Genomic DNA, 72,089 nt, shown 5'->3' on the forward strand with positions numbered 1-72,089 from the left:
AAAGCATTTATATTTGTAATTACATGTGAGCAAGTAAATAAATAACAGAACCTGCATTTTTGAGTGAATAACTGTTGGTAAGATCTGAAACATCAACTGATTCAAAGTACTAATTGAATATGAGCCCAATGAGTCGATTTCATATACTGTATAACCATAATGCATCTGTATACTCTAAATCATTGTATATACAGTGACATTTTCCCACCCATTCCAGATTCTTCTCTGTTGGGAAATAAACATATCTGACAGTTTAGTAGCAGAAAGGCATGAAAAATTATCCCTCCACCCATGATGTCTTTTGTAGGGCCTGTTATTGTGAAAAGATACACCACTGCATGAGTGGACACGAGCGTTGATGTGCTAGCGCTTATCTGCTTCCCACAGATCATCATCATCATAACCATGACAATATGTTTAATTAGTGATGTTCCCTGCCATTGATGAAAGGGCCTTCCCAGTCTCAGTACATGAACGCATGAGACGAGCTCCTCTGCCGTCGCTAATTCAAAACCCTTTTATTGGGCTGTCACACAGGCAGAAGGAGATCAGCTAGTCAGATAGCTATTCCTGTCTGCACATTTACCTTACAATAGCTCTATTTATTATGAGTTTATTCACATCGCTTTGAAGGCTCGCCTGGTGGTCTCTGTCTCGCGGTGAACAGAAGAACGAGTACTGTATGTCACCTGATGTTACACCTGAAGTAATTAGACTAATGATTCATTACCTTAAAATGGATTTATTTATACCAGGAAATTGTAAAACTAAGGAATACATTTTAGGAATTCATGCAGAGTGAGATGTTCATCCAGGCACCATACATATTGTGATACCTACTGTATAGGTACCAGTTTTGTGACCTGTCAAAGTGTATTTGTTAAAAATAATAAAGAGTTCCTGAAAGTGTTTGTATGGGAGATGAGAGCTGTCAACCTTCATCTTATCAACAGTTCACATTAACAAGCAAACTGCTAAACAAACCTCCAACTGGTTAACCTCCAACATTAATTTCCCCCTCCAACTGGTTTTATTTTATTTTATATTATTTCTGCTAATAAGAAAGCAATTGTCAAATATAAACCCATGTCACTTGGGCTATACGCTTTCGAAAAGTACAGTACCTTAAGAGTTTATATTAATAACTCAAAGATGCATATTTTAAAGGTATCTCAAAGGGACATTTTGGTACTAAATGTATACATACCTGTACCTAATGGTAGGTGTAGGACCATTTTAAAGGGTACTGCCCCAGTGGCAGCTGGGGTAAATATATTGACCAACAATATATGAATTCCCTAAAATGCAAGCATTTGTCAAGTTATAGCACATTTAATTTCAAGTTATGTGTTAGGGATAAGCATCATCTAGCGTCCAGCAGCTTACAGTATTACAACCTGTGGTCACGTTTTAAGGTTCTTTGCCTTATGCGTCAGATTAGATGCATTTAATTTTCTGCCTTTGTAAAATTATAATGGTTTCAGAAACATTAATGATTTTAAAAATGCACTTAAAAACACCTCTACCCTAAACACAACCACTGCTCAACCATAAAAAACACAACACCATAACCAGTAAAAGTACAGTCAAAGGTAATTACTGCATAAACTGACCAATAAACAACAGTATAAAAGTATTACAAACAACTTGTGTAGTAAATCTTGTGAGCTGAAGCCATAATACCTCTTTATATAAAGAAGAAGTGAAGTGAATGCAACACACTAATGCAGTCATTTCTCATTCAAACATCAATCAAAACATTAAAGCATCGCTTTTCACTTTGCAAGCTGATGTAATGATGCAATCAGTCACGAGACACACGAGAGCCAATGCTGTTTCAAAATCAAAGGTGGCGTATCACTTTATCAGGCGGCAGATGTTGAACGAGTGTACAACAAATCTGAGAAATTCAGCAGATAGTAATGGCTTTTCGGTCTTTTCCTCATATAAATCGATCAATTGACCTCAATACACTTGAAATATTTGTAGTTTCTGAAAAACACTGTGTTTTATATAATATAATAAATAAATGGGTATGCTATTTGCTCAAAATGCCCAAATAGTGTAATGCGTAATATAAATACAATTAATCCTGCTGGTTTTAAAAGATATCCCAATTTATGTCATCATTGCAAAATTATACCCCAATATATACAATAATGTTATACCCTGTACACTGTAAAAAAATTCCGTAGAAATTGCAGCTGGGTTGCCGGTAACTTACCGTAGATTTAATTTTATGTTTTTTACTTGCAACATTTTGTTCAAAGTTAAATGAACATTAAACATTTACAAGTATTCATCTTTACAGAGTAAAACTAAAAAAACAGCATCCAGCAAAACATTCTGGGAAACAAAATCTGGAGCAAAAACAGAAAAAGGTTGATGATGATTTCTGGTTCCCAGAATGCTTTGCATGAGGCTGTTACTGTATAGTTTTATTCTGTAAAGATAAAGACTTGTTAATATTTCAAATGTATTTAACTTTGAACAAACTCTTGCCAGTAAATAACATAAATTAAAATCTACGGTAAATTACCGGCAACCCAGCTGCAATAACATTGTAAATTCTACGGAATTTTTTTACAGTGTAGAGTTTCACCTGCTGCCTAATTTAATAAACGCATCTGTGAGTCATATTTGGGGAAAATTACTTAAACAATCGTATGGGTTGGAGGATAGGTTACTGCCCCTGAGACAGTTACAGTGTCGATTTCATTTTAAATTTTAATTTTAGTCTAAATTATTTTTATTATTTTGTAAAAAGTCCTTATATGTAAAATACTTTACACACTGAAAAAAAGATTCATTCAATTTACTAAATTTTTTAAAGGGATCATAGCGTGAAAATTAGACCTTTTCCATGTTTAAGTGCTATAATTGGGTCCCCAGTACTTCTATAAAACTAGCAAATGTGATAAAGATCAACCCAGTAACTTAGTTTGGGCCATTTTCTGCAAGCATGTGAAAAATTGGGTCGTTCAGATTTCGCCTGTTTTGTGAGGTAGGTAGCAAGACGAATTACAAAAATACCGCCCCCTTTATCTGCACTATCCAACCACAGCACTGCCATTTAGTGCAGAGAGAGAGAGTGAAAAAAAAATATAGACAGCACAACTGAGTTTCAATTACAACAAATCACCATCATTGTGATCAGTGTTTGCATTTCATTAGCTCATTTGCATTTTAATAAATTATTTGTGGAGTATTTTGAGCTAAAACTTCACATACAGTACGGACTCTGGGGACACGAAAGATTTCTTTTCATCTTAAAAAATCTCATAATATGACCCCTTTAAGGTAAGTGGTTGCAATCAATTTATTTAAGCTACATTTAAACAAAAACATTTTTTTTATGCAGCTTAAATTAATTGATTGCAACCACTTACCTTACAAAAATTTAGTAAATTGAATGAATCATTTTTTTCAGTGCAGTATGAATCCATCAGGTTTCTTCCAGTCAAAAGCTTATTTACATGCAACCTTCTTCTCCCAACACAGGTGAACATTTGAAAGCATATCTCTCAGTAAAGCTGACATATTTCTCAAACACTATTTCATATGGTCAACACACACACAAATGAGGTAATGGTCTCTATTATCACCCCTCCCCTTCCCAACCAAACATAGTCCACAGCTGTAAACCCTGTCTTCTTTTTGCTATCTCCCTCAACATGATGATGGTTAGTCTGCACTAATCTGGTAAAGCCAACCTTTAGAGAGGAAGGCATATAAGGGGGTGATGGGGTGCAGTGTTTGGGATTGCGGTCTCGCCGGTCGCTGGCCCTGTCCACATCCAATGTAAGGTTATAGCAATATCATAATCCCTTCTCAGAGCCCCTTTGCGCGAAAGATGATGACTAAATTTCCAGTGTCTTATCACACGCTCCCAGGCTGGAACTAGTACAAGGCGTTCTGAGGGAAACACAGCATGAAAAGTGGGGATGAGATGATCAGATTAGCCCTCTATTGGATTTTGTTTGTGGCGCTGCGCAATCGGAGTTGAGCAGGCGTTGGGTAAAATGTCCGTGGAGATTCAAAGCCTCCACTGATTCCTTTCACCCTTTTTTGACTCTTTTGGAGTTCACTGAGGCTCCGGGGGAGGGAAGGTTAGAGAGAAGGGGAATTTGTTGACAAATTCAGCACTCGAGGGATTTGGGTGGGTGGGAGCTGGACGAGTGCTTCTGACTGGGGGGTGTATTCAACAGGATGGCATGAGCAGTCGCTGTCAGATGGGAGGCGTCTGAGAAGATGACCTGAGGCAAAGGTATTGTCATTTCACGAGGCTGTTCCACCTCACACATGGGAAGAAATGAATTGGGAGAGGCCGAAGGAGAGGTAGGAAGCGCTTAAGATGCTTTCATGGAATTAGGTAAACCAACCACTGCCAACATCAGAAGATCCCATACCAAACTCAAAGTTAGGTGAGAAACCACCCAGACTATTAGCATGCAACAGAGGATGCGTCTAGATGTAGGATTCATTGGGGTCAACACTGGCTTTCCTCTTCTGGAAACATCTATAAGAAAAAAACAATGATGAATAAGGTGTCACATTGGTTTCTGTTTGATACAAGTGAAATAAAATGGACAGTAAGTTGTTTAGCTTGAAGGGATAATTCACTCCAAAAGGAAATTTGATAAAATCATTCACCGTGTGTCTTTCCAAACCCGCAAGTCATTCGATCATCTTCTGAATACATTTTTAGATATTTTTGATGAAGACCGGGAGGCTTGTGACTGTCTCTTATGTCCAATTTATAGTCGTGCGCAAAGTCGTGTTTGCACTTTGACGCGGACAACGACGCAAAAGTACAAATGAAAACCGATGTGTAACCTACGCCATTGCGGCAACACCGTAGGACCAACGCAGAACTATAAGCCTTAAGACTGCTCATATGTGTTGGGGTGTTCACGAGCAGACTATGAGTTGTTAAATAAAGTCATTTTTTTGTTATCTTTGTGCAAAAAAGTGTTCTCGTCCCTTCGTAATATTCTGATTGAACTTTTTTGGTGATGTCTTTCATTCTTTTTCGGGGTTGAGTAGTGTTGACTAAATAGCAGTTTACAGGACAGACACAAGCCTCCCAATTTCCATAAAAAAATATCTAAAAATGTGTTCTGAAGACAATCAAAGAACTTGCGGGATTGGAACGACATGGGGGTAAGTGATTTAGGATAAATGTTTCATTTTGTAGTCAACTATCCCTTAAAGTCCTCCGCTTCTAAAAGTATAGTAGAATCTCAGTCTCTCAAACTGTCCTCGGATTTTCCAAAATTCTGAAGTCTTAAATTAGAAAGATCGTCCAATATCTATTAAAATACCTCTCATTATATTCTTTCAAAACCAAATTATCTGGAAATGTGCTGCCTTTTTGGCCATTTGATGTTGTGTTTACCTCTACGAAGTAAAAAAAAATAGTCATAATACCCAAATTCCCGAGATGGGTGGGCCTCAAACTTTAAAAATGGCAGATGGGAGAATAATTTTTGCTGATGCAGAAACCTGGCATCCTCCAATTCTTCTGACAACAGAGCACCTGAACAAAAGAAGTGGGAATCATTACATTTCCGGTTGTTTTTGAAGGCAGCATAAACATCTGAATACTATAGCAATATTCCTATTGTTAATCCAGAATTGTCATTCCTTATTATTTTTTATAAATTTACATTTACATTTAGTCACAGTGGTTCCCAACTCCAGTCCTCAAGCCCTTCATTCTAGAACATTTTAGATGTATCCATATATAAAACACCTGATTTAGTTCATCAGCTTGTTACTGTGTTAATAAAAATGAAAACACCACCGTTTTTCGATATTTTACTATGTTCAACTTAGATGAATTAATACATATCTATCTTTTTTCAATGCGTGCACTTTTAATCTTTGTACAGCGCTTCTTGAATGTGTTAGCATTTAGCCTACCCTGCTAAAAAAAACAATAGACACCATCACAGAAATTCTATTGGTTTTATTGGTAATTGTATTGGTTCTAATGGAATATAGCCCAAAACACACTACAGTGGTTTTAATGGTAAAATACCAAGCTATTGGTATTTTATTGGAAACCATTAGAATTTTCTGTAATGTTTTTATTGTTTTTTTTCTCAGCAGGGTAGCCCCATTCATTCCTATGGTTTCAAACAGGGATGAATTTAAAAGCCACCAAACACTTCCATGCTTTCCCTATTTAAAGACTGTTACATGAGTAAGTATGGTGGCACAAAATAAAACTTTGTTTGGAGCCATAGGAATGAATGGTGCTAGGCTACATGCTAACACATTCAAGAAGCGCTGTACAAAGATTAAAAGTGAACAAATTGAAAAAAGATAGGTATGTATTAATTCATCTAAGTTGAGGTTAAGAAAATAGTAAAATATTGAAAACTGTGTTTTCCATTAAGGAAATGTTTCAAACATCCTGGAAGGAGCCTGACGAGTGGAATAAGGTGTTTCATATAAGGAGACATCTAAAACATTCTGGGAGCGGACTGGACTGGAGTTGGGAATCATTGATTTAGCAGATACTTTTATCCAAAGCAACTTACAAATGAGGTAGACAATGAAAGCAATTAGTCTCATCAAGCCCAACATAGTATAATTTTAAGGACAGATGAGAAAAAGATAGAAAAATTTGGGGAAAAAAACCTGTGGGGGACATCTTGAAAAGTTAATATTGAAATTATGCATAACTGAGAGCCCCATTGAGTCTTTTGAGCTACAAAAGAGCAGCATCTGAGTAAAACTAATTTCCTCAGGGGATTCTTGTGGCACACAGATTTTTCTCAGTAGCCATGAAGTGTTTTTAGAGATAAATAAATGTTAACTCCAACAGAACTGATGAATGAGCAGCAGTTGTGTAGGAATCATTGTTGTGTTCAAATGTAAGGCTCCCCACAGACTGTTGTATTGATGGGAACGAGCACATCTGGGAACGAGATATTGATTGTTATCACAAAGGCAAAGAGTGAGAAAAAATTGGACTGTGGTTCTAACTTACCAATATTGGTTCCATAGGCGTTGGAAACAAGAAAAGGTGGAAAAAAATCCACACTGGACTGGATGCCATTTTTTTTTTTGTATTCAGGTGCCGTTTAATTTAACAATTGCTTTTATAGCCTAAAACCTTTCTTGAGCTTGTTGTGTTGGAGCTGGCAGGATTGCAGCAGGTGAAAGTAATGAAAACACGAAAAGAGTTTAAATTACATGGACTCTAAATGAGCCAAGTGGAATGGATTTGAGGAAGCAGCAGCGTGGAAGACAAGGCTGTAGCTAAAACGCGGAACGGAGTTTAATTTACAAGGGCATTCCTCAAGTGAAATGGATTTCACTGACGTTGCTTTGACAAGTGAACAGACACATGCGCTAAATTAGAGGAAAAGTCTGTGGGTCCAATGTCACTAGTCTTAAAATTGAGTGGGTCTTGTCTCACCCACATATAATGGTTCCGACACCCACAATTGCTTCCAAGAGATGCCTTCACATAAAAAGGCCACAACAGCTCTGTAAGTATGTATAACTGATTCTTACCAAACCTGCCATTTACCATAATCACCAATTTAGTCAATGTTATATTGATTGAAGTTGCCATGTTTCTTTGGTCACAGACATCGAAGGTGATGTCATTTGCATTTATATCAGCAAAACATTTTCAATGTTATAATTTATATGTGCTCTGTTTTGTAAGGTGTTATATCTTAAGTGCAGACCCTTCAGCCATGTAAAAGTCCAGACTCAGCATTAACCCTGTCGATGAGGTAATGGCACAAATCAATGGCAAGGATTTGGGTCAGATCTTAATTAATAGAAACAACTGCTGATACAAATGATGTTTTCAATGTATTGATATTACAAGAGCACAAGGCTTGAGCATCGAGGAGCATTGATCAATGTACTTAACATTTGCATCCTCTTTCATCTTCTGTGAGACTTCACTTAAGAGTCTTTCCTCAGCTTTTTCATCCCGTGCAAGGTGAACTGAAGGTCTACAAGGTTGTTCTTTCATTTGAAGCCATTCTTTTGCCCCGTACAACAAGATAGTGGGAATCAAACATCCTATTAAAGTCAACAACGAGAGAGCTGCATCCACCTTATGAAAATCGATGCACTTTCAGGAGAGACATACATTTTAGACTTTCAATTACTCGAATGCTAATCCAAAATGGAAGAGCAAGGAAATTTGTACTATTCTGCTTCTAGGTTAATAGTGTAACCTTACTCCTGTTTTGGCTGGGATGCTTTAGTGGCTTTTACTCTTCAGTAATTTTATCTTTGGATTTTGAGGTTAAACTTTCAAAGCAAGGGCCTGTCAGATCTTAGACAAAAGAACAAGCCATCTTCAAAGAGCAAAGAAAGGTCTTAAAGCAGGGGCTTAGACAACCGTGCTGTCTTGACACAACCGAAGGGGCTTCGTGGCTGCCCAGTCTCAGTAAAACAATAATTATTAAAAGGGAAACTGAATTGATGGATCCCATTAAATGCAAGCAAAAGTCTCTGGAGGCTTGGCTACACAAACACCCAGAGTCAATAGCACGATTCCCAAGGTAGCTCTGACCAGAGACCTAGTTTAAAGAGACATCAATCTGGCATGGCAGTTTCCAGGTAATGAAGCTACAATGGATCAATATTCAAGACTTCTTTCTTTAAATAAGGTAATAATGTTGGTGTTTTTTCTCATGCAGGACTCTTTCAAGACCTGCTTTAGTTACCGGCCTGACGTCTAGACATAACTAGCCGTAATAAAGCAAGAGTTATCGCTTTTATGCTTTGTGTGTTTGGCTTTGCATGCAGTTTCCTGATTGATCGGTTACGTGTCTGTTTTCTTAGTATTATTTTCGTGTAGTTTGCAAATTGGCTTAACTCGGTCACAAAATCCTGTTCTTCAACGAATTCAATATGCACTGTTTGAAAATCATTACAACATTATGTTGATTGATCACAACTAGTCACTAAGGATCACCCTGGCCTCTGATTTTGACAAGAGATTGTTTGGCAGTGTCCAATCCCATAATGCGTTTAGGAACACGGTCCTGTCAAATGGGAGACTGATGATTTTCCTATGTTTACATATTATGTCATTTGTAGGTTGTTCATCATCTCGTTTCCAAAAGTTTAGCATTATAATTCAACCCAAGAAAAATTTCAAATGTGAGTTTCATATAATTCTTTATATTGTCATTACTCAAGCATTGGTCTCCATATTTGCACAGATTTTTTTATTTAGCCTGAATAATCATTAATTTCAAAGTGCCCAAGCCCACATGCATACACAGCAAGTTTGGCCCCAAATGGATCAGGTCTCTAGTCAAAATTTGATAAACTCATTAATAATGCATTCGTGGCAGATAGAATATTTTCATTATCCATGCGTGTTCCTTGGAAGCACAGAGGATACCTTTTGCTCCAAAGACTGATTTTAGTCATTTCTTCCACAATTTGCATCAAATGTTAATGCCTCTGAAAGTTTTATAATCCGTCTCCATTATCCTAATGCATTTGATTTGCAGAAACTCTCTAAATCATGTATTAGGCTATTGTGCTATGTAAAACAGCCTTGACTTATACTGCTGTAAGGGGGAACATAAGGAAGCCTCTTTGCTAGCAAATATGGATAGGACAGGAATTAAAACTGGTGAGTGACTTTTAGTTTCTGAATTTAGTCATTGCACACTTCAGGAAAAACAAGAATGCAAACGGAAAGCAAAAATGTTGTTTCAAAAACCATGAAGTTGGTATATTAAAGCTAGTTGTCCGCATGTTATTGTATTGAACCCAACCATGGGTTAAATCAACCCAGTATTTTTAAAGTGTAAGGTAAATCTTCCTAAACTTTTTCAGCAAGCAATAGCCTTCTAACATGTAACACATTTTCCCTCCGGTTTATTCTACATTGGTTCAACCTTGAAATGGAGAATCAAGATATGTTAAAATCAAATAAATCTGTCCGCTGGCAGAATAATATCAACTCCAATAACATATGCACATTGTATGAAGACAGGTATTTAAGCAGGGGAAGTGTGTGTTAATAAAGCAGGCTTGGTAAGATTGACTGGCGTTGGATAAACTCAATAATTTCCTCTTTTCAAAGCTCAGCCACAAGCTAGAGGACACAAACCGATCACATCAAAGAAAAGCAATGAAATGACTTTATGTATTTAAACAGACGGAGGTTGTGATTGTTCCAGCTACAATATTTCCACCGTGTATAATGTGATGTACTGATACAACTTAATTTCCCTCCAATTGCTGTCTGTCAGCTAAAAGTAAATTTGTCTGGTTTTCATCTGCGCCATTGTGTCAAGTTGGAAGACCACGTCAAACATTTAATCTGATCAACAGGAAATGAACACACACACCCAAAACCCAATGAGTGAGGGATAAATGATTGCTCTGGGGATGAGCTGAATGTAAATGAGTGCATAAAGTGTGTATGCTTTTCTAAAAGATATGTCTGCTTTCACATATCATCATGGCAGTATTTAATATTTCAGCCTTTTGCATGCACAGAGAAAATTGGGTTACATTAAAGAAAACTATTTTAATATAGTCATGAAACATATCCAGATCTGCAGCCGAGAAGCGTAAAGCTTGACTTGCTTAATCAAAATGACCATCTGAACCTTGATCTGACAGCCAGGATAAATCATTACACATGTGTGGTTTTATGCTAGAAAAGCTCAACGCTAGCACAAAATTAGTTGAGGAGTACAGAGACCCAATCTGCATCAGGTAAGTCTTTGTGATTCAGAGTAACTCTGGGTCTGTTTAACTTGTTAGTCAGTCAATACTTCCTGTGTCTGGTCACCAATAAGAGGACATGATGGATAATGGGGTATCACAAGCAGGGTTGAATTCCCAAAAACAGGTCATATCAAAAAAGTAACACAAGCTTATGTGATTGTCCAGCTTGGTCTCACTTTTAACACGTACTATTATGTTACTTTTTAAAAACACAAAATGTATTTTTGTATGTTTACATAGATGCTGAAGCGTGCAATCTAGACATATTAGCAACATTTAATCATAGCATTATTAAGTTTTTACAGCTACAAAACATAAAACATTTACAAATATTTTACACCATAATGATCGCTGTATAATTTCCCTTTAACCAATTTATCGATAATGTTACCACCCTAACCATACCCCAAATGAAGAAGGAGGAGTTACTACCGCGGGAGGAGCGAGTACAAGTCATGCAACACTATACAACACTTATAACTTATGATTCACTACATGTTCGTGTCATTTATATAATATGCACGCGCCTATTTCCAACATTAGACAGAAGTCTTTCTTAACACATTGCAACTCATGACACGGTTGGGAAAATCCAGTGCATCAAACACACACGCAAAACTCCGCTGCTACCCCAGGATAATAAACTATATCCGTTGTTTTCATAAGGCTGGCTTTCTTCTCCTTACATCCAAAAACACACTTTTTCTTTCGTGCCATTGTTGAGTTTTGAAATTAAACAAAGCTGTGTCGCGTGATAAGATGTTTGTAAGTTCTAGCGTCTCCCGCAGATTGACGGGTGGGTGGGGTTTTCCGGGGAAGTGCCCATATAAAGAAGTGATACGTATAGAAAACCCCTGAAACGTCAGTGGACCTGTAATCAAGAAAAGTTTCCGAAACTTGTACGAACCCTGGCGAAGTGCATTCTGCACAGAAATACTCTGTAACACTACCAACTGCTTTTTTGACACTTTGCCTACGTTTAGCATGAGGAAACAACTCTATAACTGTGTTAATAAGTCCGAATGCTTGAAATACCATTGAACCACCCCTTTAAGGTTTACGGTCACTGATGAGAACTGGGGTCAAGATCGCTGGATAAAGGGCTGAATTTTCCTCATAATTGTATGATTTTAAAGATGTGGATTACAGCAAATTAATCAAATTAACATATTTTGTCAATTTATGTTGTGTTTTGGTGTAATTATTATTGCGTACATTCTAAAAATGGCTGGGTTATTTTTGACCCATAAACTCATCCAGCCCTTTTCTAACAATAGTTCAATTATAAATGGATACAAATGTCTAAATATGTGAGAAAAAGAAGCACAAATATGACAAAACTCTTTTATATGTGACCCAGTCTGTAATAACCATACTTAGAGTGACCATACGTGCCATTCTTTCCGGACGCGTCCTGGCCAGGATTTCAGTGCGTTTTCTGGAAGTCATATTTGTTGACTGCATACGGCATTCAGTTAAAAACATAAGACATACAAGTTTCATTCTTACCTTAAAATGTAACGTAAAAATGACGTATACGGTCGACAAATACGACTTCCTGAAGACGAACCCGAAATCCTGGCCAGGACATGTCCGGAAAGAATGGCACGTATGGTCACCGAAACTATACTACAGTTTGAAAATCAATTTCTGAGATAATGAGCATCAAAGTCTGATTTTAGCCATTCATTTCATTATGATGTCAATCTTTGACGTGATTTTATTCAATCAATATTAAAGATATGAACAAAAATACATTTGACACACGATTTTTGATAAGACCATCACATTTATTTTGTTGGCAGCCAGCAATCATTCGTGTGTAGCCTATTTAAAACAACGGCAAGAATTACGCTAACGTTAGCGGTTTTCATATCGTAAGTGGTGAGGGGTTAGTTGTAACACAGGGTTACAATGAACCCCGCTGGGTCAAAATATTTTCAAGCCAACCAAAAAAGTTTCTGCAGACATATTTCAAAACGATGCTATGTTTTAGTCAACAAGACACTGATTAATATGACACAGCATTGGATTTGGTATCTTACACACCCAACTTAGAAACCGAATAAAACATATGATGAAAAAATGTAACACTCGTTCATCAATAACTCTCTGGAAAAACATTATACATTTTTTTTTCATTTATTTAAAATATCTTAATGTTTTTGTGCAGAACAAAATACGACTCTGATTGAATGTAGTATAGTTTACAGCTTGACTCTAGTTGAATTAATGTGAATTATTAATAGCTTGTAGCTTGGCAAGATACAGTTTCAAAGTAGCTTCTGCAACACTGTAAGCACAGCACATACGCTCAGCTTCGTACAACTGTTCTTGCATATTTCCACATGTCGAATCAGTCTACTGCATGAGCTACCTGGCTACAAATATTTTGACGATGAGAATCTATAATTAAATAAATACATAATGATCACAAGCACATATTAGTTACGCTACCGGCGAGTGGAATATCTCCGCCGTGCATTCAGCCGGATGCCTTTAACCACAGGACTCCTTTCTGTTGACATCACCTGTTTTCCAGCACATTGAGAATCATGAAACCCTCCAAGAGATTAAAAAACATAATGGAGTTTGAAGGTCTTTTGTGCAGCTGATATTGTCTCGTGGTCTGCTGTTTGCCTTGAGGAAGAGGACCTTCTTGTGGGTAATAATATACACCAAATAAAGAATTGAATTTGAAAGGAATCGGGACAACAGCAATAACAGGACAATGGAGCACAATAGAGCACAATAGCAGCTATTTAACTGCCCCGCAGATGAAGGATGGGTTTACAGCCAGGGCTTGAATAACGCTCTCCGACCGGGAACGCAGAAAAAAAGCTTCCCCGAGCTTTTGAGGCCAGTGTCAATTTATTATATTTCCTCGAGCCTTAACCATAGATTCATGGCCATAGTTTTTACCATCTAATTAGTCAATGTCCTTCTCCGGGTTTCTCGGTCTCGGGTTGATGCATGAGGTTGCCGTGACATACCTGCCCCAGGTGGAGACTTGACAGAGTTCAAAGAACTCTTGTTAAAGCCACAATGTGGTGCCACAAGGCCAAAAGTATCAGGACACCCATTATGTCAGGAGCATCGCATCTCAGGTTCTTCAGTCTACCTGAATGACGCCAACGATAGTCTGACCCTTCAGAGGTCCTCGATACAATGAGATTTCGAACAATCGGGTATCTGCGAAATGCTGATAAACCTAGTTAATCCCTTTTATTGAAAGAGCATAGCTCATGTTAAACAGTCAATGCTACATGTGTTGCATTCTGTTCTCCCATTCAGGATGACTAATCAGTGGGATATCAAACTACTTCAAACTACGACTCGCTAATTCAGCATGCAAAAATGACGACTGCATGCGCGCAAAGCTGTTCGGTTGATTTTGAAGTGCAAAGATTCATTTTAATTTATGCAAATTAACACATTTCGTCTCAATTTAACCAGTCAATTCGTTTTTACTTTAAAATGCGTTAAAGTTCATTACATAAGGACTTTAGCTCCAGATTGCTGCACTCCTTCCTGAGTTTTCCACCCTACCTCTATTCTACAATTAAAGAATAGAAACTACACACATTATAAAACCAAATGTGCACATTTCTGAAATGTATGCATTAGGATTTTGCTTGGTTCAATATAAAAGTAAATAAATAATTGTAAATATTTAAATTTTCGAGTGAACAGAAGAAAATCTCTCAAGTTAACACAACCCTTAAACAAAGAACTCCCTCAGACTTGAATTACCCAGAATTCTGTTCATGTGGTTTAAGGGGAAGCTGCTATGTGTCAGTTCAGTATTGTGTATGGAAAGAAGGATCTTCTGCCTTTATATTTTCATGACACGCAGACTGAAAAATGACCTGGAGCCTCCACCACATATTCAAAGCCTAACAACCATTTACCTTACAGCGCTGACAAACCCCAGTCACTGTGTCTCAGACCACCAGCAGCTTCACACTTCAATACAAACATTTGACCTGTGGATTGTTACTATGGAACCGCAAGTTTCTTCACTTTAAAATGATCTCGTTGTTTTTATCTTTCTAAGTATTCACTAGGGATATGAGAATCTGTCAATATATTAGTTTATTTTATTAAAAAAACAAAATTTAAAATGATTTTCGAAATGAATGATTTACATCATAAGAAAAAAAGTAGCCAGTAGCATGAAAGCTATTTTTTCAATGAATATTGATTTATATGTAACTCTCAATAGTGCATTTTATAGACCAAAACAACATGAAACAATAAATGTACAAGATCATATACTGTAATCTTGAATCTTTGAGAAATTATTTGTTGCAATGTCTGATAAAATCCCTATGTTGAAATTCTTGAGGTTTGTTTCAGTCTAAAAAATGCTGGGTTATTTTCAACCAGTGTTGGACCAAAACAGGAAGAACGTAATCTGTTGGGTTGTAATTTAACTTGTGCTAGGTAATTTTAAAATAAAAATAAAAAAAAATCTGGGTTAATTTAACCACATGGTTGGGCTTATGCCTTTTTGACCAAATACTGCACTGTAAAAAATACTTTGCTGCCTTAAAATTTTTTGTTAAATCAACTCAGATTTACAAGTCATGTCAACAAATATGAGTTGTCAAAACTTATAAAATATAGTTGAGAAAAGTCAACTTAATTTTATAAGTTATAACAACTCACCTGTAGTTATAACAACTCACCTCTAGTCAAGATAAATAATAGTAAGTTGAAATTACTTGTAAATCCGAGTTGATTCAACAAAAAATGTTAAGGTAGCAAAGTTTTTTTTACAGTGTGGATTAAAAATAACCAAGCATATTTTAAGAGTGCAATTTCCTCTTCCTGTTACTCCAATTCAAAATTAAATTCCATATCCTGTACACTGTAAAAAAAAAAAAACTCTGCATTTGTGTCAAATCAACATTTATTTTATGCTACTTTAACTTTTCAACTTGTTTTTATGAGTTATGTCAACTATTCACAGGTCTAAACTTAAAATAGTAGGTTGAATTGACTTGAAAAACCAAGTTGTTTTAACTTCATGCAGCATTTATTTACAGTATAGGTTGTCAATTTTTATGAAAATCCAAGCTAATAATTTGATAGAAAGCCAATTCAGATATAGTTTACCAAGAAATGTATATTGTTTCAAAAATGTTGTTTCAAACCCGTCTGACGATTTTCTACAAAAAATATTTAATGGAAATCGGCCTGCTGGATAAATTCAATATAATGGCAGTATAATATGATTCACCTTAAAAATTACTAGGGTCAGTAACAAAAAATGTGCAACAAGATAATTGTTATTTTTTTATTATTGACGTTCTACCGATGTCACTGTCAAACTGTGCCACCACCATGATATCACCATTTGCTTTGTTTTTTCTTACACTGAAACGGAAGTAGCGATATTATTATTTTCCCCACCATGACGTATATCCAAGTGAAACGGCTTTTGAAATGGAAAAAAAGGTAGACAAGACTTGAAAGCAGCAATCCAAAACTAAAAAATATTGCTTGGACTCAATAAAAGACAACTACTTCCGGCCAACAAACTATAATAAGTTGGATGTACTTAAAAAAATTGCGTTGAATACTCATAAAAATTACGTTGTTTTAACTTTTTTTGCATTTAAATTTGATTCAATCGTGGACACTGATTTACACAAAACTACTTAAATGATTCAAACTTTTTTTATTTAACAAAACTTGTCAGGTTGCAGAAGACAACCAGTTTTAGCATTTTTATCAAAATGCCATCTGATTAAAACAGCAAGATAATGCTCGGTGAGTCTGTTCTCAACTTGAGCAAATGCTCTATTCTTCAGCACAATGGTAACCTCTTAAAAGTCAACAACATAACAGAAAATCTTTAAAATACCAAAAGTACAGAACAATAATCATTAAAAGTCTTCTCATGTTTTCATCTTGATTAGAAATGCATAAATTAACACCATATTTTTACTCTCACTATCAAGTCCCATGCAAAGCATCCTGGGAACCTGAAGTTAGCTAAATGCATTGAGTTACTACAACTTAAATAATGTTTTAAACAAACTAACACATAATTAATTTGAAGTTACACATAATATTAAGTTGATGTAACTATCAAAATTATCATGTCTGGACAACTCAATAAAAAACGTTTGCAACTTTAACCCTTTCAATAAATTTGCACCAATGCATTCAATTAAATATTGGCAACAGATCCCCTGAATAATTTTTTAGAGTGACTGCTAATCACTGATATTTTTCCCAGGCCCTGCCCACGAGTCATTTAAGTAAAGAGAGATCGTTTTGAGGAGGGGGAGATTAGCATTTTTGATGATTCTGAGGGCACCGTGCATGTTAAAAAATAATGAAGCTGACATATAAGTCATTTGTAATAAATACCAAAAAAGAATTAAGTTTTCAATTTCAGTTTCATTGTCTGTTTTTACCAAACAGAACTTGGTTTTTTTTGGTAATTTATTAGCAACCTGCACATAATGATGATTAAATGATGACAGGAATTACATTTTGTGGTGAACTGTTCCTTTATATCCAGACTATTATCAAATTTCTCTGCTTTAAAATGTGTCCAAAAATTCTGTGTGCTCTCTAATCTCAAAACCAATCTGTTACCACTGTACGTTAGTGGACATTTGATTTACATATTCTAAAGAGTAAAGGTTCTCCTAGATCCCATCCCTCCGGTCCCTGTGGGCACCATCTAGAGAGTATGAGGGCTCTTTATCTCTATCTAAATGGCTCTCCACACATCACTGAATAATGCCAACCTGCTCCGAGCTGATAGGTCAAAGAATAAAAGGAAAAACACACCCCGCAGCAAATAAGAAAGAAAATGCAAAAACGATAAATAAGACAGATAGTTTGTTTCATTGTTATGGTCGGCGGTGGGGGCGATTGCGGGGTTGTGTTTATGCACAGTAAGCAGAACAATACTGCAATGACAGTTCTCCTGCAGACTGAAGGTCTCATCGGGGCGGGCTTTGGTTCGCCACCGCGCAGGGTTTGATAAAAGTACCGCTGGCTGATAACTGATTCGCCTAATTCGTCTGGGTGAATCTTCCCCCGCGGGGTGGTTTGGTGAGGGGTGGGGGGTTTCCGTCTCTGACAGCCCGTATGAGCTTTAATAAAATCATTAGAATGTAAATGCATTATTGCAAAATAAGAGCCTCGCATCGGGTTGACATTATCTGTCGGAGCCGAATGAATGTGCCGATTACCATTCTCCGATTAGATGATAGAGGCGACTTATCTTTATTAAAATGTTCTCAAATAGAGTCTTCATTTCGCGTGATTGAGTTTTAAGCAAATGTAATATCCAGTCGCGCTGAAGAGAGGAGGCGGACGCCGGGCTCAAAATAATTAGCGTAGATTTCACATCGCATACAAGTGTTTCATAACAAATCGGATTTTGTGTATTTGCATTAAAAAAAGAAATTGACGTCCTAATAGGAAGATTATTGAACGAATTACCTTGTGTAACAAGTTTAATAAACATGTAAAGGGAAAAACAGACATTTGATTTGCCCAGAAGTTTTCGTGCCTGTCGATTATTGTGGTGGGGTTTGTCGGGTTTTATTTTCCACATTCACTTCATGTTAGATCAGACGCAGAACCTTTCCTGAAGTCGGTCGGTGATCTGAATGCAAATGTCTGACAGCTGGGAAGGGGAAATAATAAGCTGTAGATCAAATATCCCTGAAAATTGGGCTCGGTGTGACATGAAAAGCAGTTAACTGTAATATCGATCTGTAATGGACTCTGGCTAATGCTGAATTCATATGTGAGGCCTTTAAAAGAACCTCAACAAATGATTTTGTGGATTGGTTCATGAAAAAGAAAGATGATGGGCAAAGTTTCATTAAAAATAGAAGAAATTGTCATTAGACATGCTGATTTATTACTTATGTTTTGTATTATATTATGCTACAGCACACGGTAATGTGGCAGTGTTATATCAAAGCATCATATGTTAGGAGCAATAACAATTATTTTGATATTTAACTAAATTACTCAATTTTTGTGTTATAAAACATTTTTTTATAATATTTGTCCACACAAATATACAAACATGCATATGTGTAACATCTTCTTTTTATAATGCATGAAAAATTATGATAGTATCAATGCATGGTTTCATTATGGTTTGTTTGCTTCATGCATGCTTTAAGCATACAATGCATTATAAATGAATTCATTAAAACCTTTATAAAGCATTGCATATCTACAACTTCCGAGACACTGTAACCCGGATATCAAATCCTGCTAATGTCCCAGTAGTCTTCAGAGCAATGTTTAGTTCATATCTTTAATCTAGTTAATTTCAGTCTGGCACATTACACAGCGATCCATTGTAAACCATACAGCACGCTCGAAGACTGCACACTAAAACCAAGAGCATTTTAATATTATCAGAGGGCATAAAGTCAACCATAAATACTGAGCAATGACGTAACCCTAATCTGATAATGACAGATCTTAATGCTAATGCGATCAGTGAATTAATGTCTCCCTTCGCCTGCAAGTTAGCAAGATTTGCAAGAAGCCATGCATCTAAAGCAATAAACTCAAGTACCATTGTCATCGAGAGCCACAAAAAGGCACCAAACCGCAGAATAATGGAGCAGTTTACATTAAAGGGGACTCCAGGGATGAGCCCGGCGGCCCTGTGGATACATCACTGCCAGCATGCAGATTCAGTCTGCTGGGGCAAAAAGATAAATACCTTTTAAGGAAAGCGATGCGTCCGAATGAAGCCGCCGAGCGACCCGTGTGGTAATTCTAGGTCAGTAATTGAACTTTGCTATAATTATCCACGGAAGATAATATTAACTTATAGTCAACGTGTGAAAAGAGTCCATAATTCATCATAGGGGAAAGGGACGCCGGCTGCATTGTGTAGTTGAAATATGATGGCACCATTTTTATACTGTCATAATGACAACTGATGTGCTTATTTTCCCTCTCTTGCCTCCAGGGGATGATGAAATACTAGGCAAACATACTTTCTCTGGGAGAGAGGACACTCCATCATAGAGACTTGGTCTTGCACAGAAGGGCGGGCCGAGGGAGACTTGGCTCTGCCTCTACCTCTTGTTTTAATAACCAACACCGGCTTCTTCAATGTTTGAGACGTTATATACCACAGACCGACCTATGGAACCTGAAATGATGACTTGGCGAAATGCACATTTATTTAAACATTTAGTTAAAAAGTGTTGCCTTGGGAAAAATAAGATTAGTGTTATGAGAAGAATAAATGTAGGCTATCGCTACCATTATCAAGCTCTTATAGCAAGACAATATTTAGAGAAAATTTTGAAGATAAATTTTCCTGAAAGTGTAAACAGTGCGACACTTTCAGATCATTGCTCTGTTTGTTTGAGTTTTCAACCAAGACTGACACAGCAACACTGGTTTGGGTTTTGGGCGGTACTTTCTGTCTGTCCAGCAAATGACAGACAAAGTGAGGGTCCAAGATATTATATGAAAACAAATGCTGCATCCTAATTTGTCAACCCAGTCTCAAGGCAAGTCTTGTTATATAACGGAAATTTTGATTAATTTCATAAATTTTTCGTGTCTCTGGGGACGAATGTCTTTTTTGTACTTTCCAGCACGAATTTCTATCAATGGCTGTTAGTGTCTGTGGCACGACTTTCTTTATCGTTGTTTTCTACTTTTTGACCATTGTCGATTGGGGTTTGGGTTAGAATAACTTTCTGCGACTTCCTAACACAAAACCCAACTCTAACACCAACTCCAGGCAAAAATAGTTTTAAAAGCGGACGAAAAACATGTAGAAACCAATGCAAAAAATTACATCCTAAAGCAAACCCCAAATCTAACCCTAACCCCAAGTGCAATGATTTAAAAAATAGGAAAAAACAATGAGAAAACAAAAATGAAATGACACGATAAAAAAAGTCGTGCCACAGACACGAACAGCCAGTGTTAGAAATTTGTGCTGGGAAGGACAAAAAAAACATTCCTCTCCAGAGACACGAAAAACATTCGTGTCATCAAACACGAATAAATTAATCAAAATTTTCGTTACTATAACACGACTTGCATTGAGACTGGGTTGAATTTGTTCACAGTATACAGTGAACTGAAATTTTGATGGTTACATATCGTCGCTGCCCGATGAAACTCACGTATGTCCAAAACGGTTACTTTTCAGGAAGTGAAAAAAACAACATATTTCAAAAGCAGTTGAATGTAGCGTTGTCATACTTGGAACGGCATCTTTACATGTAACCATATTCTTGCCAGTGTAATGATATAACCCACATTTGACCAAAATTGAGTTTAAATGGACATACGTGCATATTTTACAGTAACGGTGGTCGATACGCCTTCTTCCGATCATTAATTAGAATGGCCAAGTCGCGTGTCATATTGACAGATGAATACGCTCAGTTTATTAAATAGCCTACGTCTTAGTTTATTAAATATGCTTAGTTTATTTAATATTAATTAGAAATTTATTAAATGTCTCTTCCAAACTATGAAGGGACAATGAATCAATACACTGACATGGTAATGCTAAACAGATACTTTGTTTGCACAGTCCTACCGTAATTTTGTCACACCTAGACGTACGTCTGGCGTCAGGGGGGAAACGTTCACCTCGATGAAGGAAAGTCATTGTCTCACCAGGGGCTATGTTTATCCGGCTATCCAGTGCTGAGCTTCGATGAAACTTCACGAGACCGGCGTGATGCTTCCACAGGGCGGGAGATACGCGGCGTGATTGACAGCTTTGACACCAAATGGATATACGTGAAAATCAGATGACATGATTTCACAACTTTTCATTGGCCATTTAGATATGTAAAGAATACTGTATACAGAAATGAACCTGGACATTCAATCCGTCAAAAAACTCAAAATCGGAAAATGGACATACGTGGTTTTCATCTGACAGCGACAAAATGCTGCATCCTAATTTGTCAACCCAGTCTCAAGGCAAATCGTGTTATAGTAACGAAAATTTTGATTAATTTATTCGTAATTGATGACACAAATTTTCGCTGTTTTTCGTGTCTCTGGAGACGAATGTAATTTTCGTCCTTCCCAGCACGAATTTCTATCAATGGCTGTTCGTGTCTGTGGCACAACTTTCTTTATCGTGTCATTTTATATTTTGTTTTCTCATCGTTGTTTTCTATTTTTTGACCATTGTCGATTGGGGTTTGGGTTAGAATAACTTTCTGCGACTTCCTAACCCAATCCCCCAACTCCAGGCGAGAATAATTTTAAAAGCGGACGAAAAACATGTAAAAACCAATGCATAAAATAACATTCTTAAGCAAACCCCAAATCTAACGCTAACCCCAAGCAACAATGATTTAAAAATAGGAAAGAACAATGAGAAAAAAAAAATGACACGATAAAGAAAGTCGTGCCACAGACACGAACAGACATTGATAGAAATTTGTGCTAAGAAGGACGAAAAAGACATTCGTCTCCAGAGACACGAAAAACAGTGGAAATTCGTGTCATCAAACGCGAATAAATTAATCAAAATTTTTGTTACTATAACACGACTTGCCTTGAGACTGAGTTGAATTTGTTCACAGTATACATTGAACTGAAATTTTGATGGTTACATATATTTGATTAATGCCTGTTGATGGTTGGTGCATAGACCAGTGGTTCTCAAACTGGGGGCCACGAAATGGTGCTGGACTCCACACTCTAAAAATGGCTGGGTTGTTTTTAATCCAGGACTTGGTCAATATTGGACCAGAACACACTGCTAGGTTAAAAATGACCCTATGCTGGGTTGTTTTAACACGATTGCTGGGTTGTTGAATCACTCTCTCTCTCTCTCTCTCTCTCTCTCTCTCTCTCTCTCTCTCTCTCTCTCTCTCTCTCTCTCTCTCTCTCTCTCTCTCTCTCTCTCTCTCTCTCTCTCTCTCTCTCTCTCTCGACACACGATTTCTTACCGCTCTGCCATTTTATGGCATGCCTTTTCACTTGCCCTTGCAAATGAGTTCAGTGTCAGTTTGTATGTTCTGTAACGTGTTCTAGTGGTCAAGTCCTTGATTTATTGGCAGCCATCTTGTCATCTGACACCTGTGGTCTATTAGCTCCCTCATCAGAAGCGCACAGCTGAGGTGGCAACATTTACAATAGGTCAGAGAAACACCAGTGCTCCACTCCACGCCTGACACCGACCCATTCATCTCATCTGAATAATGAACCTTATTGATGGAAATTACCAGCAATGAGCCCCAAGGCACCCAGAGGCGGACGCCTGTCAGACCAGATTCCCCCGGCCACTGCTGGCTTCTGCGTGTAACTACATTATAATAAAGTCTCTACCCACCAGTTCAGATTTACTTAACTCTGTTTACAATATAGATTGTCATTTAAAATATTATAACAGTTTGTGCAACATCCATATCCACCGTTGTGGTCTTATTATTATCTATGGTGCGTTCACAAGATTTCAATGTGTAAAAACGCTCATGTCCTTGGACAGTTCAACATTACATCTTGCAGTCTACGAGTTTACTTGGAGCTACAACTTGTGCCACGAGACCACTGCAACCTTACATGGAACGACTTCCAGTATGTTACTATTGTTATCTGACGCACTTTCTGTGTCATGCAATATGTAGCTGAAGCATTAAAATGTAATTTAATGTTGTAGTGATGTACTTTACAGGTGTATTTTGCAATATTTTGTTACTGTTGCTATAGAAATGTATAATCCCAACTTCTCAATTAGAATAGAGGAATATGGTTGGTAATGAGTTCATGATTTTGAATGAGTTAAACTTAATGGACAGCTTAATAAATGATATACTTCACTGACTGCTTTTATTTTTGTTTGTTTTGGGGGGAGTATAGCTCTGTGGGGGTGTTTTTAAGTTTTTTGTTTCCTTTTCTTTATATACAGTCAGTGGATATATTTATAAAAATACACTTTGATGTTTGTTCTGTATTAATGTATTAAGGTTTATATCTTTACATTTTATGTATACTTGTACCTTTTGTCTGTGTAAACAACCCTCTGAGATTTAAATCAATAAATAAACCAGGGAAAAAAAGAAATGCATAACTCATCTTTTCAAAGGGCTTGATTTTTATAAGGACATTCAGATTTCCTATATGACTGACTACATAATTCTCAAAATGTGCAGCGTACATCAACAGCATATTAAATGGAGTACCATATCCCGCAATGCATTAAACTTGACCTTTGTCTGATTCGGACATGATTTTCAAACTGAAAACTTGATATAATTGAGTAATTTATGTTGTCTCACTATTAACCTATTGGTTTATATACAGACTGATCTCACAGAAAGTCGTGTTATAGTCACGCAAAATTGCATTAATTTATTTGTGTCCATGGCACAAAATTCAGGTTTTTTTTCATGTCTTGAGCACAAATGTCTTTTTTGTGTCACTCAATTTCTTAATTTTTTTTGTCATGTGGCACGACTTTCTTTTTCATGGCATTTTATGTATTGTTTTTTCATATTTTCTTACCATTGTCGCTTGGGGTTGGAATCACTTTCTGTTACATTTTTAGACATCCTAACTCTAACCCCAACTCCAGGCAAGAACAATTTTAAAAGTTGAAGAAAAAAATGTAGAAACCAATGCAAAAAATTACATCCTTACCCAAACCCCAAATCTAACCCCAAGCGACAATGATTTAAAAATAGGGGAAAAAATTGAAAACAATTAATAAAATAACATGAAAAAACTATTTATAGAAATTCGAGTGTCACGAAAAAGACATTTGTGCTCAAGGCATGAAAAAAGCTGAATTTCGTGCCATGGACACAAATAAATTAATAACGTGACTATAACACAACTTTCTGTGAGATTATGTTATTTATATATGTGCATGTGTTTGCACATATTGGATACTGTGGATTCTATCTCAATACAACTATCCTGTGATTTTTTATTGCCCATGATGAATACACACAGACTCATCATCTGTATTCAACACATAATATGCTTATCGTATTATACAACAGTGAACAGACTCTTAAATAGATGCACTGAATCGTGCAGTCATTGTTAGCTAACAAGACTGGGGAATGTTTTATGATTCCCCCTTGAACAGGAAGGTGAATCTCAGGTAATAAAATGTATAGTTTTGGCCTGAACACATTTAAAGGCCAATATTCAGTCAAAGCACCACACTGTATGCAGCATGCAGTTAAAACAACTTGGTTTTGCAAATCAGTTCAACCTACTTTTTTAAGTTTTGACTTAAATTCCAAAAACAAGTTGAAATTGTTTAACTTAATTTGTTAAGTTAAAGTAGCATCCAAATATATGTTGATATGATATAATTTTTTACAGTGCACCTGCTGCCAACAGGAAGTGTGCACAAGAAAATGACTTAAACAGCAGGGTAAATATTGAACACATCCCCATTTTCTAAGTTAACATATTTTTAAATGTGCTATTGACTTGAAATTTTCACCAGATGTGGGTTTCAACCCATGCAATTCACAAATTTAAAGAAATCAAACCAAAGGTGTCCATAAATTAAGTTATTTGTATGCAAGAAATCTTAATTATTGTCTACAAAATGTTTAATGTAAATTGATGAATTTGGATTACTCTACACGAGGGTGCATAGCTGCGGTTCATTATACACTCATTGTGCAGTTCATTAATACACATCCAAACAAAGTCCATATAAGTGCTTACCTGAACAGCCAATCACCTTTCTCTTTCAAAAGTATCCTTACACCTGACAACAATCATTGAAAAACGAAAAACACAATAAACACTTACTTTAGCCCAGACTGCACACATACATGCTGTGTATAACTTAACCATGTTAAGCTATAATGCAAATCATTTTAAAATAAGACTTTATTCAAGCATTATTATTTATTATTATTATTTTATTTCTAAAAATTTAAGAACAAACGTATTAATAAAATATGATGTCTGCGTGAAAACGTGTAACTGCTGAATGAAACCAGGCTGGAGGGTAGTGGCATAGTTATCGTATTTTGATTGACAGTGTCGCATTTGTAAGAGGGTTATGAACCTCAAAACAAGGGTTAAAAGGAAATTGACCCGGTGTTTGACAGCTGACTGATAAATTGAGCTGATGGTATTCAATCTAGTGTCTGAAGTTACATGAAGCTTATATAATAAATTACAATGCCTGCAGGCTAATACATCACCCGAAAGATTCTCATCTACCTTCTTCTCTCAATCTGTCCATCTATGCATTCATCCACTTTTGTGTGAACGAGCTTTTTTCAAGACATGGACTTGAGGAGACCACAAATAATATGTATTTTTAAAAAGCCCAAATTATGTTTTTACATGTGTTTGTTTGTTTCTTTAAGACTTTTCTGTTGTTGTGATGGGATGATAATATATAACTGATTCGGATGTAATTGCTAAGTCATTTTAACCTACAAACACAGAAGAAATTGGGAAGAAACTGACTCTTATCAACACATTTTCTTATTATCAGTTGTCTGCTCAGCACTCCAGACTGTACCGATTCATCCTCCACTGAGTCAATACACATCCTTTATTTCAGAGTCTGTTCCTCTGTCCTGTCTCAGCTCTCCTATCCTGTCTTAATTCTCTGATCTCTTGAGTTCTCTATGAACTTTAAATCTCCCTCTTCCAGATCTGTTCAGTTGGCTCTGTGTCTGCTGATGTCCTCTCAATACTCTTCAGATCCTGACCTCTTCATTCAAGTATCAAAAAGTCAATTCAGTATACTAAACTTTATTTCAAGTTACTTCTTTAGGTATGAACGATATGTTGACTTATTCAAGCAAACTGTAGAGTTCTTGCTAATTCGTTTGATTGTTTGCTTGCTATAACTTAACGGGTAGAGCATGGTGGCGGCAGTGCCAAGGTTATGGACTTAAATCCCAAGGAAATCTCACTTTTATGCATATCATCAGCACACGCTGAGTGAAGCTAAAGTGACCTTGATAAAGCTAAAGTAAGAAGACTGAAACATTAAGGAAAACACCACAGTTTTTTTTATTATGTCCTTACCTCAACTTAGACGAATTTATACATACCCGTTCACAGTTACACTTGGTTTCAAAGCTGAAAATTTCGATTACACTTACTGGTCCTATGAAATACAGATACACTCTCATCTCTTCTGTAATGGCACGCCCAGAGTCTTAACTAATTCCTGCACCTGGAAAAAGCATTGAACACCCAGATAAGATACAGACTGGGGAAAGCTCACAGCCAGGTGCAGGTAATGGCTGCAATGACTTTCTTGGTATGCAGACAAAGGGACATCTGATTATGATGGTGAGCAATCATTCAAAGTCTGAATCAGTGCAAAGATTACTATAAAGTCAATAAAAGAACCTTAAAATCTTTCAACATTCAACAGTAAATGAACGTATTAACATCTACTTGCAAACGATCTGATGTAAGAACAGACTTGCAGCCTCTTGCATTGTGGGTAAAGACGGATTGTTTCTCAACTGTCACACATAACCATCGACACTGATGAGCTATTACTGGGAGAAAGTTCACACAAAAACACTCGACGCAAATGGTGACACTCTCCAACCCACCGTTATTGTTAATTTCACGGGTTATTGAATTTGCTTAGCCTAAAGACTTAGCTAATCAATTTAAGCAAGAGGTCGAGCCACTGGATCAATTAAAGCTGCCGCTAGTTAGAAACGCACTATTGTGGAAGGCAGGACGAGTGAGCTAACTATCATCCAGTGAATCCCTGGTGACGGCGACTGTGACATTTAACACATCTATATTAATTATTAAGAAAGTCAGAATGAGACTTTAATGATGAACATGTCTGGCATATTTCCTGTGTTTAGGTTTGCGAAGGGGGAATAGAAAGTATAAACGTTTTATATTTAAATGGTTAGGGGATTTATTCATTTATTTTGCTTGATATAACTGAATAAATCATTGTAGATATTTTATGAAACATCTCAAATAGTGACTTCCGTCTGTTCATTGAGATTCGAGATTTGTACACCAGGTTTGCAGCTGGTATTGTAAAAAAAAGTTGACATTCTCTGTCCTTCCTCAAATTGAAGGATTTGGTGAGGAGGACTGAGATCTTCTGAAACTGAATCCAACACCACCCAAGTACACAGATGCCCAATAACGCGGGTCTCTCCGCAGTCACTCAGCAGCTATTGAGAGCGCTTGGTATAAAATAGCAATGTGCGCCAACAGTATCTATCCGTCGCAGGATACCAACACGGCCTGCTTGGAAAAGAACAGGTAGAGCTGTCACATCAATCTGTCAACAGCCCTCCCTTCCGCAGATAAGAGGAATTCCGAGAGGAAGATAACACTGGGAATTCAACTTAATACCAAGGAAAAGTTTTCATCAGGTATCATAGATGCTTTCAGTCAGGAATGGCATATGCTTTCTTCTGACGTTTTTTTTTTTATATAAATATACTATTCTGTTTTATTGTATGTTTTTTTTTATAAATATGAATAATACACATTATATACACAATCTTGCAGTATATAGGCAAAAAAACTATTGCTTTTTGAAGACCACAGTACAGTGATGTCCTATCTATTTTATATTTCAACTTTCTTAAAGGATTAATCAATTTTCTTTAAAAAAATCCAGATAATTTACTCACCACCATGTCATCCAAAATGTTGATGTCTTTCTTTGTTCAGTCGAGAAGAAATTATGTTTTTTGAGGAAAACATTCCAGGATTTTTCTCATTTTAATGGACCCCAACACTTAACACAACACTTAACAGTTTCTTTTACAGAGTTTCAAGGTACTCTAAACAATCCCAAATGAGGCATAAGGGTCTTATCTAGCGAAACGATTGTCATTTTTGACAAGAAAAAAAATATGCACTTTTAAACCACATCTTCTCGTCTATCTCCGGTCCTGTGACGCGCCAGCGTGACCTCACGTAATTGCGTAGTGACGTAGAAACGTCACGTGTTACATATATGAAACGCACATTTGCGGACCATTTTAAACAATAAACAGACACAAAATGACATTTAGTAGTATTATTCCCCATACAACAACGTCGGCACGATCCTCTTTCTCCACACTTGTAAACACTGGGGCGTAGTTTCGCATACATCATCTGTGACCTCTTGACGTCATGACATTTTGCGTGAGGTCGCGCTGATGCATCACAGGACCGGGGAAAGACAAAAGTTGTTGTTTAAAAGTGCATATTTTTTATTTTTCTTGTCAAAAATGACAATCGTTTCGTTAGATAAGACCCTTATGCCTCGTTTGGGATTGTTTAGAGTCCTTTGAAACTCTGTAAAAGAGTCCATTAAAATAAGAAAAATCCTGGAATGTTTTCCTCAAAAAACATAATTTTTCTCGACTGAACAAAGAAAGACATCAACATTTTGTATGACATGGTGGTGAGTAAATTATCTGGAATTTTTTTTTTTAAGAAAATGGACTAATCCTTTAAGTTACCAAAACTCTTTAAAAGTATTTTTTATAAATTGTGTTCAAAACAAAGTAAAAAAATGGAGATGGTTAGAGTTGAATTATATGCAGAAGTTTAAGTCTTAACCTCAACCAGAATGTCTGAGTAAAATTGGGTGCTTTGCAAGCACCATATGAACATTAAAACACATGTAGATAAGTGTTGATATTTAGAAAGGATTGAAGACATTTGTCCACCCCAAAAAACTCTAATAAGTGCAGCAGATTTTGATATGAATCTGATTTCCTGTTATCTATGATGTCATAATCTAAACCAGACATCAGTAAAGAGTCTCAGGCAAAATTTCACAAATCAAAAACTGCAGACATTCAGTTGAGTCCATAAACTCTTGAGTCCATAAAAGCTAAATGGGAAAATAACAACAGCTAAATGCCAGAACAGCTGGTTGTGTATTTGAATATACTTTAATAGTTTTTACGCTGGTTAGGTTCATCCCTTTACTGAGTGATAAGACTCAAATTGCAATCAAATTATAATTTCTCATATCTTTTCCTAGATTAATTCTGCACGTTCAGTGTAAGTACAAAGAGGATGAATGTCCTTGTAAAGCAAAACTAAGCCCACAACCCATTTTAGTGCAGCAGCTGGGGTTAAATAAGAAAAGTATTACGACTGTGCATTTTTCTGGATGAGCTCAAAAGACGCATTAAATTGAAATCAGACGGGCTGAACTGGCTCACGACCAGGTGCTAATCGGTAGCGAATCTCCCTCTCGGGCCTGCCTCGAAAGAGGAACATACTTATGACAGCACGCAACTGATTTTCTGCAGAGTTAGACGCTTTGTGCGTAGCCCATAAGCCCTTGGTAATAATGTAGAGTTAAGGTTTCAAGTATGACGATTCGAGGCTATACAAAACGGTATAATCAGAAGAGATTGTCCGCATATATGGCCGGTTTTGGAGAAGACAATCCCATTTGAAATGGTCAAGGTAATTGCTCCTAACACTGAAACACTCCAGTCAACAAAGGCCCATAAGGACAGACATTGTCATGCAGAAAACTAGCCTTTGGAGACAATTGATTTGGCCCATATCATGGCAATAGCACCGACTCAGCTGGAGTTAATGCTGGCCTTGCTGTTTCCACTCGACCTGAAGAGATCAATAAGCCATGCTACATTTAGGAGAGCCCTAGACCGTGTCTTAAGAAGGCCTTCCCTGCATACTATACCACATGGTCAGCTATGGTTTCTTTGGGTAGAGATTTTCATGCTGGATTGGTGGTCTATAACATTGATGTTTGCTGATAATATACAATTGAGACCTCAAGTGTGAGCATTCCTTACCACTCGAGAGAGCTTTTTGGTCCATAAATCTGCAGCAAATGAAGATCAGATGTCCGAATTCAAAGGTCTTGGTAAATGATGGAACCAATAAATGGCATTCAAAATAAAGGGCTTTACAAATACTCTCTAACATTTGCAGTGTGAAAGAAAGACACATTATCATTTGGTGGTCTGAGATAACAGCCATTCTTTGTTCTCTTTCTCTTTGCCTCTCTGTTTACAAGACATTAGGCTATAAAGCACCGTGTACTGAATCAAGCCTCTCCAGCTTTCTGTAAAATAACGGCAGAACTGCCCATACGTTCGACGCGCTATGCGGAAACACTATACGAGGGACGGGCTTTTCAGGATGTTACAATTAGTGGCGATGTAGGGGCAATAACTTTTCGTTCGAGGTCAAGACTGGTCCACCAACCCCCTAATATATTTCTCTATCTATTCATGGACCCTGAAAAACAGCTGTTTTGGAGCTGTAGGAGATAATTCAAGAGGGGTTTTTGTCTATTGGGCCCCGCTGACGGACAATAGAGGCCTATCGATTGGAGAAGCTTGACATCACTGGCGCTTGTCAGCTGAATGAAAAGGCCATTATTTCTGCAGCCGGGCCTGATACAACACTGCAAGAATTACCACCAGAACTTCCTGCGCCGTCAGGCCCATTCTCCCTCTCGGCTTTCTCTTGCAATCATCGCAATCTTTTCCACACTAAGGGTGAGTCCTTCTGAAACAATAGTGCTGGTAAATAATGGGCCTGAGGTGCCAGTTGATGGGAGAGAGAGAGAAAGAAAGGAAAGAGACTGGATGATAAACGCACAGTGACCCGGTCAAAGGTCAACCCTGTGATCTTATTGTCATCTTAATGGCTTTGCAAGAATGTTTCTGTATTTTATTACATTTGGTCACATCTTTGGCCGTAAAACTGTAAGAGCTATTATGTGAATGGTGTGAGAGAATACCATTGGAAAAAAGATTAATGTATTATATAGGTTGCTATTTGGCCTGTATATCTATAGATTTGGTTGTCTTAGATCTTTAGTTGTTTTGTCAGAAGCTCATCTCTAGTATAAAATACGCTCTGTGACTATTTTCTGTCAAAAAATGTTCACTCCTGAGAGATTTAGTGCTATAAAGACAGTGAGATATCTGCAGACAACAGGGATGTGACTTTATGATCTTTTAAACTTGGCTGTGAAGTCAACTGATATATTAACTCAGATGACAAAATGTAAGTTGTTTCAACAACTTGTCTTCCCCCATGACTTTGCTAGAGGAAAGAAAAAAACTATTTACAAAAACTCACCTGATCTTCTTGATATATTATAATATATAGAGAGAATGTGCAGTAAAATATAAGTTTCATAGGCATCATCCCAACTGAAATGGATCATCAAAAGTGACTGAGTACCCTACATAGGTTGCAACTCTCTTCACATGTGTACTTTGTGTAAATGATTTTAAGCCTACAGATAAAAATTCCAATATATAACTGATATATTTTTTAACTAGTAAACAGTTATCTCAATGTTTCCTTTGGCTCATTCACCTCAACTATATTGCTTTAAAGGGACATTCCACTTTAATATATATATATATATATGCTCATTTTCCAGCTCCCCTAAAGTTAAACATTTGATTTTTACCATTTTGGAATCCAATCGGCTGATCTCCAAATCGGGCGCTAGCACTTTTAGCATAGCTTAGCATAATCCATTGAATCTGAAAAGACCATTAGCATCGTCCTAAAAAATAACCAAAGAGTTTTGATATTTTTCCTATTTAAAACTTGACTCTTCTGTAGTTACATCGTGTACTAAGACTGACAGAAAATTAAAAGTTGTGATTTTCTAGGCCGATATGGCTAGATATAGGCTACTCTCAAACTGGCGTAATAATCAAGGACTTTGCTGCTGTGACATGGCTGCAGCATGCGTAGTGATATTACGCACTGCCCGAAAATAGTCCCTTGCTATTGAAAGTAACCAAGGGGACTATTTTCGGGCAGTGTGTAATATCACTACGCCAGTTTGAGAGTATAGCTCCTAGCCATATCTGCCTCGAAAATCGCAGCTATTAATTTTCTGTCCGTCTTAGTACACGATGTAACTACAGAAGAGGCAAGTTTTAATAGGAAAAATATTGAAACTTTTGGTCATTTTTAGCGCGATGCTATTGGTCTAATCAGATTCAATGGATTATGCTAAGCTATGCTAAAAGTGGTAGCGCCAGACCCGGGGATCAGCTGAATGGATTCCAAAACAGTAAAAATCAAATGTTTAACTCTGGGGGAGCTGGAAATGAGCATATTTTCAAAAAAGTGGAATGTCCCTTTAATGTGTCAATAAGCATGTTGCAATGCATTCTGGGATTAGTTTTTGGTTATTAATAAATGATATGCCGCCTCAGTATCTGGCCAAAAGATGCTTCCTTAAGTCCAGGGTATGGTTTTTTACATATACGCGAACGTACACTTACAGTTAAATGCACAACCTTGCAAAGTATAGTTTATTTGACTCGTATATGTACAGAGATGTCTGACGCATGCACATTGTGACAAAATGCAATGCCTGTCCTGGGTTACATACTACATTCTCCAGTATGCACATGCTTGATGTATGTGTATAAAGTGTGCAGGGTTACAAAAAATCTGACTACTGTTCTGATAACGCAATTTGCGTCATACAAACTGTACACGGACCCTCACATATGTGTAAAAACAGAACTATACTTTTAGTTTTAGAAGGCAACTTATTTATGCTTTGATGCCTAAACGCTGTCTAACTCACAAACTTCTGTAACTAAACTATATCACCCAATCGACCTAGTCCACTGCACTGCATCCAAACAACAGTCGCCTCCAAGTATGGATAACATCCCTTCTCCAGTTTAAGCAGGAGGACATGGGGGAGGGCACACTACTACATTCTGAGTGATTAATACATCCCAATTTTCTGAGAGATAGCTTTCTTATATCGGGGAGATCCATTTCATCCGCGAGATCGAACGTTTGCAGCCGTGGGCATAATTGATGACCTCCCCAGTCAAACACTCTCATATTTATCAGCACATGACCTTTCCTCCGATCTCATCCATCATAAATTAAAGCTGTAGAGCCCAGCCGCTGCCTCTCTACACCGAAGGCACAACCTTTGTCCAGGGGTCTCCTTCTTAGCTCCGCTCGGAGCTGCGGGGATGGAGCAGACTCAAATCTGCAGTTCAGCACCTCTGCTGTTAAGGGCAGATGGTCATAGGCACAGGCATCTGTCAAACTCGCAGTCATCCACTATACGCTCCCACACTTCTGTCCAAGACTGGACACCCCCTAAGATGAAGACAACCAGAGCGGACCACGCATCCTCCGGAATCTGCTGTATTGTCTTGAAAAACAATGGGAAAACGGATGTGAACAAAAAAGTTGTCATCAACGCCTCACAGACAATTACAGACTAAAGGAGACAGGTGCAACCATTTTGCAGTCGTCCATAGACACAAACTGGTAACAATTCAGCATGTAACTTTTGCACCACTACCTGCACCATCAAATAAAGATTTTACAAAAGGTCCCTCAGTCTGCCATTGGTTAGCCAAACAGAGTATCACTCCAAATTCACACCATTGGTTGAGACAAAGTACACAATTTTCATTTAAATATGTTTCAAATGAGTCTTCATTCGCGACTCATATTTAAGTTCCTTAAGGAGACATCTTTATTTTCCATACAGTAGCTAAAGCAATGTCCTCATATCTGTCACTGTTTTTTCTCAAGGCATTCATAAATATTAATAAGAAATAAAGCATTAATGTCAAAGCTGTGCTTGGGGGCTATGCTATATGACTCTTTCATAGTTATTAGCACCGGAGTAAAGAAATAATTCATCATACACACTGTATCAGCTTATGCTTTTTAAGTCTTTACTGGGGAAGGTCACTAATTACAGAGGGATATTGGAGCCAATTATGGATTTAAAATGCCTTGCTTGATGGCGGGGAAAATCACTAGCACGTTAATATTGAGAGTATGCATTTTAAACATCATGTTAGATCACTCCAGGTCTTAACGGGCCGTTAGTCACCCAATGCCATTCTGCTTTATGAGCGTCTGAGTACGGCAACTTCGGGCAATGAATTTCCAACTTTATAAACATATTGATTGTTTTTTAATCTTCTTGAAAACTCTGATCTATCCGAGAGCTGTAGTCTGCAGCAGAAAACGTAACAGTACCCTACAACTGACAGCATTATGTATTGCATTAATTAAGATGAGATTAGCAGACTAATGTATCATTTTTTTTGCAAAATAGCAAAATTATAGTCTCATTTTGACTCAGATTTGATCTTATTATATGACTCACATAAATGCATATTTTTATAAAAAATAGTTATAGGAAACAGAATCTGGAAAGGTTTTTTTCTTGTTTGTGTTGTCAGGTACTGCAGGTTATTGTTGGTTTTGCTTTACTTTTAAAAATTATTTTAAATTATTATTTTCTGTCTCTTCTACGTAGCATTAGAAATCTGGTTTCTGTTTAGTCTTTTTTACAGTATATAAAGTTTATTAGGCTAGGGATGGCAGAACGTTTCCAGAGTAATGTATTTATTAGGGCTGTCAACTTTAGTCGTTTAGTCGACTAATTGGTCGATGCCGTCTTTGTCGACTGACATTTTCATTGGTCGACCAGTTGCATAATTAATTTATTATCACCAATAAAGAAATTTTCATTGATTTACTCCTTGATATTTATTCCTTTATAAGCAGTTAAATATTACTGTATTCTAAATATAATTTATATTCATATAGTACATGGGAGACCCCTGAATGTAAATACATTTAGAGTATATAGTTATATATAATTTTCTTCCTCCATTGGAATCTGTCAAAACAGCGCATGCACTTCTAAAGCACTAGTAAGGACATGTCTTTACACAGTCCTGGCATTAAAAACAGATCAGGTCAAGTGAGAGAAGAACTTTCACCTTTGTAAATATATTATTTGAAGGTCAATACTAGTCAGAGATACGAGTCTCCAGTTTGTATATTCTGATCCCTGTTGTCTAAATTTTCATTCAGTGCATGGCTGCCCCCCACACCCACCCTGTGCTGTGGATGAGCGACCCCTGAAAAGACGGGGTCACACGGGAGGTCGTGTGGAATGGCCTAGCTGCCGTTTGCAATGCACTATGACAGTTTTAAGTAGATATCTTTTTAACCATTTATTTGTAGTCCAGGGGGAACGAAGAAGGTCTCTCTTTCACTGCACTGCACCATCGGGTGGGCCGTTCCGACCGCAAACCCCCCCTCCGAATATTTATGCTCTAAATTAGTCACAGTGTTTTTGTCCCTCTGTGCAAACAACAGGCAGGAATGAGGTGTTAATGTCTTTATGGATCTCTCCATTTGAGAATACAATTAGCATATGTTACAGTTTACTCATCGTACATACATCCAGACAAGTGCGTTAGCCAGATGACCTTAATCGTACGCAGGTCACTAGAAGATTAAGTCACCTCTTAACGTTTCACATAAATCAAAGCGGGTTAAGACACAGGAACTTTTTCTTCCTAGAAATACAGTTTGAGGGTCACACAGCAAGTGCTTCCAAACAGTTCACAATGACGTAAATCACGGACACCAAAACCAGTTCCCCATGTGTGTTTTGTTTTGTTATTCAGTCACGGTTCCTCTTTGAAGAGAACAACATAAGATGTCATACATTATCTCCGCTATTTTAAAACATTTGCAAACTTAATATTTCGGAGTTAATCAATGGCATATTTCCACCAAAGTCATGCGGCATGCATCACCTTTCAAATTTGTGTCCTCGTGTACTGCTGATACGTATCGGCGAAATACTGAATGAATTACTCAAGTCATGTTGCATGTGTAGTTGACTTGTAGCTATGCTTTACCATTCACATCGAAAACAATATATCTGCATTACTGACTAATTGAAAGCGATGTCGTCTTTCGTTTCGGCATTGCAGGCCACTCACCGGCATCTGCTCCTAATGATGAGACGGACAATCTAAAACAAGCATCCTCCGTGATGTCATCATGGCCTCCGTATTGATCTTAATGACTGAGCCATTACTTCCCTGCACTTCACAGCTGGAATTGTAGTCGTGTGGGAATTTATCGAGAAGTTGACATGCGAAGAAGAGAATCAAGGCAAGCTGGTGATCAGCACATTGAAGATGGCTTAAAATTTTTCCTCATGAGGAACCTTCAGAAGTTCAGGTTTTTTTAGGTTCTGTTAATACGTTATGCATTTATCACTTTCATCTTTAGTTTCATATAATCCGTTACTTGACTTTTTTCGTTCGAGTACACATATTTCATATTTGCAGATTTGTTATGCCATCACAGCAGATTACAGTCGTTTGATACTCTTTTGAATGATGTACATTGTAAATTCTCGGATACTTTGTCCTGTTCGCATTGTAGGAAAAGCCAGCAATGACCAAAACAACACAAACTGCATTCAGGATAAATCACTTGACTGGTCTTAATATGAAAAATTGGTGACTGGAACATTTTTTACATAACAAAAATGTACAGGATTTTTACAAACCAATCAAATCCAGATGCATAAAATAAAGTCCTGTCTTATATTTTTCCAGCTGATTTTAATTTGAAAAACCGCTACATTATGACAGCTAAAAATTTTCAATGTCGTCTTTTTGGTGGTTTTAAGAGAACAGCACGATTTGTTCCACAATCTAATTATGTGTGTTAAGTCTACATTAATAATTTTGCTTTTGTATGCCCTGTCAAATTTGTTTTTCTTGGGGGTTATTCACATTTCTAAGCTGTGACTGTGTGCCTGGTGTGCTGAAGCCCTCCTCCATGAACACTAATATATCTGTTTAAGCGCTTGCCATCTCCAGTCTATTGACTTCAGATCTAGCGGGCTCATCTTTCCCAACAGATGTCCACTCTGAGCATCTGTTTGTATTAGTACTGTAATTGCAGTGATAATAAGCCCATTGATTCAGTATCTAAGGAAATAGTCAATCAGGCCACCCCATTTGTCTTACTTTTCCTGACAGTTTGCCTCCTAGCTAAACACACACAGTGCCAGGCGCGATCGCAGTCGACTGGGCCGGAACGGCGGCTTCTGTCGTGCTGGATTCTGAGCTGCCAGCACACAGTGACTGATCAGCAGGAAACAAACACAGGTGACCCATTGGCCCTCAACAGGGGGGCTTTGAGAAATAGATGTGTTGATTTGTTTATACTGGCTGCTCCCCTCCCTAACCACTGTTGCCATGTCACATGATATATCCAGCCAGTTCATATTCTGCCCATTCATTTTACGGAGAGGCAAGGGGTCTACTATTGAAGTTTTCATATGAAGATCCGGCCCAATTGGTAGAGCCATAGGTGTCATTTACACTGGGGACGCTGGCCACCACTTTTTGAAATGGCTGATTTTGTCCCCACCACTTTTTGAAAGCATTTGGTAAAAATGTTCTGAAAAATAAAACAATACCTGTGCGACTTACACTGCAAAAATGACTTTCTTACTTAGTATTTTTGTCTTGTTTTCAGTAGAAATATCAAAAAATTCTTAAATCAAGATATATTTTCTTGATAAGCAAAATGACCAAAGAAAATAAGTCTAGTTTTTAGACAAAAATAAACAATTTGAGTGAATTTGTGATTAAAACAAGCAAAATCTTGAAAAAAAAAATCTTGATTTAAGAATTTTAAGATATTTCTACTGAAATCAAGACAAAAATACTAAGTAAGAAAGTCAGATTTTCAAGAAAAAAATCTTAGTATTTTTGCCTTGTTTTCAGTAAAAATATTTAAAAATTCTTAAATTTTAGATGCTTTTTCTTGATGAGCAAAAAATCTAGTTTTTAGACCAAAAATATCAAATTTAAGTGATGTTGTGCATAAAACAAGCAAAAAAATCTGCCAATGGGGTAAGCAATTTTTTCTTAAATTTTTCTTGAATTTAGTGTTTAAGAAAAATGTTCACGATTTTTTGCTTACTCCATTGGCAGATTTTTTTGCTTGTTTATGCACAGAATCACTTACATTTAGTATTTTTGGTCTAAAACTAGACTTATTTTCTTAGGTCATTTTGCTCATCAAGAAAATGCATCTTAATTTAAGAGTTTTAAGATATTTTTACTGAAAACAAGACAAAAATACTAAGAATTATTTTTCATAAATAATTTTTTGCAGTGTACGACTGGTTTTGTGGTCCAGGGTCACATATGTTGTGTTGTATAGTGTGTTTTCTTTTACATAATAATGAAATTCATTGTTACGCGCTGCTGTTTTCTACAGTATGGTGCTTTGGCACTGTTCGGTTGAGGTGGTGTTGTAGGGACTGTTACATGTACAGTCAACATTGTTGAGGGTTTTATGCTGAGTATTTTTGTGTTGTTGACTGGCCTACTACGCTATGCCCATTTTTGATGGGTCGTTATTCAATATTTTTCCCATCCTGCTGTAATGTTTTTTCATCTGATCTGTTGTCCCCACCACTTTTCAAAACAAACTGACGCCCCTGGGTAGAGCATAGACCTTTCTCACAACTTCCGTATTTATGACCGGAACTACGCAATTGTCGCGGAAATCTACTTCCTCCGCAGTCAAGGCAATATAAAAAGCCGTATCTGTTCCATCAATTCCCTGTTGATGGTGAAGGTATACAGAAGTGGATTCAGGCTATCCGGCGAGACTTATAATGTATCGTTTTAGTTAACAGTTCAGTAACAGTTATACTCGCTCTCTACTTACCTAGAAATTTATTGACAAATTCTTCATGGAAAAAGTTTTCCTCCATTAGTCGTGTCACATCAGCAAATGTAATATTTGGCAAATCCGTTAACGAAGTTTTGTAGACTCTTTGATCCATTTTAAACTTGCCCGGGTTTATGTTTTTCTAGTGTGTTGACGCTTGACAGGAACTCCGCTTACACGACGATAACGTATTTCCGGTTACTGTGAGAAAGGTCTATTGTGTTGACAGCAGAAGGGGTTGTGGGTTTGATTCCAGGGATGATACAAATCTTGTACATTATAATGCACTTATGTGTAAATGTAAAGTAAAATACTGCCTTAATGTTGCTGTGGAGATACTTATAATAAAAGTCCAACTAGAAATGAATATAGTAAAATGTGATATATATATATATATATATATATATATATATATATATATATATATATATATATATATATATATATATATATATATATATATATATATATATATAATTAAAAAAAGAAATTTAAAGGATTAGTCCATTTTCTTAAAAAAATCCAGATAATTTACTCACCACCATGTAATCCAAAATGTTGATGTCTTTCTTTGTTCAGTTGAGAAGAAATTATGTTTTAATTATGTTTTATGAGGAAAACATTCCAGGATTTTTCTCATTTTAATGGACTTTAATGGACCCCAACACTTAACACTTAACTCAACACTTAACAGTTTTAATGCAGTTTTAAATTGCTGTTTCTTAACGTTCTCAAACGAGGCATAAGGGTCTTATCTAGCGAAACGATTGTCACTTTTAAACCACAACTTCTCATCTATCTCTGGTTCTGTGATGCGCCAGCGCGACCTCACGCAATACGTCATCACGTCAAGAGGTCACGGATGATGTATGCGAAACTACGCCCCAGTGTTTAAAAGTGTGGAGAAAGAAGACCTTTCAGACGTTGTTGTATGGCGAATGAGAATAATTAATGTCTTTGTGTCAGTTTATTGTTTACAATGGTCCGCAAATGTGCGTTTCATATATGTAACACGTGACCTTTCTACGTCACTACGCAATTGCGTGAGGTCGCACTGGCGCTCACAGGACCGGAGATATACGATAAGTTGTGGTTTAAAAGTGCCTATTTTTATTTTTCTTGTCAAAAATGACATTCGTTTTGCTAGATAAGACCCTTGTGTCTCGTTTGGGATCGTTTAAAGTCCTTTGAAACTCCGTAGAAACTGCAATTTTAAACTGCTTTAAAACTGTTACGTGTTGGGGTCCATTAAAGTCCATTAAAATGAGAAAAATCCTGGAATGTTTTCCTCAAAAAACATAATTTCTTCTCGACTGAACAAAGAAAGACATCAACATTTTGGATGACATGGTGGTGAGTAAATTATCTGGATTTTTCTTTTAAGAAAATGGACTAATCCTTTAATAATGTTGTTATTTAAAGGGATTACCTAAATACAACTTAATGTAAAGGCACATGATTGCAAATAAAAATAATAATAATAAAGAAAGGGAAGATAAATACATTATTATTTTTATTTTTTATTTTATTCTTTAATCTGGATATATTTTGAGTAATTTATTATTTAATCTGGATATATTCTAAGTAACACATGTCATTTAATCACCTTGAAAGATATGATATGATATATGAAAAATCTTGACAGACTAACATGCCGCTGTCTGCCATTGGTTGGACAAACAGACCAACCCCAAACATAATGCACACTGGAATGCTTAAACAAAACTATGTTCACAAAACATGTTTCTAACCCACAAGGCTAAATTGAATGACCAAATAAATGAACGAATAAGTACATTTTTAGCACTTTTTATTTTTAATGCATTCATTTTGGTCTAAATAAGAGAATGACAGTGCTTGGCTTTGAAATGATCAATGTCACAGTCCACACACACTGGCTGCAAACTGACATATTATGATGTGACCTGATCACGTCTGTGCCTCTGTAAAAGGACATGACCTCCTGACTTACCATCCCTACAATTGCCATCCTCAGGAAGGCTCCTCCTCTGCCCCGGGCTTTAATACGGCCTTCTGAGGCATGAGGCGTATCATTGGAAGTGAAAACATGGCTCTTTCACCCTCGTTCACTGATGGACGTGGTGCCACTGAGGGTGGACATGGCTGGCTTGTTTGTCCCTGACAACTGACTGTGTTTGCCAGGTGAAGCATTGCGGGACTGCGGTGTCTCTTTGTCCGCGGCTACGCTGCCGCTGTTAGCCTTTCCACTACCGGCCTGGCCCCTGAAACGCCTGAGCAGGTGCCCTCAGAAAGGTAGCCGTGCAGAAAGCCCGTCCCCTTTCTCTTTTCTCGCTTTCTCACATTTAATTATCTGATTTCCTCTTCTCCTGCGGTCAGGGAGAGAAAGGAGGCGCTGCTCGCGACTTGTTGCTGTGGAGAGCTGCCGATTGTTCTCTGTGAAGCCATGGAGAGCCGAAGAAAAGGGCACCTTCTTGTTTCACATCGGATACTAGAAGATCCACACAAGACAGTGTGTCTGTGGTCACTGGACCTGTGTGAAGAGTCAATGAGAGGCACATTTCTGCCATGTCACCTTAGTGCTCCCTAAGAGAGGAAATCTTTATTTGGTTTCTACAAGGCTGTAGTGGACACAATGCACGATTCCAGATTTTTACTTTTTTTTTCAAACTTCCATCATTTTGTATTCCTGAGAAAAAGCAGAATTCAGTAAAGCAATTATATAAAATGCATTTAAGCTTTCGGGAAATGCTTTTATCTAAAGGGATTTATTATGCATTTCATAGGATCAAATCCACAACCTTTGTGCATAATAACACAAAATGTACACTTTATAAAACATATTTTTAATGCACAGTGAGTTTAGCAACATGTAAATAAATAAATATAATAATTTAATATAAAGTTTATTACTATTTATAAGGTACAGTAAATAATCCTTACATCATCTATCATTAACAGCAATGCAGAAAATCGTTGTAAAAGCATCCCATATCATAAAATACCTTCCTCAAAGCTTATAATCTCAAAGACAGATGCCTTTCCTATTACAGTCGGTACGACAAAAATGCGTCCGCCTCTTCCAGCAGTGGCATGCGAATGACAGGAGAGAGGGCTAGATTGAGAAGAAAATGAGCCCCCCACTTACGTCCTGATCGCATTTGAAAATCACCTAATTATGTCATTAGGGGGATATGTGCATTTCAAAAGACCCCAGTGAGCCACTAAGCCGAAAGCAGAGAGGCTAAGAGGTAATTAATCCATTTAACTCAGAACCCCGATGCCGAGAAAACAATGCGACAGGCAGGCCGGAGAATGTAGAGGATTGCCTTTCAGAGGCCCTCTTTGAAATATATACTAGAATGACAAATGCCCAATTCTTTCCTCAAACACTAGCACGCATTTCCCGGCCCAATTACTTCACTCTTCCCCCGATAAGTCCGGTCATGCTCGTCCTTACCGTGGCAAATCGTGATTTTGATTGTAATTATGTCTAACTTTCATGAAATGTGATAAGGTTTTTGCCTTTGATTCCCATCGCTGATAATATCATACAGTAAGTTAAGGTAATTAGGGCAGGTAATTCTAGACTTGACATTTCTGGTCTTGGTCAATTACACCCAGCAAAAACAGTTGTCAAGTTTAGTATTGTGTTTCATCAATCATTTCGCATGTTGAATCTATTTAATGGATCAAATTCAGCCTGCAATGACATTAAAGTAACAAATTACATTACCATTCTCAGCTTAGTGTCAACAAATGTCAGTTGTTTAATAGTCTTTCATCTTTTAAAGGCTTTGTGACCGTCATTGCCTTTCCAGTTAATTAACACCACAATGAAGTCTTAAACGCAGTTCATCCGAGCGGGTTTTCAAACTTGTGGTGTGAAAACAATAGATATAAAAGACGACATTTACTTTAAAAACACACCTGCTTTGAAAGAAATTATTCAAACTGTGGCTACTTATGGTAAATTGTTTTGACAACTTATGGCCAATTCATGCTGTAAAATTTTAGCAAATGGTGGATGTGCAGCAGAGCCAAAATGTGTATCTCTATCTTATGCAATCTCAAAATGAATTGTACCTGTATCTGATCTGTTTCTGATAAAATCTGATGAAAATTAGTTACATTTGTTTTAACTGAACTGTATAATCGGCGATAGAAAAAATGGATGTTCAATAACAAAAAATGCAGAACTAAATAAAATTGAAACCGTTTATTGGATTAACATAAATCATGAATTATCATCATCGTTATTATTATTCACTAAATAAATTAAATGTTTTACACATCAGCTTAAAGGCACACAAGGCAAGTCTGAGTATTATTTCTCTACTAGCTCCCCCTAGTGTCTGGGAGTAAATGCGTTCTATATCTAAGACTATACGAGACTGAAGGACACCGGGTCGGATACAGCGAACTTGCAAGTGTATTCTTCCTACAGACGGTAGGGGCGGGCGAGAAAGTCTTCATTCGTCATGTAATGAGTCATTTAACCATATACCGACTTACGAAGATGATTTATTAACATAAAAATGCTGCCTTGTGTCCCTTTAAGTAAAAGAAACAGGAAAATGATCTATAACGGGATCATTGAATCAAGAACGTGAATGAACCATTCAAACTGTTCATCAACGCGATTCTCCAACTTACTGAAGTGAACTAACTCGAATGATTCACTCATGATTCAGACGTAACTTCTTTCATGAAGTGAACCAAGAGAATAAACACAGACTTATATGACATCTGATAACAAACATTTTGATCTGTTTCAGAGATGGTTGGAAAGCTTGAAAAAGTGAATATATATTTATATATATGACTTGAGAGATGACTGGACTAGACTACAGTTTTATTGTTGTTTGGTGCTTTTTGTCATCTTCGACGCTTGGTTATCCTTGTTTAAATGGGAAAACAAACTTTTTCGGAAATTTGTTCAAAGGTGACATAGAATGATTGAACGGAGTATTTATCCTTGTTCTGTGATGTGACATGTAGACAAACATTTTTGTGTTTGGGTCTGTAATGCCTTAGAAGCTTCCTAAAAATCTCTCTCAGATAGCTCTATTAGGGTGGGGGATTTTAAACAAGTGGTTTTGCACCTATTTGGCTCCCCCTACTGGCTTAACTTGCAATCTCATTACTGATTGGCTGACTTTGCTGCCACTCAAAAAATGTAGCCAATTATTTTAAAGTGGAGGGGCAGTGAGATGCCTGTGATGTCATAAGCATCAGTTTTTCAGATTGGGCCATTTTCTGGCAGACATTTCTAAAAGAGGAATTTCTATGAGACTGAAATGTTTACATGTCTAGCACTTTTTGTATGTTCGTGAATGCGGGTAGACTACCATTATTCAACAAAGACAAGGTAAAAATGCTTTTTCATTCTCTGTCCCCTTTCAACTTGTTTATTGAGTCACAGCTGTAAAGTATTTGAAATAAACTGTAAATGTCTTAAAGCCACATACTATGTGCTAGTCACTACAATGAACAATCAACATTGTGATAGCTAGCTTACCTGTGACCTTTTAAAGGATAGTTCACCCAAAAATTTAAATTCTGTCATCATTTACGCATCCCATAAATGACCATTACGCAAAGATATTGTGAGAATGTTTGTAACAAACCATTTCTGAGTATTTGTTTTCCCTGCTATGAAAGTCTATGGTGCTCCTGTCAAAGAAATGTATGCAGGACTATAAAAGCTTGACGGTGAATAAATGATGATAGCGTTTTGATTTAATGGTGAACTATCCCTTTAAAGGGGGACGTTTCACAAGACTTTTTAAGATATCAAATAAATCTTTGGTGTCCCCAGAGTACGTAAGTGAAGTTTTAGCTCAAAATATCATACAGATAATTTATTATAACATGTTAAAATTGCCACTTTGTAGGTGTGAGCAAAAATTTGCAGTTTTGGGTGTGTCCTTTAAAATGCAAATGAGTTGATCTCTGCACTAAATGGCGGTGCCGTGGTTGGATAGTGCAGATTAAGGGGCGGAATTATCCATTTCTGACATCACAAGGGGAGCCAAACTTCAATTACCTATTTTTTCACATGCTTGCAGAAAATGGTTTATCGTAACTAAGTTATTGGGTTGATCTTTATCATATTTTATAGGTTGATAAAAGCACTGAGGCCCCAATTATAGCACTTAAACATGGAAAAAGTCAGATTTTCATGATATGTCACATACCAAGTGTGGTGTTCTACTGGGCTCTCCTCTGACCCAGGCAAACACAGGCAGTGACTGATTGTGTCCGCAAAATATTTTTCCTATTATTTAGAAGTATTTGTTATTGGTTTGGAAGCCATTTCCTGTGGCTTTTTGAAGGTATTCGGCTTTGAACACATTCTTAATGTTCAGTAATCAAAACAAACTTCTTAATATCCTTGGTCTTGTTGCTATTGTAAAAGCATAACTTTCTGTAAAATCTGTACAACATATTCGTGTCGCTTTAAATGTGTGTTGGTGTGTGTGTGCATTCACAGGCGTGTGTGTGTGTGTGTTTGTGTGCACACATGATGGAATCTGCAGGTGTTTCTGGATCAAGTTGAGACAGATTGGCAAACCAGCGTGCTGCTATCTGGCAGGCGTTCAGCTTTACCTACGCTCAGCTTTCTAAGACCTCCGCTTTGAGAGCTTCAGAAGGTCCTCGGGTGCTCCTCACATCAAATCCTTCCTCCACATGTAAATCCTTCATATCCCATAATGCATGGAGGCAACATATGGACAGAATTATGAGCTGCTCACCTGGACGCTGGAAAAATGTTTATCTAAATGTCTGAAAGTTTTATCTCTTGTGTCAGGAGAGCTTGTATGATATGTTTTTTGGTGTAATAGATGAACTGTGATGACATATCACTCTGATTTATTTTTTTAATAATTTGGATACACTTTATTCAATGGTCCACTTTAGAAATTATACTAACTACATGTTAACTTAGTAGGTTAGTAAAATATCTAAAGTGGACATTTCTTATGTCAGTAATTAACAATTAACAAATATATCCATAAACAACATTTTAAGAAATCTCCAATAACCTAACGATGGTATTTGATATGCAATGTAAGACAAACAAGAAAATGATGTGGTCACATTGTAAAATCTCCTTTATTTTGGTAAACAAAGGTTGGTAACTTAGATGCCAATTGGCATGATGGTCATATTAGGAGACGCATCTTGCCAAAACTGACTCATTAGCCATGATTCATAACTGTGCTTAAACAAATAGAGCCACAGTCGCTCCTTTCATCTTTAATTTCACAGACTCATTAGGTGAAGTGTCGAGATCCACGCGCCGGACAGATAAGGCCACCACCTGCGGCGGGACCCCTGCCCGCGAGCCCCAGCAAATACGAGAACCGCCCCTCAAGCACCCTGCCCAGCCAAACAGCATCAGAAGTCAGATCAGATGCCACTGAAGCGCTGCCAGACTGCATGCACACCACCACGGGAAGCTTGGGTCCTTCTCGTCCTGTGTGTCTGTGTGTGTGAGTACATATTTGTGTTGGTGTGTATGTGTGTGTATGTTTTCATCCAGGGAGCAGCTGGAACAGCACTTGGGCAGGCCAGAGGAATTAAACCTGATCTGCTTGGCATGGAAGATCTTTGTATGGTGTCGCTCTGATTGGAAGACAGACAGGCAGAGGGACAGACCGGGGGACGGGAAACTAGTTACATGTAACCCCGGGTATTAGGCATGGATACAAAGTTTATATACCAAACAAACATAAACTAGCACGAAAACATTAATAGAAAAGTGATGGCAGGTACGTTTTGGTTTTTAAGGTCCTGCATAAATGAAACACAACATCAGAGAATGTTTGCTGCCGTGATGAAATTTATTGTGTATTTGTTTTGATTGACTGTGGATCAACTAATATTGCAATTCAAGTTCATGTCTATATGGCTTTTCACAATTTTGCATTGTTGCAGCTCTACAGTATATAAGACAATTATACATGGTGTAATAAATGAAAACATGAAGAAACATAATTTAGTAGTCCAATATACATTATGGAAGGTTTGCAAAGTAATTTAAATGAAAGTTTGTATAATTTACATTGTTCATATAATGGGTATGTTAATAGTATACTCTAGATCATAATTTTATTTTTATATTGTCTCAATATGAGTATCTTAAAATGCACTAGTCAACATTTGTAGTGGATCAAAAAAAAGTTTATCAAAGTTGTCCTAAGACGAGTACGGAGCCCCTAAGGGGACATGGAGAAAAAATTAAATAAAGTTTAGTTTTGCGTGGGCACGTGAAACTTTCGTGCCTGCGTGCGCACGTGAAAGCGAAAGACGAGTACCGAGCCCCCAAGGGGAAATAGAGAAAAAATTCAATAAAGTTTAGTTTTGCGTGCGCATGTGAAACTATCCCGTGCAAAGTCAAACTATCGCGTTTAGTTTCGCGTGCGCATGTGAAACTTGCGCATGTGAAACGCGTTCGCACGTGAAAGCAAAAGATGAGTACCGAGCCCCCAAGGGGACATAGAGAAAAAATTCAATAAAGTTTAGTTGTGCGTGTGCATGTGAAACTATCCCGTACAAAGTCAAACTATCGCATTTAGTTACGCCTGCGCATGTGAAACTATCGCATGCGCACGTGAAACTATTGCATGCGCATGTGAAACGTGTGCGCATGTTAAAGCGAAAGACGAGTACCGAGCCTCCAAGGTGACATAGAGAAAAAATTCAATAAAGTTTAGTTTTGCGTGGGCACGTGAAACTTTCGTGCCCGCGTGCGCACGTTAAAGCGAAAGACGAGTACCGAGCCTCCAAGGGGACATAGAGAAAAAATTCAATAAAGTTTAGTTTTGCGTGGGCACGTGAAACTTTCGTGCCCGCGTGCGCACGTGAAAGCGAAAGACGAGTACCGAGCCCCCAAGGGGACATAGAGAAAAAATTCAATAAAGTTTAGTTTTGCGTGGGCACGTGAAACTTTCGTGCCCGCGTGCGCACGTTAAAGCGAAAGACGAGTACCGAGCCTCCAAGGGGACATAGAGAAAAAATTCAATAAAGTTTAGTTTTGCGTGGGCACGTGAAACTTTCGTGCCCGCGTGCGCACGTGAAAGCGAAAGACGAGTACCGAGCCCCCAAGGGGACATAGAAAAAAAATTCAATAAAGTTTAGTTTTGCGTGCGCATGTGAAACTATCCCATGCAAATTCAAACTATCGCGTTTAGTTTCGCGTGCGCATGTGAAACTTGCGCATGTGAAACGCGTTCGCACGTGAAAGCAGAAGATGAGTACCGAGCCCCCAAGGGGACATAGAGAAAAAATTCAATAAAGTTTAGTTGTGCGTGTGCATGTGAAACTATCCCGTACAAAGTCAAACTATCGCATTTAGTTACGCCTGCGCATGTGAAACTATCGCATGCGCACGTGAAACTATTGCATGCGCATGTGAAACGTGTGCGCACGTTAAATCGAAAGACGAGTACCGAGCCTCCAAGGGGACATAGAGAAAAAATTCAATAAAGTTTAGTTTTGCGTGGGCACGTGAAACTTTCGTGCCCGCGTGCGCACGTTAAAGCGAAAGACGAGTACCGAGCCTCCAAGGGGACATAGAGAAAAAATTCAATAAAGTTTAGTTTTGCGTGGGCACGTGAAACTTTCGTGCCCGCGTGCGCACGTGAAAGCGAAAGACGAGTACCGAGCCCCCAAGGGGACATAGAGAAAAAATTCAATAAAGTTTAGTTTTGCGTGGGCACGTGAAACTTTCGTGCCCGCGTGCGCACGTGAAAGCGAAAGACGAGTACCGAGCCCCCAAGGGGACATAGAGAAAAAATTCAATAAAGTTTAGTTTTGCGTGGGCACGTGAAACTTTCGTGCCCGCGTGCGCACGTGAAAGCGAAAGACGAGTACCGAGCCTCCAAGGGGACATAGAGAAAAATTCAATAAAGTTTAGTTTTGCGTGCGCATGTGAAACTATCCCGTGCAAATTCAAACTATTGCGTTTAGTTTCGCGTGCGCATGTGAAACTTGCGCATGTGAAACACGTTCGCACGTGAAAGCAAAAGATGAGTACCGAGCCCCCAAGGGGACATAGAGAAAAAATTCAATAAAGTTTAGTTTTGCGTGGGCACTTGAAACTTTCGTGCCCGCGTGCGCACGTGAAAGCGAAAGACGAGTACCGAGCCTCCAAGGGGACATAGAGAAAAATTCAATAAAGTTTAGTTTTGCGTGCGCATGTGAAACTATCCCGTGCAAATTCAAACTATTGCGTTTAGTTTCGCGTGCGCATGTGAAACTTGCGCATGTGAAACGCGTTCGCACGTGAAAGCAAAAGATGAGTACCGAGCCCCCAAGGGGACATAGAGAAAAAATTCAATAAAGTTTAGTTGTGCGTGTGCATGTGAAACTATCCCGTACAAAGTCAAACTATCGCATTTAGTTACGCCTGCGCATGTGAAACTATCGCATGCGCACGTGAAACTATTGCATGCGCATGTGAAACGTGTGCGCACGTTAAAGCGAAAGACGAGTACCGAGCCTCCAAGGTGACATAGAGAAAAAATTCAATAAAGTTTAGTTTTGCGTGGGCACGTGAAACTTTCGTGCCCGCGTGCGCACGTTAAAGCGAAAGACGAGTACCGAGCCTCCAAGGGGACATAGAGAAAAAATTCAATAAAGTTTAGTTTTGCGTGGGCACGTGAAACTTTCGTGCCCGCGTGCGCACGTGAAAGCGAAAGACGAGTACCGAGCCCCCAAGGGGACATAGAGAAAAAATTCAATAAAGTTTAGTTTTGCGTGGGCACGTGAAACTTTCGTGCCCGCGTGCGCACGTTAAAGCGAAAGACGAGTACCGAGCCTCCAAGGGGACATAGAGAAAAAATTCAATAAAGTTTAGTTTTGCGTGGGCACGTGAAACTTTCGTGCCCGCGTGCGCACGTGAAAGCGAAAGATGAGTACCGAGCCCCCAAGGGGACATAGAAAAAAAATTCAATAAAGTTTAGTTTTGCGTGCGCATGTGAAACTATCCCGTGCAAAGTCAAACTATCGCGTTTAGTTTCGCGTGCGCATGTGAAACTTGCGCATGTGAAACGCGTTCGCACGTGAAAGCAGAAGATGAGTACCGAGCCCCCAAGGGGACATAGAGAAAAAATTCAATAAAGTTTAGTTGTGCGTGTGCATGTGAAACTATCCCGTACAAGGTCAAACTATCGCATTTAGTTACGCCTGCGCATGTGAAACTATCGCATGCACACGTGAAACTATTGCATGCGCATGTGAAACGTGTGCGCACGTTAAAGCGAAAGACGAGTACCGAGCCTCCAAGGGGACATAGAGAAAAAATTCAATAAAGTTTAGTTGTGCGTGTGCATGTGAAACTATCCCGTACAAGGTCAAACTATCGCATTTAGTTACGCCTGCGCATGTGAAACTATCGCATGCGCACGTGAAACTATTGCATGCGCATGTGAAACGTGTGCGCACGTTAAAGCGAAAGACGAGTACCGAGCCTCCAAGGGGACATAGAGAAAAAATTCAATAAAGTTTAGTTTTGCGTGGGCACGTGAAACTTTCGTGCCCGCGTGCGCACGTGAAAGCGAAAGACGAGTACCGAGCCCCCAAGGGGACATAGAGAAAAAATTCAATAAAGTTTAGTTTTGCGTGGGCACGTGAAACTTTCGTGCCCGCGTGCGCACGTGAAAGCGAAAGACGAGTACCGAGCCCCCAAGGGGACATAGAGAAAAATTCAATAAAGTTTAGTTTTGCGTGGGCACGTGAAACTTTCGTGCCCGCGTGCGCACGTGAAAGCGAAAGACGAGTACCGAGCCTCCAAGGGGACATAGAGAAAAATTCAATAAAGTTTAGTTTTGCGTGCGCATGTGAAACTATCCCGTGCAAATTCAAACTATTGCGTTTAGTTTCGCGTGCGCATGTGAAGCTTGCGCATGTGAAACACGTTCGCACGTGAAAGCAAAAGATGAGTACCGAGCCCCCAAGGGGACATAGAGAAAAAATTCAATAAAGTTTAGTTGTGCGTGTGCATGTGAAACTATCCCGTACAAAGTCAAACTATCGCATTTAGTTACGCCTGCGCATGTGAAACTATCGCATGCGCACGTGAAACTATTGCATGCGCATGTGAAACGTGTGCGCATGTTAAAGCGAAAGACGAGTACCGAGCCTCCAAGGGGACATAGAGAAAAAATTCAATAAAGTTTAGTTTTGCGTGGGCACGTGAAACTTTCGTGCCCGTGTGCGCACGTGAAAGCGAAAGACGAGTACCGAGCCCCCAAGGGGACATAGAGAAAAAATTCAATAAAGTTTAGTTTTGCGTGCGCATGTGAAACTATCCCGTGCAAAGTCAAACTATCGCGTTTAGTTTCGCGTGCGCATGTGAAACTTGCACATGTGAAACGCGTTCGCACGTGAAAGCAAAAGATGAGTACCGAGCCCCCAAGGGGACATAGAGAAAAAATTCAATAAAGTTTAGTTGTGCGTGTGCATGTGAAACTATCCCGTACAAAGTCAAACTATCGCATTTAGTTACGCCTGCGCATGTGAAACTATCGCGTGCGCACGTGAAACTATTGCATGCGCATGTGAAACGTGTGCGCACGTTAAAGCGAAAGACGAGTACCGAGCCTCCAAGGGGACATAGAGAAAAAATTCAATAAAGTTTAGTTTTGCGTGATCATGTGAAACTATCCCGTACAAAGTCAAACTATCGCGTTTAGTTTTGCCTGCGCATGTGAACCTATCGCGTGCGCACATGAAACTATCGCATGCGCATGTGAGACGCGTTCACACGTGAAAGCGAAAGACGGGTACGGAGCCCCCAAGGGGACATAGAGAAAAAATTTAATAAAGTTTAGTTTTGCGGGTGCATGTGAAACTATCCTGTGCGCATGTGAACTTATCGCGTGCGCACGTGAAACTATTGCATGTGCATGTGAAACTTTCGCGCACAAATGTGAAAGCTAAAGTTTTGCACGTGAAATTTTAGATTTTTCGCACGTGAAAGCGAAATTTTCATGTGCGGATGCGATAGTTTAACGTGTGCATGCGAAACTAAACTTAAAAAAAATATGCACATGAAGGTTTCGCGTGAGCACTTGAAAGTTTCATGTGAGCACATGAAACGAAACTTTTGATTTTTTTACTCCTTAGGTTGATTTTTTTACTCCAATGTCACCTTAGGTCTCGGTAGGTCGAGAATGTGTATTGTTCAATAATTTTTATATTTTAAGACAACTTTTATGATCCACTTTAAATGTTGACTGTATATTTTAAATCTGTATTTTCAATAGAAAGTTTAAATACATGGTAAATGTACAATGATCTATATGTGTGTGTGTGTGTGTGTGTGTGTGTGTGTGTGTGTGTGTGTGTGTGTGTGTGTGTGTGTGTGTGTGTGTGTGTGTGTTACCTAGTAATTATCACGTTAAATATCACCAATTGTCCCCACAAAGATAGGAATACCAGTGTTTTTTCTTACCTTGTGGGGACATTTTGATGTCCCCATGAGGAAACAAGCTTATAAATCAAACAAAATGATGTTTCTTGAAAATGTGAAGTAGGAGAAGGGTTTTTGTGATGGTTGGGGTTAGGGAATGGGGCAGGTAAGGGGAATAGAATATACAGTTTGTATGGTATAAAATGCAATATGTCTATGGAATGTCCCCACAAAACATGGAAACCAGAACGTGTGTGTGTGTGTGTGTGTGTGTGTGTGTGTGTGTGTGTGTGTGTGTGTGTGTGTGTGTGTGTGTGTGTGTGTGTGTGTGTGTGTGTGTGTGTGTGTGTGTGTGTTTGTGTGTGTGTGTGTGTGTGTGTGTGTGTGTACTAAAGCAGCAGGGGAAGCCATTATCTCTGTAATCTACTCATGATTAAAATTAGCACTGCTGATCCCCTCAAGGCTGTGATGTGATTTAGGCTTTAAAAGACACACACACATACACACCCACCATGAGACCACCCCATAACCCCCTCTGACCACACTCCTTTCACTTTTGCCACTTAGCAATACAGCTAAGGCTAATGGTTTTCCCCATTTTATTTCAAATGGCCTATAATTGTAATCATAATTGAAAGTTAATTAAAAACAAAAAAACAAGGAAATCTCAAAGGGAAATCAGGATTTCTTAATGGTCAGGGTTTTAGGGGTCTGGGTGGTTGCCCGCTCCTTGCATTGCTGTGGCAAGAGTGTTCTGAGTTGCAGATTTTATAGCTAAAGTAGAAGAGTGACAAGTACACATAGCTTGTGATTTTTTCTCCATCAGGTAAAACTACAGTAAATCAAAGTAAGGGCATATTTTTCTCAACAACCTGCACAATTTGAGGTGTCATTCATGGACATTGCTCTTATGGAGCATGGTGAATACATTTATTATTTAACCAATTGTGAAAACAAAAACTTTTTACATAGTTGACTTCTTACAGAGTCGTCATGCATTAGCATCATATAGAATTTAACTATTGACAGTTTACCCTTTTATCCAAAGTAACTTACAACGTATACATTTTTAGCAGTATGTTTGTTCCCTGGGTTCAAACCCATGACCTTTTGCACTGCTAGCACTGAACTATACTTGCATATGGTGTACAAAATACGTTTAGCACTGTTTAAAGAATCAATAGGCACAGTACAATCGAACGTGTCATATGATAAAACCTCTAAGGAAAATGTTTGCTTTCGTCCAAAGCAATGAACAGTACATTTATGGTACACATCTTTATATGTTTTAGGTGAACCCACCACAAACGCTCTACCAATTGATCTTAAGGGACACATCACGATAATGTTTGAACACGTAAGTATCAGACAAACAAAATACATTTTTACATAAGCTTTATTTCATTCTGGGCTTTGTCACAATATGGTGTACTGGTGTGGAGTCATTTTTACATCTGGGCTGTCATTTAGGTGTGTCTCACAGTGACAGGCTTTAACCATCTGCCATAAAGTTATAATTTACAAACACATATTTTAACATACATCAGTGCCGTTGTTTTGTCTTGAGATGTTGTTTCTTGTAAGGTTTGTTTGTAAAACTTAAAATAACCACAAAGAGCAAATCTTGTGGTTACCGTGGTATAAGCAGAATAATTGACTCCGGTCCTTTAAATTATTTGAAAAAAATGCACACCCAAGGTGGTAAATTTTAAATAATTCAATGGACGTAGTCAATTATTCCGCGTATACCACGGCTTAAACAGCCTGTCGTCAATTATTCCTTAAATAAAGCAACACTTTTTTTATTTTCTTTTTTTTTGTTTAGTGTTGTCTAATTTTGTTTAGTTTTTTTGACAGAATAAAAATGTTACTATCAGATAATGTTTACATTTCTTATTTGCACATCCGTGTGTATTTTATGATAGATGGTTAAATATTTATTCTTATCAGGCCACAGGAAACCTGATAAAATAAATCAGAGGAAAGGAATGTTAATTTTAAAATTGCTACTTTTATTTTGTATGCATAAAGCATCGAGCAATCTGGGACATAAGTAGAATGAAATGTATATAAAGTAAAAAGTTAATTCATTAAGAATTGATCATAAAACCATCCACATTGTGTGTAATTGAATAAAAGCCAGAATATTATGTAGCACATAACAACTAAGGGTCCTTAATCTATGTAAAATCATTTTACACAGGCAATTCAAGACATAATCCGATCAATACAAACAACATTTTAAATGCTGCCCATTATGCCAATTTAAAAATGTCCAACAGACGATCAATTTACATTTTTTTAGGAATCAAGTGCTTACCTAATCTAAACAACACAAAATGAAACTGCTTTCTATTGATTCGATTTTAGATTAGGACAATGACCTGTGCTTTACAGACTTCCAATAGACAACAGCTCTTTATGTGTGTGTGTGTAATGTTATGGAGAGAAGTAGAGAGGCACGATTCACAATATATCTACATTTCTAGAGAATATTTTCAGATACATTTTAATGTTTGATCCTTCTATGCATATAGTGTAACCTAATCAGAAATTAGTTTAAATCATAAAATACAAAAGGAGCAAAGTCTTTGTGCTGGTCTCTTTCTGTTGACCACCCTGAGACTGATTTCAAATGCATGGTTAAATTTTCACCCATCCCTCTTTAGAGAGCTCTCATGGCCAGAGATCGATTGAGTCACCTTGGTTAGCTATTTGTAGCCCTTTGCCCGTGGAAGTGTCAGTGTTTTTGTGCGATGTGTGTGTGTGTGTGTGTGTGTGTGTGTGTGTGTGTGTGTGCAGGGGGCGAGGGGATGGGGGACACTGACATTAGTTTCACAGTCCCTCTCTCTTCTCACCTTTACATTTGATCAAAGACAACATTAGTTAAAGTCCATTATGCACATACCACGGCGTGTCAGCGAAACGCGCTGAAGATTCATGGGAGGATGAACTCGGTTGGGAAAAATGGAGAAAAATATTATTTATGTAGAAATAATAATGCCTCCTTGCCTGTTAGACAGCATTAAGCAAAGACAGAGAGACATAAGATGAAATGAAGAAAAAAAATGAAGTAGTTAAAGTCACACCTCAGGAGTGTGCTTGTGTTCGTGTGGTTTAACAGGTTTATTAAAAGCTCTATGGCTGTCATTTATAAACTCACAGTTTGGCATCATGGTTAAATAATGTTAGTGGCATTTTGAAAATCACTCTTCCAGCGAGACGCTTTATTTCCTCTGAAGTGAAAGCTCCGTGTTTGGATTATATTTCCCTATAAATATGCACACGTCATTTCTTTCTTTCTTTGGTTATTTATAAGCTTTGCACTGAACTTCAAACTGTGTAAAAACTATAAGCCATCATACTAATGTATTGTATGCTCAAAAATTAAATTGTTTGTCTATATGAAATTTTATGTGTGTGTGTGTGTGTATTTTGTATTTAAAACATTTCAATTGCAGATTTAGTTTTTTATTACTTCCAGTGTTTCCAAATATATTTGATTAATAATAATATTATGTGTGAATTTGTTACCTGGCATGCCTAACAGACTCAAATCTGATGCAATTTTACAGAGATATCGATTTGAATAAACTTAAAGTATATTTATAAACTCTTTACATTTCAACACTAACACTCATTTACATCCATTTGTCATAAAATGTCAGCGATTGATACCTGCATGTTTTCATCTGATTCACTTTTGTTTGAGAAATCCTGCATTTTAATCAAATATAGTAAAATGAAGTTTATTAAAAAGAACAAGTGGAGCCAAGTTAAAAATAGGAACCAGATTTATGTTTGGTACACTTAGTAGATTATACATTACATCCATTTATTTAACTAAATTAGTCATTAGATAATTCTGTAATTGAATAAGTCATGGTTTAACAATAATTAGATTAATATTAGTAAAAAAAAAAATGAAGGCGTTGTTTGCTATAACGTGTTACAAAAAATGACATTTGTCTGTAAATATGTGGGATGTGTTTGTGATAAGTTTTGTTCTTGAAAATTAAACAATAGAAAATTTGGCAAAGACACACACACTTTTACAAAACATTTAAATCTGCAAAATATTTATTTTCTGTGCATTGTTTGTTTTAGTAATAAAGATTTTGCCATCTTGCTATAGATTCTCATCGTGTTAATATTTAAAAGTTCAAATATAGTTCAACATTTTTCAAAAAAAGTTTTATAAAAAATAAGTCAAATATAATTAATTGTACTTTCAAACAACATCAAGAATCAAACTTCAACATACATTGAAAGCATCAGAGTCAACTACTGTCGCATGAGAGGCAGTGAAGATCAGATATGTTCACAAAAATCCAGACTGATGGCTCTGATGCCCGCTGTCTCTCTCAAGTGGAAGCAGTGCGCCCCCTAAAGGTCAGAAAAGAAAGTGCACACTTACACCCTCCTCCAACGGCTCCACCTCTCAGCTCAGTCCTCACCCTAACTCTGGGTTCCTCTCTCATCTTGCTGCTGGATGTATGATCCATTTTCTCATGGCTGGGCTGATTTGAGAAGTCGCTCGCTCAGAGGAAGCGAGCGGTCAATCAATGCCACTAAAATAGCAGAGCTCCATTAGCAGGAGGTAACATTAGCTGTGCCCTTGCACAAGGGGCTCCAACGTGGCGACTCTAGTCTTTCTACCCCCTCTCTCTTTTGCTTTCTCTTTTTACCCATTTTCCATCTTATATACCGTCTTGTATCTACCTGACTACACCTGGCGTCGCCCCCTGTAAAGTAGACTTACCTTTCAAGACGTCGCACCCTTTCTTTACCTCCTTTCACACTCCCGCGCCAACCAAAGGGTGTCACTTACCCTGCTCATACTGTACCACTTTCCTTCAGTCCTTCGCTGTTTAACGGGCGCCTTTGCTTCTGAAGTCTGCAGCGCTGACCGCCCCCCTTTCCACTCCCTCATTCTTTGTTTTGATGAAACCCAATACCTCAAAGCATCTTTTGTTTTACAAGAGGGGACGAAAAGGGTTTTCAGAGGAGTTTGAGAGCACCCCGGGTTCTCCACCTGGCATGCATGCCTCTCTCTCAACCGTGGATTATTACAAGGAACATCTGCTCCGGGGTCGGCGATCACCGTCAGCTGGCACCACCAGATACGACACGTGGACCATCCATGGCTTCCTCCAGCTCCACGCGAGGCGTTTGATGTGCTAACCCCATGCATTCTATTCATCTGGGTTTCGGACGCTAGGCCTGGCGCTTGGCCACAGTCTGACTGCACAGGCCGAGACTGTAGATCTACTGTAAAAGCATATACAGATCCACACCGCAGGGGCCAGTTGTTAAATGAGCTACACGTATTGTATCGTTACGTTGCTAAATGTGAAATGCAAGATTGGAGATGAGAACTTTCCCATGTATGTAATTCCCCTCGGCTCAAAGCCAAAAATTCAACAGACGTACAGAGAGTTTTATGTGCACCTGGCACCAGACATCCAGCAGCCACTCGAATCTTCTTTGCTTGCACATGTGGCGCAGCTACAGACAACGCCTGTCCAAATAGATTCGGTCAGAGCCTTCCAAAAACCATCGCTCAGAGGAAAGCTTTGAAATATTATAGGTAAGAGCCATAGAAATGTTTGTTTGTTTGTTTTGTACTGAAGCTCTTTTGCTGGTGTCAAACAGCAAGTCTTTAAAATGGGCAGTTTAGAGTCTGGATTGTGGTTGGACGAACCACATTTGAAGATGTTATATAATAGCTGTAAATGCTTGAACAGTAAGTTGCTGTTCTACTTAGCAACCATTAACAGCCTGCAGTTTCATCAATAAACTATAGCAACATTTTAAATGATTAATAATGTCAATTAGATTATATTATTATTTATTAAAAAAGGTTTTATATCATTATCAATTTTTTTAATCAACAAGCAATGCAATCAACTGTCCAATGATCAATTTATTAACAATAAATAATTATTGATATTACTATTAATGTTTAATGGAATAACATTTCCAATTTAAATAATATTATAAAATATAAATAAACAAATAAATAAATAAATATATATATATATATATATATATATATATATATATATATATATATATATATATTATTTATTACTTATTTATTTGTATATTAATATATAAATAAATATATTTATATATAATATTATTTAAATTGGAAATGTAATTCCATTAAACATTAATCATTAATAGTAATATTAATAATTATTTAATGTTAATAAATTGATCATGGGACAGTTGATTGCAGCATTGCTTGTCAAAGATACTGTAAGTAGAGGCGATGAAAACTTCTAAGAGGTTAAGAAAAGGTCATCAGTCTCAGACTGTGTGATGCTTCTGTCTGGACATCTCAATCCCCGTACCACTTTTTTTCTGAATCACTGCACCACATGTTGTCACTCTTCAAAACCAGACCTAATCTCTGTTCAGAGCAGGGCCCCCTTTTCCCAGTGCTCTCCAGCGCTCTGTGTCTATCTCTCTCGCTCTATCTCTCTCCCCCGCCGGGGCAGGAGAGATCATGGCATGCTGTATTGCTGTGTCAGGTGTTATTAGGCTGTGTGGGGTGGCGGCTCCATCACTCTGATGCTTGTGTCCACTCCAGGGCGGATGAGGGCCAATTGCTTACACTCAGTACAGTGACAGAGCAGCGGGTGATTGGCAGCAACATGGTCCTGTCTGGGATTGGAGGGTATAAGAGCTCTGCAGAGGTTTCATTTCAACAGCCTTAAACACACACACACACACACGCACGCACGCACGCACGCACGCACACACACACACACACACACACCCATGCATATAAAATAGTGTTAAACGATGATCTAGAAAATCAATTAATTAAGATGTGCTGTTAAAGTTTGAAAAATGCTGGGTTACCCATTGGGTTGTAATTTAACCTACATGTATGCTGGGTTGTTTCAACCCATAGTTGGGTGAAATATAAAAATTTTCTAGGTTAAGTTAAAGAGCCCCTAACATTATTTTCCTAACATGTATGTAGCCCGTCATGTGTGTGGTTCGTAATTTCAAAATATGTGTTCTGCGCGTCGAGTTATCCTGTGTGCATCACGTGTCTTGTCAAAATAAGTGCCTGCTGCAGACGCGTCTAAAGGGTTTATGATAAAAGAGAAGTTTGCGTTTGCCAGATACTCGCATAATGTCATGTGTAATCAGAGTTTACTGTTAAGGGAGTATCTTGCGAGTATTTTGTGAACGTGAGCGTCTCTTTTTTAATTATTTTGACGCATGTACATTAGGCACTGATTTTGACAAAACATGTGATGCACATGGTTCACATGACTCAACAAACACATATTTTGAAAGCACAATCAACACACATGACACTCCGAACACATGTTTTGAATTTGCGCCCCTCTGATGAGCAGTTTGCGTGGTTTATGGTTCAAATAAACCACATACTGTACATAATGGTTGCTCCTCTATGCACCGCCTCTCTGAAACGTGCTAAATTTCGACAAAGCTTTTCTTTCTGAAAGACACGCTGTGCTCCAATTGGCTATCTATCCAAAATGCTAGGTTATTTTCAACCCAGTGTTGGGCCACAAAATTTTGGGTGGAAACAACCCAGCATAGATTAAATTAAAACTCAGCGGGTTGGGTTTGTTCATTTTTTACCCAACTCGGAGTTGAAAAACCCATGGCATTTCTCAGAGTGTCGTATAGTCAAACTCATACATTACTGTATATATACAGAGGCTGTTTGTGGAACATAATTCAACTAATCAATTCAATTGACTGCCTTCAGACAACTATTGATTGCTTATTTTCTGAAGTATTAATTCCTTTAAACTCCTCATCAGTCACTCAAAACGCATATGACATTTTAAATTTCTTTATGAGTTCAGACAAATTAATTATGGTGTAGGGAAACGGCTCAGTAAAAGTGATTGGTAATGCTATTGGACTGCTGTGGACATCTCTTATCAATAAACCAATATAGCAGCTATATGAAATGAACATTGCAATAGTGGATTTTAAAACGTTGCTTTGAATATAATCCTATGCACTTTATCTTGACTATAGATTCCATAGAAACACATTTAAATCTATGAAAGAAATTAGCCTGTCCTCAATTTCCAAAATAAACGACCCCAATGGTCATTTGGGCAAGCTGCTTAATACAACCATAGACTGTATTAAATATGGACATAGTGTCTGGAACGTCACCCGTAGGTTTCTGAAGCGCATGTTTGAAGCCCAAATTGTCAGAGCCAACGCATCAATCATGGATAACCGAAAATGGGCAAATAGGCAGAACATGGGTGGAGGTGAGTTGCTAAAATCATGCCCGTCCAGCTCGACGATGGTGACAGCATCAGCAATTCACCTGTAACTCAAGTGGCCACGCCCTTAATTTTCCAGAACTTTAAAGGGCAGTTCACATATAACGATATCTGTAATTATAAAAATATCGTTTTAAAAATTGTTTTATATTAAAGAGAATAGCTGTGAGAGTTGCTGTGAAATTGACTTTGTTATGCTTTTTATTCTACAACATTTACTATCCCAAAGGGTAAGATATTAGATTAGACATTACGCAAGAGATTTGCGAGTACCGCACAAATTAACAAATTAACATAAAGTTATCGGTATCGTCCGGTGATGTGGCCGCTAATATAGTTAACTTTATAGCTATATATAGTAAATATGTGAAGTTTTAGCTCAAATTTCCATATAGATAATTTAATATAGCATGTTAAAACTGCCACTTTGTAGGTGTGAGCAAAAAATTTGCTGTTTTTTGGGTGTGTCCTTTAAATGCAAATGGTTGGAAAGTGCGCATTAGGGGCGGTATTATTCTGACATCACAAGGGGAGCAAAATTTCAATTACCTGTTTTTTTTTACATGTTTGCAGAGAATGGTTTACCAAATCTAAGTTACTGGGTTGATCTTTTTCACATTTTCTAGATTGACAGACGCACTGGGGAACCAATTATAGCACTTAAACACAAATTCAAGTCTGACGGTCAAGCATTTATCCATAATCCCTTTCTTGTTTCTATCTACAATTCTCAACAAATTATTAACACTGCTGAAAAAACAATTCACATTTTGAAATTTGCTTCACTGCTAAAAGCATAATAAATAAAATGTATTTCATTTCGTTTTTCCATTTTATATGCTTTTATAACACTGTTTTATTCAAATACAGTAGCACTACTGCTGTTGTTTTACAGCAGTCTACCGCAAATTCAAAACATACAGCAAATCACTGTAAATTAAATGTTAATACCCATAATGAACTGGACAAGAAAATGATGGTATTTTACTGGGCATTTTTTGGTAAGTAACTGTAGAAATTACAGTTAAGTCTAACAGTGTAGTGACAAAACACCAATACTATCATATGGGTTGGAGGATATGTTTAAAGAAATTCAGGTTTAAATAAACACTACATACAGTATGTTAGAAATGTGGAATGTTTCATAAAAAGCCTCAGATGTGTAGCAGCAAGGGCTTTTATTGAATTAGCCTATCACCTTTAATCTCAGCAGGTTTGCCTTTAGGAGAGAATGTGTTGGAGTCTGTGTTAAGATGTAGTGATGCTCCGTCACAGTATAATTCTGTTAAAATAATGATCTTTCTTTGGGCTATGGGCCCTCAGGAACTGTTCTGCGCTGATAGCTACACTCATAAAGCCTTCATTTTTACAATTGGATATCGGAGAACTGATTTTTCCTCAGTGTGAGCGCACAAACCTCCACCATGACAGGTTAGGGTCTGTTTGAGATTGTGGCACATTACAGAGCTTACATTGTTTGCTGCTCATAACTCCATTATGTTATAAGAGCACACGGTTTAACCACAAGGTACAGGAGAGGCAATGGACGCAACTTTGTAGAGAGATGAGAGGTTTGCTTGTTTACTTGCCTGACCTTAAAACATATAAAACCCTGCCAGGAAGTTTTGTTTTTTCCAGTTATCTGTAATAAAGTAGAAAAATGATATAGGCACATTTTTACTTCAATAATTCAGAGAAGTTAACACGACATTGTACGCACTGTAAAAAAAATTGTGTAAAATGCAGCTGTTTCCCAGTAACTTACTTTAGCAAGTGGCAAACAGCTGCAGTAATACTGTCATTTTTACAGAATTTTTTATCACCTTATTTAAACGCTAACCCAATTTATTTAACACTTAATTTAAGGCTAGCCAAGCTAAATCTAGAGACTAAAAATTTAATATTGCTTTCAGGGCCCCACATACATTTGATTTCAGTGGGATGTTCATATCAAGTGCTTTATGAGCCGTGTCAATGACACTTAAAACAAACTGCTGCAACCGCTATATAAAAGCATGTTTGTTTCTGTCTTATACCGAGCTTGACTCAAGATCACCTCTACGACCTCATTTGTACTCCAGTAGCTCTTACCCAGCTGCCTAGTCGTATAGAAATCCACTCCGCGGACAATGCAATCCCACGATGGCTCAGGGGGCTGAAATAATTCGAAGCCTCGCAGTTAGCTGCCGGTTAGCACAGGCCTCCTTATTTGGTTTGATGGGTGGCAGTACGAGCCAGGTGATGATTTATAAATGGGCTATCGGCTGTTGGGACCCACAGGAACAGGGAGGACTTGGACAGGAATATTGGGGAAAGTGCCAGGGCGCTTACTGTGGAGCTGTAGCCAGAGAGCTGAAGCACATTAGCACAGGCTGTAGCATCTGCGTGCCGGGCGGCTCTCTCCTCACTGCAGGGCCATATGGAGCAGTCAGGATGCTGAGCGTTAATTAATTTGAGTGCACAACATTTTCAACAACAATATAGTCCACCACTTTCATACCCAGACCTTTTGCCTTTGGCTTATTTTGCTATTATTTATTCTTTCTATCAGAATTATTTACTAAACAGGGCAAATTAGTGTGAGAGCGCTATTTCAAAAAAGCACCAATGGGAGTGGGAATTTCTGCGGATTTACAAGGTGCATGTTAAAGAACACAGACGCAAAAATCTAATTTCCATAATGACCAATGCAGACTACCAAGATCAGCACAAATTAGTGTAGGTTTGTAACCAAACCATTCAGAGACCCCATTGACTTCCATAGTTTTTTATCCTACTGTAGAGGTCAATGTATCTTCCTAAAAATGTATACATGTTTGAAACAACATGTGAGTGAGTAAATGATGAAAGAATTTTAATTTTTGGGTGAACTACCCCTTTAAATAAATGACACAAATTCCAGTAAATCGACGAATGCAAACCTTAGTCAATCGCATTGCATGATACATGTAAATACTCTCCTCCCATACATTTTGCACTCAAAACGAAAACTAAGGGCAGTCGCAAAAACAACTTTGTCCACAGCTATAGTTCTTTTTTGTTCTTTTACATATCCTGCTGCACACTAAATTTCCTTCCTAAGAATAAATAAAGTGAAACTTGAAACTTGAAGCTTTTCAGCACAAATTTATCCCTGCATGTCTTTAGTAAATCCTGACAGGTTGTTTTATTTTTCAGCAAAAGAGGCTTTTGTGCTGGCGGAAGCTGTTGCCATCGGTGGTTTGACCAGTGCTTTTAACAACATGAATACGATTTTGCAATTAAAGTCAAAGTCATAATCAAAGAACATAACCAAAATAACCTTATTTAAAAAAAAAAACATTTATGTGCAAACTCATACACTTTGTCTAAAATAATTGCTTATTAAACGTATTATTACACTGTAATTACTGAGCAACTATATAAAATGAGCAAATGGAAAAGTTTTTGCAATGATGTTATTATTGTGTATTAGTTGGTGGGATTCCTTGATGTTATTCACAGGTATATACACCTAAACTGAATCCGTACATGAAGTAAAAATATCCTACCTAAAGACAATAAAACTAGGAGGCTGTTTACACTTGGCATTAACATGCGTTTTCGTCTATCGGATCGCAAGTGGATGACGTTAATGCCAGGTGTAAACGGTGTTCAAAACGTTTTGAACGCGTCCACTTTCTACCACTTTCAACCACATCCAGAGGTAGTCGAAACTACTTTTGATCGGATTGCTTTGGAGTTGCGGAACCATGGGCGTCGGAACCATTATACGTGGGTGGGACAGGACCCACCCACTTTTTAAGACCAATGATAATGGACCCACCCACTTTTTCTCTAATTTAGCACATTTGTCTGTTCACTTATCAAAGCGCTGTTAGTCCAAATCCATTCCACTAGAGCAGGGATCCCTAACCTTTGCTTTTTTTACACCGCGGACCCGTTTCAGCTTTTAAATATAATTCGCGGGGGGTGAGTGGACGCTGAGTTGCTGTTCGAACATAGTGCTGAAAAACCTCATTTGCCAAATGTACAACGTTTTAAACAGAAGTAAATGTCAAACAACCATGCATTAGGGAAATTAATAACTGCTTTATTTATAGTATATTTTCTATAGACGTGTAAAACCATATTATAGCGGATTATTTTATTTTCATTGTTTCACGAGTTTGCCTGCCCATTTAGTCTTAATAAGTAACGGTAAACGAACTTATCTTGGTGTTCTTAAAGGCAGCTCGAACCTTAGGTCGGACTCGAGCCCCAAGTTCAAGACACAGAAGAAAAAAGGAGGAGATGAGGAGGAGAGATGCCAGAAGAATTGCGTCTGTCGCGGAGGCACAGAGACTCCCGTTTTGCTTTTAATGGTAATTAACACAGCACTAAATGTGGTTCCTTTCAAACGTGAAAAGTGTAGGCTACTCGTTAAAATATTATTACTGCTGTAAAATAGTTTATTTTGATTATGGCACGATTGCTGGATAATTTTCAAGTTTTTTTTTAACAGAAGCCAATTACTTTTCATTTGCGATATGAACGTCTTCACGTATTGTTATTATTTGCGAGGTACATTTGCAGATAATTCATAAAGTCATACCTCTGTTTAATCGATTGTGTTTTAGAAGTACAAATGCTCAAACTCTTATGACAGCATTGTTTCCCGACAGATACCTTAAAATAACGTGATCTCATTTCCAGAATCTCACATTTATATTTCTCTGAGAGAGAGAAAGAGAGATTGGGTATAAAAAATAAAAAAGGTATACAAAAGTTGTATCAGTTTACCTTCATTCATTTTTCTTACCTTTTATTTCCTCAAAATAAAAAATAAACATTGTAGCCTACTGTCAGCAGAGTAGAGAAAAAAAAAATGACACACAGAAAGATAAATGAAACATGACATATGTCATTATTTGCAAAATATTTAAAGGGCTATTTCCAGAATTTCGACCGTAATAGGCTACTGTCTTTAATTTAATAAACGCAAATGTTCAGGCTAATTAAAAGGAAACATGAAAATGTCATCTATTGCAGTAAATGTATTTTTCGGGGGGGGGGGGGGGTTATGTACCCACCCACTTTTCATTTGCTTCCGACGCCCATGTGCGGAACGCATATGTGGTTGAATGTGTTCGAACAGCCACACGCGACCGCCTTCTCTCCGCCCATTTATCTAATCTGAGGTATTAAACACAAGTTTTACGTCTTTTTTTTTACTTCTGGCGTGAACATACGGTGAACAGCACTATTTTTAGCCTTTCATTGATAGAACTACTGCGGGTGTTCTCCGTAGTTTGGTTTTGAAAGCGTGAAAGTTGCGCGATCCTATTTCATCAATTGCGCTGAAAATTCAGAGAAAGCTCCAACATATAAACGTACAAAACACTGTGCAGCATGTATACATAATATTAGTTTGCATCCATATAAACTTATAATTACTCCCGCTCGCGTTTTAATGACAGCAGAGAGACTCGCCCACCGTCTCACGGACCGTCCCCTCACAGTATTCAGGACAGAAGCGGTCGAAAGTGGACAAAAGAGACGGATTTAAATACCAGGTGTAAACGTAATGTGTCTCTCTCGTCCACTTGTGATCTGATCGATGAAAACACATCTTAATACCAAGTGTAAACAGCCCCTAGGAAGTATGTATGTAAGTGAAATACGTTGTTTAGAGTTCATCAGCATTGTTTCAACTCACACATGAAACTAAAATTCAGCTTCCAGTGTTGTTCAACCAATCCAATTTAGAGTCACCAAATTATCAGTTTAAAAATTTTCTTTTTACTGCAAATGTAGCATTAATTTTACAATTTTGAGCTATTTGTTTTAGCTGTTACATAATATGTGACCCTGTGTGTGAAAACCAGACTAAAGTCTCAAAAATTAATTTTGAGATAACAAGCATCAAAGTTTGATTTCAACCATTCATTTAACTAAAAGTAAATATACATTTTGGCATTACCATCAGTCAATATTAACCTCCTAAGAACCGAGCTTTGTTTTTTTTTTCAGATTTCTTCCAGCTATTTTGAGGTTAGGAAGAACAAATAAATTTCATAACCAAATGTTTTTCTTTGAACAAGAAGCATTGTAATCGTCCATGTTTGTGTACAACAGGTTCCAGTTACACAGAATTAAGTATTACGGTGCAAATATATAAAAAAAGTGATGTCCATGTATGTGAACATCCAGTAGGAGGTTTAAGATACCAAGGTTATATTTTCACAGAATGTCTTTATATAGGATGATTTTATGTAAAAAACAGTAAATAACTAAAAAATGACTTTAGCTTGGTTTTGATAGTTAGGATGAGACATATTATTAATGTGTTTTAAATAATCTTTTGGTTTGCATCCATCAAATTTCAAAAAGGAATAAAAATAATCAGATACAAAAGACAAAAAGTGAATTTGATGAAATATTTATTCACTGGGCAATCCAAAACAGACCTTTTAATACTATATAAAAGACTTTTAACTGATGTTGCAATTAAAATAATTTTTTGTAATACATATGATAAAAGTAATGTACAATTTTGGTTAAACCACCCTTTTCTATATACAGTACAGCATTTTTCAAGGACTAATTAAACCATCATTTTGACTTTAAAACATGAAATACAGTGAAAGACAAAATGTCATCTAGTCATATGATGAGATTCTACTAACCCAAATACGACGACTTCTGTTTCAGAAATATCCCAGCAGTGTAAAATACGACCTCTGTGATGTTTGAGTAGATGGCCTCTTTCTGAACACCATCTGCCTTATTAGTAGATGTTTGTCCCTTAACTTTAAATTCCATCTAATGACAAGGGACTTCATTTAATACATCAGTCAGCGTCAGATGAAAGGAATAAAATAATTAACACAGACTGATTAATGTTTGTCAGTATCTGAGTTTAAGAGAATGAAATAAAAACATATTCAGCAAAAAACATACCAGCCTCTGGAGATGCTAAAAACAGAGAGTGTCACATCTTTAAGATGAGTTTCATTAATGCCAATGTAGCGTTAATGATGTTTATACATGGTTAAAGTTGGTAATACATCATAAGATCAGGTTGAATATAAACATCTTGAAACATCTGGGGAAAAACCCTCTCACTTTCCTTTACACAAACTAAATGCTTGATCCGGTTTGTTCTGTTGCTTTTTATTTATTTCGTGAGCATAGTGATCAAAGTGAAAACTCTTTTTAATCAAGTTAGTGGCATACAAAAGTGATTTCAATATGGTCAACTCATTGCACACGTTTTTAAAACCAATGAGAATGACTGACCAGTGCTGTTAGAGTTTTCACTTTAAAGATGAAATGCATTTACAAAAAATCATTTCTAATTATTTGAAATGCTCAATTATCAGTAATCAAATTATTAAGCAAGAGGTTTCATCTTAATCAGAACAACACTGGCTATAGGTTTAAATCTACAGGCAACATAAATTATAAATATAATATAAATCTACATTGTTGGTATGATTAACAATACAAAAATAATGCTATTTTTTATTTAAAATGCATTCATAGCATTACATATTTTATACCATCCTGTTTGTTTTTAGTGGTTAATTTTATGCAGCGTGACAAATTATGATTTATCAACTTAATAATCAAAACAATTAAATGTATAATATACAAAATGAAAATAAAGTTTAGCATATTTCCCTAATTAGAATAGTTTAACGTATGTGAAGATTTAGTTCAAAATACCCCATAGATAATTTATTATAGCATGTTACCATTACCACTTTGTAGATGTGAGCAAAAATGTGACGTTTTTGGGTGTGTCCCTTTAAATGCAAATGAGCTGATTGCCATAATGGTGGATTGTTTAAATTGAAACTCAATTGTGCTGTCAACTATTTTCTCTCTCTCTGCACTAAATGGCAGTGCCGTGGTTGGATAGTGCAGATTAAGGGGAGGTCTTATTATAACAAGATCCCCTTTCTATGTCACAAAGGGAGCAAAATGTGAATAACCTATTTTTCCCATGCTGGCAGAGAATGGTTTGCCCTAAGTTCACATTTTCTATGTTTGATAGAAGCACTGGGGAACCAATTAAAGCACTTAAACATAGATAAAGTTAGATTTTTATGAAATGTCCCCTTTAAAGTCATGGCATAAAAATACACTTGCCATGAATAGGCCTTCAGTATGGCAGGCTATATTTTACATTACCTTTTACAGCACATTTGGATAGTCTACTAAATGACTGATGATTGAGAGAACTCAGGTGACTGACAGACAGGAAACCACTGAATATATTACGGTGACAGTTTCCAAAATATCTGTCAGATTTACTTTTCCTCTATTAGAGAACAGTAGGGCTTTAATCTGGTGACGACTGAACGCTTATGAGCATTTATGAAGCCAGACTTCTGCTGCTGTGCTTTAGCTCCCTCTTTCCTTCTGGATTTTAGTGAGGTGAGAGGTCTCAAATCCCCCTTTGGATAGCTTGATCTCCTCAGACCCATTAGAGCGGGCAGAGGGTTAAGCTCAGTGGCGTAGGCAGAAATGTATTTTTGACTGGGCCTGTGCAAAAGTGAGGGGGCACTTACAGGGTCTTTTACTACCCAACATATTCCTTTTTTTAAATCAGGGCTTTGAACCAGAATTTTTTCCCAATTGGTTCGTTCCGAACAGAAACAGTATTTTAACATTTCCGGTTTTCCGTTCAACCCTAAATTTGACGTTCCTGAACCGTTAGAACAAAAAAATTAAGTTCCTGAACCATATTTAAATGTGCATATTAATCTGTGCATGCATATTTAAAAACACGTACACAAACATGTTTATGATTATGAGTATTGTATTAATTATTTGGTTTGACCAAATTGCGAATAGCAACGGGAGCTTATATAATACCGGTGTTATGATTGGTCATGTCACCTGTCAATCAAGTTCCAAGCAAAGGTTCAGCTGCCTTACACAGATGTCAGTCAAACTCAACAAGCATCATCAAAAACTATGTTTTCTAGTTATTGTTGAAATTGTATTAAAAGCAATGAAATAACGTCCTTTCGGCCAATCCGCTTGCTACGCCCCGGGTAAGCTCATCTCAAATGAATTGTAATCAATGCCCAATTTCTGGATGAAGAAAATAAAAAGAGAAAGTCTGGAGCAGAGTGCATGTGAATCACAACTTCTATTTCTAAAACGGTCAACAACTCAGTGAGAGGAAATGGAAAGAACGTTCAGCCCCATAAGGAAATAAAGACACTGAGAAGCAACACAGAGTTCCTGAGGAAGTATTCTCAGAATTACCTTTAGTAATGGCCACAATACCTTTATTTGGACTCTGATGGAGCTAATGGGACCTGTTTAACAATGTTGGAATAAAAACATCATGCCGTCGCTTCTTACCCCGGATTTCCACCGACTGCGGAACGGCTGCGGATCCGCTGCGGAACGGCTGCGCAGTCAATCGGTTTCCATTCAAGTCAATGTGTATATTTACACTGACTGCGCTCCGAATCCGTCACAGCTCCGGCCATCCGCAGCCCTCCGGCACAAATACGCAGAGCTTCTATTTTTGACGGATGCCGGACAGCTCCGCAGGGCGGAGCCATGACTTTATAGCGTGATCATACCTGAATACGCGAGAACTCGTGTTTTTTTTTATTAAATATTTGCAATACAAACATTATAAACACACACAAATAAAGTCATTAATGCAGAAACAACAAATAATAGACAAGAACAGAGCCAGGGGGAGTTTCAAATAAATACATTAAAGATAGAGCATAAATAAATGTTTTAGCAGCCTTCTTATTTTTTGAATTTTGGATGGATATGATGTACTGCTCTGTCTACGCGAGATCTCGTGTTGTGATCTGGGCTGGTTTGTAAAAACGTCATAATTCAACGGCATAATGGGCAGAGACAGAACTAGGTATCGTGCGATCATCACGTGAATTTGCGAGACCTCATGGGTCCTCGTCACTTCAGCACGCAGCCGCTCTGCAACCAATACGGATCTGGTGGGTATTGACGGACGGCGGAGTGCGGAGCCGTAACGCAGCGGAGCTGATCTGCAGCCGCTCCGCAGTTGGTGGAAATCCGGGGTTAGACAGCCCCCTTTCCATCATAAAAATTCAGAAGTGACTGAAATCTAACAGCACAATCTTGCGATAATATCAACAGTGTTTAATGTTAGCATGTCGCTAAGCATAAAATGACATAGATTGTTGGGTGCAGCGGTCATAGCTATTATTTATGAAAAAACACAGCTATTGGCCAATCAAAATCAAGGACTGGGACTTACTATTTTTAAAATGTGTATTATGTACATTTTGCACACTTTGTGCAACAGTTGCTACATTACATAGACACAATGTGTATAAAAGTACAGTTTCATGTTCGTTGAGTCTAAAACTGCTACTTCTATACTAGTAGGCGGAAAGCAGTAGACAAGGCGAGTAATATATCCGAATTCACAGTATTCCTAGTAGCATCAAACATTATGCGAAAAGTTTCTTCTTTAATATAAACATACAATATACCAAATGAAAGAACAGACCCTCTGCTTTAAAAAAAAACAAAAACAAAAAACGTTTCATCCTACCTTCAGTAGTTCTTTTGTAATCAGCTTTTGAATATGGGTAGGTTTCTGCAAAAACACCACATTTCGAGCAAAAAGCTGAGATAATAAAATTTTAGTGACAGACTTTTCATAGAGATCCCATTCAGAGCGATCTTTAAAACAGACACGGCCATGCATAGGGCAATACTTCGGAATCTGCGGTATTGCAGAAAGCCGGAAATATTCGTCATTGGCAAGGAAGGGTTTTCTCTTGATTGACAAGATATCTCGTCAATGGTGGCGAAAAAGTTAAAAATCGCCACGTTTTATTTTGTGCCACTATACTTACTTGTGAAACTACTCGTGTAACAGTCTTTAAAAAGGGAAAACATGGAAGTTTTTGGTGTGTTCGAAATTCATCCCTGTTTGGATCCTAAGGAATGCATGGGGCTAAGCTAAATGCTTACACAATGCGCTGTACAAAGATTAAGTGCACACATTGAATAAAGATAAGTATGTATTAATTCATCCAAGTTGAGGTAAGAACATAATAAAATCTTGAAAAAATAAAGGAATTAAACATAACCAAGAATCGTCTTACACTGTTTGAGATCCCATGTAAGTT

Source organism: Paramisgurnus dabryanus, chromosome 13 (genome assembly GCF_030506205.2).
Source record: "Paramisgurnus dabryanus chromosome 13, PD_genome_1.1, whole genome shotgun sequence".
Taxonomy (NCBI): Eukaryota; Metazoa; Chordata; class Actinopteri; order Cypriniformes; family Cobitidae; genus Paramisgurnus; species Paramisgurnus dabryanus.